Consider the following 56012-nt stretch of genomic DNA (forward strand, 5'->3'; position numbering starts at 1 on the left):
TCATTTTAGACTTTGAAAAAGTGAAGCACTGGGCCGGGGGGGAGAAATAGGGGGGGTGGACTGCGTTCTGTTCTATGGCAAGTCAGGAAATAAAGCGGGGACGGTAGGGAGGAGGTGGGGAAAATAGGAATGAAAGTCTGTCTCATCACAACAAAAAGAAAAAGAAGAAACAAAGATTCAGGAATTAGGAAAAAGAAAGCATCAAATCCGGATACAAGAGGAGCCTAAGGCGGGGGCGAACCAAGATCAGAGAACAAGTGAAGCAGAAACTAAATGAAGGAAAACAAAACTGAGAATGTAAATTAAACGATATTAGATGAAAAAGAACACAGATTACTTATCAAAGACACTTCGGCTTGGCAGAATGTTTGAAGCCGTAACAAAAAATCGGTGTCGAGGTTTTAGGTGATCTAACCAGTTAAAAATAAGATAAGGAGAGAAAGAAACAGGACTATAGGGGGTTTGGTCTGCTAAAGGATTTAGCGGGAAGAAGGGGAAAAAAGGAACACATAATATGACCCTGGGGAAGAATAGAGGCAAACATTTTTAAGGGATTGGGGTTTCTATGAAAACTTTTACTCAACAACAATAAACCCATCTAAAAAAATGAAAATTGATCTTTTTCTTCTTTGACAACTGGTTTAACGTCTACCAAAATTACTGAGAGAAAAGGGAACAGGGGAGTCGAAGTCAATGAAATGGATGTGCGGGGCCACTAGAACGCCAAGGGAAACCCAGTAAAAGAAAGCCCTGAGAGGGGTATGATGGGGAAAAAGTGGGCCCAAATAATATAGAGGCTGCCAGGTCCAATCGGCTGCGCCTGCAGAGGATTCTGCGTACAGAAGAATTCTGGAGGGCAATTTAATGGCAAAACGACGGGAAGTATGGGTGCGGGGGCTCACGTAATGGAATGGCAGGAGAATCGAGGGGGGGAGGTAAAATTGCAGACTACCACCAGATATATGATTCTGCGCAACAGTAGTCGCCTGGCTAAAACCATTCAAGTTACCCTTTATTATCCCGGGTCAAAAAGCTATCGTCCATTTGCTCTTTTAAATGTAGACCTGAGGGTAAAAGAGGATGGGCTGGGCGGGGGGTGCGTCGTTGCGTCAAAGAGATTAGAGGGAACATAACGACCCGACCTCGTGGAAATTCAATCACGACCAAACTGTTTAATCATAAAGAGGGGTGCGTGTGAAACACTGGGGGGGGGCCATCACAAACACTCGTAGGGAAATTACTAATAAATTATAAGTAAACAATACTGGCACAATAGAACAATAAAAACATCGAAACCATAATATTATCTCTAGATGCAGAAAAAGCATTTGACAGAGTTAACTGGAAATTTTTATTCGCAACTTTACACAAATTTGGTTTCGGAAACTCTTTTATAAACTGGATAAGAATATTATACAATTCCCCAACAGCTCGTATCAGAACAAATGACCAGACATCCTCCAGCTCCTCAAAGCACCTTGTGCGCTGTCTATCTTGCGTGCTGCACAATATCGTTTATTATTTAGTAACTATTGATATCTACTGCTAGCTAGTTTATTGTGATGGTGCTTTTTTTTTTCTTATTATGTTGCTCTTTGTTGTTTGCTATCTCCTCTGTTTTTTTTTCTCCATACAGGTGACCCAGGAGTTTTGTTTTTTTTGTTTGTTTTTGTTTTTCTCTCTTCCCCCCCTTCTCGCCGTCTCTTCTCCCCTTTGGTTTTCTTTCTTTCTCTCCCTCTCTTTCTTTCGTTCTTTCTCCCTGTCCTATCCCACAGTCATGTCTGTCCCGTTTGTAGCAACTGAAAATAAAATAAATTCATAATTATAATAAAGGTCAATCAAATGGACCAATATGGCAAGGCCATGATGATCCACTTGGTAAAATAAATCCGCTTGGCATCTTTCTTGGCCTCAAGACAACAATTCTGATGGCTATAGATCCAAACGGGACACAAAAAAAAAAGAAAAAAGAAAGTGATCAGATGACTTCAGCGCTTTGACATGGATGGTAGTGAAAGCAGGAAATGACAAATGTAGCACAGCAGCAGCGTTTAACACGTCTGAGCTGGAAACAGAAACTCTGGTATGAACATCATTCATGAAACAACTTCCAGCTTCTTTTGCTCGGCTACAGTTTGGATAGATTTGCATTTAAAGATGGAAACAGACTGAAATGGTTAGGGTCAGGAGGTCAAAGGTCAGAGCTCCTGTGGGTCTGAGGGCGGCCTCACGTTGGAGAAGGATGAAGGAGTCTGACCTGAGCCAGTGTTTGACATGAACACATCAGCACTGCTATCAGTGAGCCTAACAACAGCCGTTAGCATCATTTCAGTGTTTCAGTCATAAAAACACTTCCTGTCTCTGTGGTGTTACAGTGACATCATGCAGTTTGTGCTTTGACCTCCAGAGGGCGACAAATCAGCACAGACAGAGAGCTCCATTCAAACTTTGCTGCCATCAGGAATAATTCTTCAAATATAATCATCAGTGTTTGAGCAGTTATGATATCAGGGACAATCTAGACATGTGTGACAATACTGAACATGTCACATGACACACCTTAAACATCATGTGATCCACTCTCAGTCTGCACTTTCATTCTTGACCTCAACATGTTGAAGTGAGCTTTGAAGAAACATTCAGTGAAATAAAGCTTTCATCACAGGATTCATGTGAGCACCAGATGAACTTTGTACTAAATTTCCCCCGCAGGCCCATCTTATCCAGAATTGTTCTGATCACAGAAGTCAAACTTTGGCGAGAGGAAACCTCGTGATAAAGCCAGTCTGCACGTGAGCCTTATTCTGAGTGTTGTGGGTCCATATTGTCTGAGCCGCTCTGACCAAACTGACTGATAGTGAAACCTGACCAATGTACAAATTTGAACTGGTCTGGTCAACTGTGGTCAGTGTTCATGTGATAGTTCCACACAGATTTTAGCTTGCAGTGTATCTGTGTCTGCTATGACTTTGAAAATAAATCAGTGGCATTAATTTAAACAAAATTATAACATAAAACATAAAATGTACTTGAATGATTGAATCACTGGATAACAGAGCTGTAAGAGTTCTCCAAATCACAGTTTGCTCTACAGTTTGTGCTGACACCTCAAAGTTTCTTTAGAGAGAAGGAGTAACAAAAAACAGGGAGCAGTCTTTTTACCACTGGCCTGATCCCCTAAGAAATATTGGTGTGAAACAGGGAGCATGTGAAATGGGTCAGAGGTCAGACTCCTTTACTCTTCTCCAGCGTGAGGATGCCATCAGTGCTGTCTAGAAGTTCCCCCAGTCTCTCTTACTGGCTGTGTCCAAATTCAGGGGCCACATCCTTCAGAGGCTGCATTTGTAGACTGATTATGTCACAACAACGCAACGTAGACTGTCCAAATTTGAAGGCTGCTCCAAATGCAGCCAACAAATGCGTCCTCCTTTTGCCCAGATTTGAAGGACGGGTCATTAGTGATATCACCACTTAACGTGGCTCAGGTCATACAAGCTTTGGTTGGTTAGTTTTGTTTTCTACCATAGTTGGGTCTGTTTGTCAGTGTAAAGCCAAATGGACTTAAATGTTTTAGAGTAAACCGAGGAGACAGTTCACTCTTTAAGCAAAGTGTAGTTACGGGGACCAAACATCTAGCCTGCGAATCGAGAGTACTCAACCATGCTGTGCTGTTTATAGTTATAGATAATTTATAGTTAAAAGAGCTACATAGCACCACTAATAATAAGACAGACAGTAAATCATGTCACCTTTGTTGTGAAGCCCAACATTTGAACGTATATCCTATTTCTCTTTGGGGTTTTTTTCTGATTCTATTAGAAAAATGTGTTTTCATCCTGCAAGTTAACAGATATTTGATATTCTTCTGTAAGTGTCCAAAATCAAGAGAGACTAAGAAGGTGAGGGGAGTTGAGACAGAGACTCTCCACCCCTGATGAGATACCAGGACAGATCCAGCACTGAGGACGCCATCGCCCACGTCCTGCACACCACCCTCAGCCACGTGGACAAGAAACAGGGTAACTATGTGCGAATGCTGTTTGTTGATTACAGTTCAACACTTAACACAATAGTGCCCTGCAGACTGTTCACAAAGCTCAGGGATCTGGGACTCAACAGCCGTCTGTGTGCATGGGTGTTGGACTTCCTCACTGGCAGAACTCAGGTGGTGAGGGTGGGTAGATGCGTCTCTAACAGCATCACCATCAACACAGGAGCACCTCAGGGATGTGTCCTCTCGCCACTGCTCTACTCCCTCTACACTTCAGACTGTGTGGCCACCCATGGCTCCAACACCATTGTGAAGTTTGCTGACGACACAGTGGTGTTGGGTGCCATCTCCAACAACGATGAGGCGGCCTACATGGATGAAGTGAAGAATCTGGCATCGTGGTGCCAGGACAACCACCTCCAGCTGAACGTCAGCAAGACCAAGGAGCTGGTGGTGGACTTCAGAAGGGGTCAGCACAGAGACTACAAGCCCATTATCATCAATGGAGCTCCAGTGGAGAGGGTGCAGTCCTTCAAGTATCTTGGTGTCCACATCTCCTCAGACCTGACATGGGCTGCCCACATTCAGGTCCAGACCAAAAAGGCTAGGCAGCGCCTGTATCACCTACGACAACTGAGGAAGTTTAGGGTCTCTCCAAAGATCCTCAGGATTTTCTATACAGGCGCTGTGGAGAGCATCCTCACACAGAACATGACATCGTGGTTTGGGAACAGCTGTGTGAAGGACCAAAAAGCTCTCCAGAGAGTGATCCGTACAGCAGAACGCTGCTGCAGGATTGCTCTCCCCCCGCTTCAGGACACCTACACCAGGAGATGCCGGACTAGAGCAGCGCAGATACTGAAGGACCCGTCCCATCCTGTTGACCCCCCCCCTCCCGCACATACACACGCGCGCGCACACACACACACACACACACACACACACACACACACACACACACACACACACCTCTACTGTGATTATATTCTGGACTATTTGATTAAGGTTAATCACTACCCTGTTCCCAAAGACACTGCTTCCTCCTCTCAAGCTCCCACTACAGACACACACCACTATACCTGTTTATACCTCCAGTTCGATTATTATTGCCACACCAATTACTCAGCCTTCTCCTGCTAGCAGGGTGGCTCAGATTCAGCCTTCCCCTTCACCTTTTCCACCTGCTCAGGTGAACGCTGCTAAGTCTCAGCCTGTCCACGCTCCTCAGGTGGCTAGGGCTCAGCATGTCTCTGGATCCGTGCCAGTCCCTCGGGTATGTGCAGTTGATGCCCAGCCAACATCCATTTCCATACATGCTCCAATAATGAATGCAGCTCAGGCTCAGTCCACTCCTGCCCCCCTTCCTGTACTTCGAGTGGGGGTGACTGATGTCCAGCTAGCGGCCAGGATCTAACCTGACCTCCCGAGATGCTCAGCTGATTTATTCTGGACTCCGTCCCTCCGTCCTAGGCCCCCTCTGTCTACCCTGGTTTGGGTTGTTTCTCTTTAGGCTGTCGGGTGCCAGCCTTTGAAGGGGGGGCAGCTGTCAGGGTTCGTTGCTCCAGCGCTTTATTTCATGTTCACTGTTTATTTCCCAGTCATTCTCATTGCCTGTGTACTGTGTTTCAGTTACCTCTGTGTGTCTTTACTCATCATCACCCGAGCCACGCGTTGTCCAACATTACAGTAATCACACGGTTGCTGTAACAGTACATTCAACGGCTGCAGCTCTCCTGCTGCCAGCCGAACAAATCAACACCAAAAACAACAACAGCACAAATAGCGCACAGGTTTTAAGCCGGCGAGGCATGATTGTAGATGACGTGAAGGAGAGTCCCTCTCACCTGTAGCGGCACTGCCACAAAAATAAAGCATTTTTTAAATTTAATTATGAATAAATTATTTCTCCTAATTATGTCCTGGGTTTTAACTATTTAATAATACAAAATAAGGAAACATCACAAAAAACACTTAAGGTCATGAAAATTTATTGCGATTTAGCAATTCAATGATGCGTCCACCTTATTTATTGAAAAGTATCGGTATCGGTAGTAGTATCGGCGATACTGGCGCATATTTACTTGGTATCGGATTGATACCAAAATATGCAGCATCGCACACAACTAATCACCAACACAGACTGTAAGAGCTGCATACAGGGAACCACCAACTGATGTTTATCCTGCAGGACAGGATCTGTAAGGGAAAGAAGGAAAAATAAGGGAATCACAGACAACTTTGATTCAGAATATATTTAAGTTCAAATATTGTTTTCATCACAGTGGGATTGTGCTGGTTTCAGTGGGAAAAGAATGGAGCACATTTAAATAAAATTTTTTAAAAAAAAAGTGTTTCAGTATTTTACAAGAATGTCATGTTTCCACGTGCACGTGCGAGGGGTGGGGCTCTTCCCCTGTGGGTGCCCCAAGTTCCCTTTTCTTGAGGCAATTCTTTTTTTAATGTGTGTGCATGTGAAGTCCTGTCTGTGCTACTCAGCAATAATATTTAACTACTAATCATTATCTGGCTCGTATCAGTCACATGACTATCATTAATCAATGACGTCAGAGAGTGCTGGTTATGAGGTATACGAGCTCGCTAAGAACATGCTCATTTATTGCCCCGCTTTGGTGGTTCAGAGCTTTAGGAGAAACAGAAATTAACTCAGAGACACAGACTGATGTGACAAAACTAGTAAGTAGGTACAGCTTACTCTATAGTCTACAGCACACAGCAGTAATAGGTTATTATGTACACATTGGTAAGTTGTCTTCTGACAACTGATGAATTAAAACAAATGAGCGTGCTGTGGGCGCAACAAACATTACCTGTCCTTTTATGTGCTGCACAAGTAGTGCTGGTTATTATGTTCTAGCTAACTGGGTAAGGGCGTCATGGGTCTGTAGCTCTGTCCACCATTTTAGGGAACACTACACACCAAGTTACAGGACTTTTAACAGCCTTTCTAGCAGACTTCCGTTTCACTAAAAACTATCTAATATGCATATCAGCATAATTATGGATTATCATAATTATGATATTATGAAAAAAACTAATAAAAAATTAAAGTAAGTAACAGATTGTATTAGATATTTATATTTCAAATATGAAAATGCTGATTTTACAGCAGCAAAATTATTGTATCTCTACAGTTTAAACATTTAATTAAGTGGATAGTCAAACAAATTGAATCCTCATAAATACTTTTTTTTATATTTATAACTTTATTATTATACCACTAGGAATAAAAAAATAAGGGAGGTATTCTGGATCAGGATCATGATGCAAACGTGTGGCCCCAGTATATATAGTATTCTAAAGAACCTATTACTCATGATTTAGCACTGTCCAGACATATGTTGTAAGGAGCTAGGATAGGTACTCAAATATGAACAATAACAAACGCAATGTTTTTCTATAGAATTTTTCTATTATTACTTTATTAGGGATTATGTGCAACAGTTTATAAGTGTAAATAATTAAATAATAAATTAATGCAATATCAAATTGTGCCTTGTTTTCAGATGGACAGCAGGTGCAAACCACCGCCTCCGTTCAAAGTTGGTCGTTCACAGTGGACGTAAACGGCTTCTTTCACTCCTCTTTCAAACCATCTGTATTGTCAGTCAAAAATGTGAACATTGGCATCCTTGAAGAGTGACCTCTGTCCTTTAGATGCAGATGGACTGCTGAGTCTTGTCTCGTGGAGGTGGCTCTACGTTGTGCACTTGTGAAGTGTCTGTTTGGGCTCTCAAATGTAGAGATCTGTGCATCCCTCACTACACTGTACAGCATACACTACATTAAGTCTGTTTTTAGGAGTTTTGTCTTTCGGATGAACCAGTTTGTGTCTGAGTGTTTTGCTGGGTCTGAAGTACACTGGGATGTAATGGTTGGAGAAAACTCTCCTGAGATTTTCTGATACACCTGCTACATAAAGTGTAAAGTAAAGTAAAGTAAAGTGTGCCTGTTAGTCCCCATAGCGGAATAGTTCCTATGCATTTAACCCATTCACCCAGTGAAGCAGTGGGCAGCCACCAGTGTAGCGCCCGGGGAGCAGTGTGTAGGGACGGTACCTTGCTCAGGGGTACCTCAGGGTAGCCGTTCAGTGGAGTCGAACCCCCGACCTTCCGATCATGGGGCCACCACTCTACCTACTGAGCTATCCCTGCCAGATAGTACACTGCCAGACACAGTCATTGCCCACATAGGCAATGACTGTGTCTGTTTGAACAGTTTGAACAGTGTCTATTTGTGTTTTGTGTCTTCATGTTGGGTGAGTGCCGAGTATTTGTCTATGTGTGCATGAGGGTGGGAATGCACGTTTACTGTGCATGTTACTGCGTGTGCCTCTTCGTCTGTGTCTATATGTCAGGTCGGGTAAATGGTAGATGGCCTGTATTTGTATAGCGCTTTACTAGTCCCTAAGGACCCCAAAGCACTTTACATATCCAGTCATCCACCCATTCACACACACATTCACAGTTAGTCTTAGACTCCACTTCTCTGGGAACATCTCAGGCCCTCCAAGGTGTGGAGGCCTATCTGCCCTTGAAGAATTTCCCTAAGAAGAAATGCAGTCTTCTGCCTGTTGTGGTTATGATAGAAAGAGGAACAGAAACAGTGACTCACTTCTCATGTGAGGACCAACACATACATTTACACTTGGTTTGTCTTGAAAGAGGAAAAACTCACTCCATGCTCCTTGTGTTTAACTATGTGCAACTTTTAAGGCATAATTTTTCCTCTATGTTAGTCAGTGAACACTTTAATGTCAGTGTCCCCCTCAGTAAATTTTTATACTTAAAAAACTGCCAAGAGTCTTCCTGCTCTTCAATAATGTCAACTCACGCTCAATAACAGGACACTGATGCTGGTTTCTGAAAAGCTTTTAACATTTATATATATATATATATATATATATATATATATATATATTTTTTTTTTTTTTTTTTTGTCCCGTTTGGATCTTTAGCCATCAGAATTGTTGTCTTAACACTGGAAGTCCCAGGCTTCTACCTTTCTACCTTTAAAACTCGGCACTAGCCAAATGGCTGGTAGGCGTTTGGCTAGGAAACTTGTGTTTCAGTTTGCCATCTTAGGGAGAAATCAACAGACAAGCTGTGAACTTCCTTCCTTTTCCTTTTGCCAACTGGCTGCTCTCCGGGGCTCTAAGTTAAGGCCAAGAAAGATGCCAAGCGGATTTATTTTACCAAGTGGATCATCATGGCCTTGCCATATTGGTCCATTTGATTGACCTTTATTATAATTATGTATTTATTTTATTTTCAGTTGCTACAAACGGGACAGACATGACTGTGGGATAGGACAGGGAGAAAGAATGAAAGAAAGAGAGGGAGAGAAAGAAAACCAAAGGGGAGAAGAGACGGTGAGAAGGGGGGGAAGAAAGAAAAAAAACACAAACAAAACACCTGGATCACCTGTATGGAGAAAAAAAACAGAAGAGAAAGCAAACAGCAAAGAGCAACATAATAAAAAAAAACAGCACCATCACAATAAACTAGCTAGCAGTAGATAACAGTAGATATTAAATAATAAACGATATTGTGCAGCACGCAAGATAGACAGCGCACAATGTGCTTTGAGGCAGCAGCCAAGAAAGCTGTAGTCCGCGTCTGTGAACACCTGTATGTACACCTGTGTGCATACCTGTGTGGATCAGCATGCTTGCATTCCAAAGGTTTCTCCATGTAACGATCTGCTAGGGAGTGTGGGGAGCCACAGCCCCGTCCTCCAGGGTATGAAGCAGGTATGGAGGAGATCCAGGCCCCAGATATCCAGAGGCCCCAGAGTACAAGGACCCGAGGAAGACCACCAAAGGGGGGCAACCGTGCCACCCTCCTGGGAAGAGCTGAGTAGAGCCCCAAAGAAGAGGTCACCCCGCAGCTATGGAGCAGAGGTCAGAGGGGGTTGCAGTGGCGTGCCCGCGGGCTCTGCTGGCAGCCAGCTGTGCCAGAGAGGACCGAGCTTCAGGCCCAGAGGCCAGAGGCCTGAGGGCACCCCACCCCCCTGAAGGAGCCCAGCCGGGCCACAGGCGCCCGGCACCGCCAATCAGCCACCGGGAGTGAGCCGGTACATACATGAGCGCCCAGCCCCAGACGACAAGGACCACCAACACATCAACGTCTGAGGGCATCAACCACCGGCACGGAGTGTGGTGAGGGGAGATAGGCCTCCGTACTTTAGAGGGCCTGAGATGTTCCCAGAGAGGTTGAGTCTAAGACCCAACCTGACATATAGACACAGACGAACAGGCACACGCAGACACAGACGTGCATTCCCACCCCATATGCACAACCAAATACTCAGCACTCACCCAACGTGTAGACAGACACAAATAGACACTGCACAGACAGTCGCACTCCCCAAACATACTCTATATCCCAGGTCCAGGTACCCCCGCCCTCAGAGGGGCAAGCCGCAACTAGACCCAGGACATGTAACCCTTCTAAAAATGAAACAGAAATCCTCTCCTAATGAACCTTCCTGATTTTGCTGATTCTGAACTTTTGCAAAAATGCCTCTCAGACTGTTTGATTCCTTATTAATGTTTCACTTCTCTTTCCTGAACTTGGCTTGAAACAGTTTCCTGGCTAATATCAGCTGTGTGCAGCGTAGTTCCAGCACAAATAGCACAAATTTGCTGCTCCATACATCACGGTAACGGACTCACAGCTGGACCAACGAGACAGAGTGTTAAAGCTCATCCATCTGTTAGTGTATGTGAGTATAATTCTGGAAACAGCAGAGCTGTTTTTGAATTCATGTTTTCATGACATGTTGGAAACAGTTTTTTTTAAAGGTTTGATTTGCTTTTGTAACTTAAAGCAAAAAAATTTGCTTTTCTTCTCTGCTCTCTTGAAGCACGTCTGCTTTATTTACATACTTTCCTTTTTCTTTACAAACTTATAGTATTGCTACCATATTTATGTGCTGAGCATGACAGTAAACCAGAAACAGCTAACGCTGTTAATGAAGAGCATTTTTATTTTTAGATTCTATAAAGAACATATTTGAATCTGAGAGCAAGACTTTTATTTTGGAATCTTTGACCACTGCTGACTATAAGTTGATCACATATTCTAGTTTTTTGTGTTGTTTTCTATGACCTCATATGTAACGGTGATTTCTAATATGTTAGTATCTGAACAGGGACTCACGCAAACGACTTTCTGGTAACTCATGAGCTTACTCATTCAGTCACTGTGTGATTTTTTTCTACATGGTGGACTTACAGTGGAACCAATACCTGTTGCAAAACATCAAACATAAAAGAGAAGTTCAGTTCTGCACAGAATTTTACAAATTTTAGAAAAACAACAGTTTAAATGAGTTTAAACCACGTTCTTCTGTGTCCTTAATATTTGAATTGAGTAGACCGGCTGGAGTGCATTATAGTCGGTCACTGAATGCAACTCTTTACCTCTCTATTGTGTCATGTCAACGTTGTGATACACTATAAACAACGGCCTTTGTCCATTCAGAAATCATTTGAGGTGTTCTGATAGATGTCTCCAAAAGTTGATTCTGTTCATTTGACATAACGTTTTACGTGGGAGAAATGTTTCGTCACTCATCCAAGTGACTTAATTCAGTCTCAGCTGACTGCAGGTTTCCCCAGTCTTATAAACAATACATTTGCATAATGACTGAAACCAGCACCACTGAAGGAACAATGGGCTGAGAGTCAGTTTTTTCATCATAATTATGCAAATTCTCATGACCGTCATGCGCCAGAAATTTGTCCACCTAAAGGACAAACACAGTAATATCATCTATGTTGTTAAGTGCCAGGAGGATTGCCAGGATTTATACATCGGGGAAACCAAACAACCTGTGGTGAAGTGGATGGTTCAACACAGATGAGTTACCTCGTCAGGCCAGGACTCTGCACTCTATTTTAGTGATGTGTCGGAACAAAGTTTTTTTTTCCTTTCTCTCACCCTATCTCTCGCTCTTTTTTCAACCTCAGTCTGCGCGCAAGCCTTGTGCTTGCACTGAGCAGAGGGGGGAGGTGTGGTAGTTACACTCGCAGTAGCACAGGAACAGAGCAGGAGGGAAAGAGAGAGAAAGAGAGCCAGCCAATTTAATACATTTAATTGTGCTGTGGTTTGCAGTGTTTTGTGTTATTTCACTTTCATTTTGTTTAAAAGGAAAAAGCTAAAAAATTTGAATAGTTAAAAGTTGAAATGTAAATAGTTGGTTTTAATATTATATGATTTATTATTTACATTTTAAGTGGAGTGAGTAAATAAAAGTATATTTACAAACTCCAAAACACGTAAAAACTCAGAAGCACAAACAAATTCCGAAGCGCGTACAAATTCCAAAACACAACAGAAGTGCTCCAGGGTGCTAGGGGCAGTGTTGACCGTTTGTTACCTAGTGGCTACACAAGCGAGGAAGTACCAACAACCAAATTTGGTGTGTGGTAGTAACAGGTAAATGTTATTTTTAAATTATTTGAATATATATGAGTCCTTGTGTATAAATACACAAACAATACACATATGCTTTCAATTGTGTAATTTAAGTGATCTACCGTATTTCCCGGACTACAAAGCGCACCTGAATATTAGCCGCACAAGCTAAAATCAGGGGAAAATCCTGTTTTGTACATACATTAGCCGCACCTGACTAAAAGCCGCAGGTGTTTCAATGTTGACTTATCATATGTAAGAGAATATGCACAAAGGGAATTGTCAGGAAAGAGATGGCTGTTTGGAGACACATCCCTTTTATTAATATTTTGAAAAACAAATTAGGGGTACATATTTGCATAACTTTTTAGGTATATGTACAAGTAGCGGTAATTACAAGTACGAAACATGTACTGTGCTTCATAAATGAGTAACAAATGTAGTACATAACAATAACCTACAGCACGTCAGAAAAATAGATTCAGCCTACCTTTTAGGCTCAGGTGCAGTGACACGGCTTTAACAAGAAGAAAAGTCAGTCATTCACCACCATCTTTCTCTTCTTCCTGCGCACTAAAACCACCAAAGTCTTCTTCTCCAGTGTCGGATACGAACAGGCTCAGGATGGCTTCGTCATCCACTCTCAGCTTCTCTCCTTCGTTGTCACTTTCAAAACCAAAGAAATCCTCGTTGTCAGTGTCAGAGTCGAACACCCTCTGAAGGGCCGTGGCAATGTCCTCCTCTCAATCATGCAGCAGTCCAGCCCTTCGAAATCCGTTGGTGATCGTGGATGTTTTCACACTTTTCCACGCTGTCAGAATCCACTGGTGGAGTTGAGCATAACTTGCTTTTCGCAAGTTTATCGCCGCTCGTCATCCACGCCTCCCACTGAACGCGTAGCGCTACTTTCAAGTTTGTTTTTCGCGCTACTTCGTACGGCACTATGTTGCCTGGCGGATGGACATGTGACCAACATACCACTCTTGAACCCACATGCCCTTCTGCCAGGCAACGTAGTGCCGTACAACAACGGAACAAACAAAACAAATCGTCTTACGATATCACAAAAATGATGGACAATCCATAGAAAAGCCGCACCTGACTAAAAGCCGCAGGGTTCAAAGCTTGTGCAAAAAGTAGTGGCTTATAGCCCGACAATTACGGTACATAGCTGTGCTTTGGAAGTTCAGTTAATGCTAGCAATGTATTTTAGTTTGTACATGCTTTGGAGTTGGCACGTGCTTTTTGGAGTTTGTACATGCTTTGTCTCTAGGGGCCACCATATATATTTATACATAGACATATATAAATAAAACCACGGTTTTTTTTTTACATTTGTAATTCCTTTTGTGCATACTGTATTTTCCACACTATAAAGCGCACTTAAAATCCTTTAATGCTTCTAAATCGCCGGCTGTGGTGAGTGAGGACTCTTTTTCATTTTCGGACTGTATGACTGTTCATTCCGGGGCGATGTTCTGTGCAGCATATGATATTGTGAACAGCATATCACCTGCTCAGTTAGCTCCCCCGCAGCTACTCCCAGCTCAGTTAGCTCCCCCGCAGCTACTCCCAGCTCAGTTAGCTCCCCCGCAGCCATTCTCAGCTCAGTTAGCTCCCCCGCAGCTACTCCCAGCTCAGTTAGCTCCCCCGCAGCCATTCTCAGCTCAGTTAGCTCCCCCGCAGCTACTCCCAGCTCAGTTAGCTCCCCCGCAGCTACTCCCAGCTCAGTTAGCTCCCTCGCAGCCACCCTCAGTTCAGTTTCCAAAGCCCCCAGTGCCACTTTCAGTTCAGGCCCCCGTAGCTCCAGAGTCACCTTCAGCTCAGGCCCCCGTAGCTCCAGCGCAACCCGTAGCTCCAGTGCCGCCTGTAGCGCAGGCCCCCGTAGCTCCAGTGCCGCCTGTAGCGCAGGCCCCAGTAGCTTCAGTGCCACCTGTAGCGCAGGCCCCAGTAGCTTCAGTGCCGCCTGTAGCGCAGGCCCCAGTAGCTCCAGTGCCACCTGTAGCGCAGGCCCCAGTAGCTTCAGTGCCGCCTGTAGCGCAGGCCCCAGTAGCTCCAGTGCCGCCTGTAGCGCAGGCCCCAGTAGCTCCAGTGCCGCCTGTAGCGCAGGCCCCAGTACTCTAAACAACTTGTCCGGAACTGTTTTTATCATCTAAGAAACATTTCTAAACTCAGGCTACTGGTGTCAAAGGCAGAAATTGAGATGATTATTCATGCTTTTATCTCTTCTCGTTTGGATTATTGTAACGGTCTTTTTACGTGTCTTAACAAATCAGCTCTGGATCGCCTTCAGTCTGTACAGAATGCAGTGGCAAGACTTTTAACTGGTACAAACAAGAGGTCACACATTACTCCAGTTTTGGCTTCTCTTCATTGGTTGCCTGTAAATTTTAGGGTTCATTTTAAAATTTTAGTTTTAACTTTTAGAGCTCTGCACGGTGAAGCTCCCCAGTATATCTCTGACCTGTTGAAACCTCATGCTTCATCCCGAGCACTTAGGTCTTCAGGTCAGAGGCTACTGGTGGTCCCACGTACTAGATTTAAAACACGTGGGGATCGAGCTTTTCAGGCACTGGCACCGAGGCTGTGGAACTCTCTGCCGTTGTCTTTACGCTGTCTAGACTCTACTGACTCCTTTAAAAAGCAGCTGAAGACATTTTTATACAAACGGGCTTTTAATTAATTTAATTAATTTTAACTTGTATGTCTGATCTTACTGTAAAGCACTTTGTGATTTTTATCTGTGAAATGTGCTATATTAATAAATTTTACTTACTTACTTACTTACTCCAGTGCCGCCTGTAGCGCAGGCCCCAGTAGCTCCAGTGCCCCCGCTACCTGTAGCTCTGGCTCCAGTATCACCGGTTTCACTCATTCACTCCATGCAGGGAGAAAGTCTAATTTCACCTCAAGGTGCTTTTCATGGTTCAGCCGCCATTGGCACAGTTTGCCGCTCCAGGGCTTCCCCAGAGGCTAAGTCTCAGTCCCCGGCTGATTCTGGACCCCTGAAGTCTAAGCAGCTACCTGAGAACTGCGCCATGTCAGCATTGCCTGTGCAGAGCCCGTGCTCAGTGCATTGCCAGTTGCCTTCGTGTCTGCCAGAGGACTCCATGACTGCTGGCTTAGTGACGACTTCTGCTGGAGGGTCCGTAGGACCACTCCGGCCTTCGTCTCCTGTCTCCGCTGGAGGGTCCGAGGGACCGCTCCGGCCTTCATCTCTAGTCTCCGCTGGAGGGTCCGAGGGACCGCTCCGGCCCTTGCTTCCTGCCTTGTCCGCTGGAGGGCCCGAGGAGCCCGTCCAGCCACCTGCTGCAGCTTCATCATCATCCTCGCCTGCTGCAGCTTCATCATCATCCTCGCCTGCTGCAGCATCATCATCCTTGGTGGCGCTGTCACTTGGCGTTCGCTCGCTCTGCGCTTCATCATCCTCGCCTGGTCCCGCCGCCGAGTCTTCCGCCTCGTCTGGTCCAGCCGCCGAGTCTTCATCCTCGTCTGGTCCAGCCTCCGTGTCTTCATCCTCGTCTGGTCCAGCCTCCGTGTCTTCAGCCTCGTCTGGTCCAGCCTCCGTGCCTTCAGCCTCGTCTGGTCCAGCCTCCGCCTGTGCTTCGCCTGGTCCGGCTTCATCCGAGTCTTCATCCTCGTCTGGTCCGGCTTCTGCCTGTGCTTCGCCTGGTCCGGCTTCTGCATGTGCTTCGCCTGGTCCGGCTTCTGCCTGTGCTTCGCCTGGTCCGGCCTCTGCCTGTGCTTCGCCGGGTCCGGCCTCTGCAGCCTCGCCTGGTCCGGATCGCCATCGCCTGAGTTGCCGCCGTTGCCTTCCGCACGGTCGGCCTCCGGAACTGCTCCGTCGTCTCCGTCGCCGCCGCTGCCTTCCGCGCGGTCGGCCCCCTGAACTGCTCCGTCGCCTCCCTCGTTGCCACCGCTGCCTTCCGCACGGTCGGCCTCCGGAACTGCTCCGTCGTCTCCGTCGCCGCCGCTGCCTTCCGCGCGGTCGGCCCCCCGAACTGCTCCGTCGTCTCCGTCGCCGCAGCTGAAGTTACTGAAGTTGGGCTAGATGGTATATAATGCTGTGCTAGTGATCGCTAGCGACACAGCTATGTTAGCATACCAAAACTGTCATGATCCTGGGTCCTTTTGACCCAGCGTTTTGTGTTTTCTCTTCGCGATTTTGGTTCTGTTCTCCTCTAATTGGTGTTTACCCTGTTCCCCCCCGTGTTTTATTGTGAAGGTCTGCGTCTTATGTGAGTGTTTTCAGTTTGCCTCCCTAGTCTCGTCATGTTAATCACTCCCAGCTGTGTTTCCCACCTGTGTGTAATCTCCCTGTGTTCTCTGAGTGTATTTAAGTTGTATTTTCTGTCTTAGTAATTGCTGGTTCGTCTGTGTTGTTTCCGCTTGGTCTCCCTGCATCTTCCCGTATGTATTTCTCCGGACCTCCCTGCATCCTCATTCTGGTTTGTCTTATTAGTTTACCCAGTTTAGGTTTCCGGTTTCATGTTTTGTCGCCACCGCTGTTTGTACTTACCCACCCCTGTAAATAAACACTCACCTGCACCAGAGCTGCCGCGTCCTGGTCCTACATAACTCCACACGGCTTGCCCCGGCAATCCGTGACAAAAATGAACCAAACTTCAGTAGTGGAAACAACTGAGATAATCCAGCCACAATATGAGGTTAGTCATTAATGTAAGATAAGATAACCTTTATTAGTCCCACGTGTGGGAAATTTGTTTTATTACTGCAGAAAGTGGACAGTGCAAAGCTACATAGCAAAAATTTTAAAAATAATGCAACAACATATACTGTTGTTCCAGTGTTTATAGAACAGCTACCAGAGAATTCAACATTAATAAATCAATGGTAAATGGTAAATGGCCTGCATTTGTATAGCGCTTTTCTAGTCCTTAAGGTACAGAAGTGGAGCAAACAAGAGGAATAAATATATTAATTAAAGTAACAAAACAACCTCAAGAGCTGGTCTGGAGCCAAAAGAGCCGGCTCTTTTTAGTGAGCTGAGCCGAAAGAGCCGGTTCTCTAAAACGAGCCGGTATTCGCATCACTAGTCTAATTACATGTACAGGCCAGTGGAGACTCTTTCAATGATACGGATGTACACATCCTGGACAGGAAGGAACACTGGTTTGAGTGCGGAGACAACGAGGCCATTCACGTGAAAAGGGAAAGACCATCTCTTTATTGAGGAGGGGGCCTAAGGGTACATCTGTCACCATCTTACAAGGCTGTGATTGCAGCCATTCCGCAACTCTCTGTGAATGGTACTCATGGCCATTTTTGTGAGGTCTTTAACCTTATCAAATCATCCAACATAGTCTATCCAGAGAAACTGAGGAATCTGCAGACACAACATTAGAAATATGTAAGCAGATCTTACCAGTTAACCTGGAACACAGGGCATTGTTACTGAAACAAAGCTGCTCTTGACCTGCTGCTTTGTAGGACTACAGTAATGGAGGGATTTGGAGGCTGAACTCGGCTCTGTGACACTTTTTGTAGTGAAATGATGAAAGCTGTGTCTCAGATGGAGTGGATGTTAGTCCAACACCTCATACATTATCTCTGCTGCTCTCAGTTGATGTGCACATGAATGATTTGTGTTTCCTCTGCAGGTGAAGGTAGAAAGTGTGAATTCAGCAGCATGGATAAGAGTGAGGACAGAGAGGAGGGAGTCCCTCCCTCTAAAACCACTCTGTGTGGGGAACATGAGAGCCAGATCAAAGCACAGAGGTGAGATGACCATCTATAACTGTCCATGACCCTTCTCCATGTCACAGCTCATCACTCACATCACTGCTCCATCATTATTCACAGGAACCAACCTGGACCTCCACCCAGATCTTTGTCCTTAGAGAGTGACGCGTCTAAAGGTCGTCCCATTTATTTTAAAGTCCAGCCTGTGTCTGCTGCAGAGAGGTGAGCTGTTAGTAACATAAACCGATGTCAGTTTGGTGTCTGATTTAAATGATTTTGATGTTTCCTGGTTCCTAAAATCCATCTCAGTGGGAGAGCAGTGTCTCAAAGGTTAAACAGGTTCAGGTGTAACTGTCATTTTATCAGGTCCCCTCCAACTACCGACCATTAACCTGCCTCAGCACCATGTGGAAGCTCCTGTCAGGCATCATAGTGGCTAAGATGAACAGGTACATGGGTCAATACATGAGTGGGGCAAAGAAAGGGATGGGCAAGAATACCAGAAGCACAAAACACCAGCTACTGGCAGATCGAGCAGTCAGCCGAGACTGCAGGACCAGATTGACCAACCTGTGCACTGCCTGGATTGATTACAAGAAGGCCTATGACGCAATGTCCCACACCTGGATCCTGGAATTCCTAGAACTATATAAGATCAACAGGACCCTGAGAGCCTTCATTGGGAACTCAATGGGTATGTGGCGGACAACCCTGGAGGTCAACCTCAAGCCCATAGCACAAGTCACCATCAAGTGCGGGATCTACCAAGGAGATGCTCTGTCCCCACTGCTGTTCTGCATAGGCCTTAACCCCCTCAGTGAGATAATTGACAAGACTGGCTACGGATACCGACTACGGAATGGAGCAGTTGTTAGCCACCTCCTGTACATGGATGACATCAAGCTGTATGCCAAGAGTGAACGAGACATCGATTCACTGATCCACACCACCAGGATATACAGCAATGACATCGGAATGTCGTTCGGACTGGAAAAGCGTAGTCAGATGATAACAAAGAGAGGAAAGATAGTCAGAACTGAGGGGAATCGAACTACCAGAGGGCAACATTGCAGACATAGAGGACAGCTACAAGTTCCTGGGGATCCCACAGGCAAATGGAAACCAGGAAGAGGCTGCTAATAAAGCTGCAACCACCAAGTACCTGCAGAGGCGCAGGCAAGTCCTGAGGAGTCAGCTGAATGGTAAGAACAAGATCCGGGCTATCAACACCCACGTCCTACCTGTGATCAGGTATCCTGCTGGAGTAATAGTCTGACCAAAGAAGGAGATAGAAGCCACTGACATAAAGACAGGAAAGCTCCTTACCATTAATGGAGGGTTTCACCCCAAGTCCAGCATCCTGAGGCTTTACGCTAAGCGGAAGGAAGGAGACTGGGGACTGGTAAGTGTCAGCACCACAGTCCAGGATGAGACAAGGAACATCCACGAATACAGGCAGCAGAAACCCAAGAAAGAGGAGGAAGGTGAGGAACTATCATCGAAGGACAGGCCCCTGCACGGAATGTACCACCGTCAGATAGCAGAGGTGGCTGATACCCAGAAATCCTACCAGTGGCTGGACAAAGCTGGACTGAAAGACAGAACGGAGGCACTAATCATGGCAGCAGAGGAACAAGCACTGAGCACAAGATCCATAGAGGCTGGGGTCTATCACACCAGGCAAGACCCCAGGTGCAGGCTATGTAAAGATGCCCCAGAGACAATCCAGCACATAACAGCAGGGTGCAAGATGCTAGCAGGCAAGGCATACATGGAACGCCATAACCAAGTGGCCTGCATAATGTACAGGAACATCTGTGCCGAGTATAACCTGGAAGTGCAGAGGTCAAAATGTGAGACGCCCCCATGGGTGATGGAGAATGACCGAGCTAAGATCCTGTGGGATTTCCAGATACAGACAGACAAAATGGTGGTGGCTAACCAACCGGACATAGTGGTGGTAGACAAACAGAAGAAGACGTCAGTCTGGTCCTGCAGTCTCGGCTGACTTCTTGGTCTGCCAGTAGCTGGTGTTTTGCGCCTCTGGTATTCTTGCCCATCCCTTTCTTTGCCCCACTCATGTATTGACCCATGTGCCTGTTCATCTTAGCCACTGTCATGCCTGACAGAAGCTTCCATATGGTACTGCGGCAGATTATTGGTCTGTAGTTGAATGGGACCGGCCCCTTCTGGGTGTCCTTGAGGATCAGGACTGTCTGGCATTCAGTTAGCCATTCTGGGTGTCTCTCAACGAGTAGCAGCTGGTTCATCTGTACTACCAGATGCTCATGGAGTGCAGTCAGCTTCTTCATCCAGTAGACGTGAACCATGTTGGGGCCTGGTGCTGTCCAATTCTTCATACTGGAGGACCTTTCTTGGATGTCTGCCACGGTGATGGTTACTGGATCCTGTTAAGGGAAGTTCCTGTGGTCTGCCCTCAGGTCCAGTATTGCTCCGTCTCCAGCCTAGGTGGTGCTTCCTTCTTCTGCTTAGCACAAGTCTTCTCTGTCTACCACCAGTCCCAGCATGCTATTGAACATAAATAGGAGTGGTATAATTAGACAACAGCCGAGAGGACTATCCCCCATCCTGTATTCATACCCCACCCAATCACTGCATATCCCCTTTGCTGCAGCTGACCCAACATAAAATATGCTTTAAATACAAGAAACAGCTCATCATGCCAGATTTCCATGAGAATTTAAAACAGACTGAATGAAATTGCCTGATATGGCTAAGATACAAATTCAAGTTTTAAAAATTAAAGTTGACATTCTCTGAAAACTAACGAATAGCAGAAATAGATCTAGATCTAGATCTTTATCCTGTGCTTGAACTAATTCTCCATGGTTCCTGCACAGAGTGGACCAGCAGAGCTCAGAGGTTCCCAGTGGTCAGTCTGCCCAGCAGCATCAAACACACCTGGACTCCATATTTATGGTCTGTACATGTACAACAACTACTACTGGGCATGTAATCTGTTCAAATTCATGACCATGCTGCAATTTGTAGACCAGTGGATTGTCAGCGTGTCCAACATCGATCTGATGTTTGTGTCCATGATTGGCTTATTCATAAAGTTTTCTGTTCCAGCTGCTGGAGGACAACATCATCACTTTTGTAAAGAACGAGCTAAAGAAGATCCAGAAGGTTCTCAGTCAAGATTACCCAGAATGCTTAGAGAGTCAGAGAGAGGGTGGGGAGCTATTGGAGAGTGACGATGAAGAGCAGAGGAGGAGCAGAGAGGCGTTTGTGAAGATCACACTACACTTCTTGAGGAAAATGAATAAGGAGGAGCTGGGTGACCGATTGCAGAGCAGTAAGGGAATTTCTCTAAAGATTATTCTGCTGGATAAAGTGAAAATTTTCTAACCTTTCAATGACTGGACAAACATGAATTTGAAATGAATGCTTTATATAACTTGAATGATTTTTTTTATCTGTCTGATTTTTTAGAAACCATTCGAAACTTCCAATGGAGTCTGAGTGGAATTAAATCTAAGCTGAAGAAGAAGTTCCAGTGTCTTTTTGAGGGGATCGCTAAAGCAGGAAACCCAACCCTTCTGAATCAGATCTACACAGAGCTCTACATCACAGAGGGAGGGACTGCAGAGGTCAATGATGAACATGAGGTCAGACAGATTGAAACAGCATCCAGGAAACCACACAGACCAGAAACAACAATCAGACAAGAAGACATCTTTAAAGCCTCACCTGGAAGAGACGAACCAATCAGAACAGTGCTGACAAAGGGAGTGGCTGGCATTGGGAAAACAGTCTTAACACAGAAATACACCCTGGACTGGGCTGAAGACAAAGCCAACCAGGACATCCAGTTCATATTTCCATTCACTTTCAGAGAGCTGAATGTGCTGAAAGAGGAAAAGTTCAGCTTGGTGGGACTTGTTCATCACTTCTTTACTGAAACCAAAGAAGCAGGAATCTGCAGCTTTGAAGACTTCAAGGTTGTGTTCATCTTTGATGGTCTGGATGAGTGTCGACTTCCTCTGGACTTCCACAAAACTACAATCCTAACCGACCCTAGAAAGTCCACCTCAGTGGATGTCCTGCTGATAAACCTCATCAGGGGGAAACTGCTTCCCTCTGCTCGCCTCTGGATAACCACACGACCTGCAGCAGCCAATCAGATCCCTCCACAGTGTGTTGGTAGAGTGACAGAGGTCAGAGGCTTCACTAACCCACAGAAGGAGGAGTACTTCAGGAAGAGGTTCAGAGATGAGGAGCAGGCCAGCAGGATCATCTCCCACATCAAGACATCACGAAGCCTCCACATCATGTGTCACATCCCAGTCTTCTGCTGGATCACTGCTACAGTTCTGGAGGATGTGCTGGAAACCAGAGAGGGAGGACAGCTGCCCAAGACCCTGACTGAGATGTACATCCACTTCCTGGTGGTTCACGCTAAAATGAAGAAGGTCAAGTATGACGGAAAAGCTGAGACAGATCCAGAGAGCAGGAAGATGATTGAGTCTCTGGGAAAACTGGCTTTTGATCAGCTGCAGAAAGGAAACCTGATCTTCTATGAATCAGACCTGACAGAGTGTGGCATCGATATCAGAGCAGCCTCAGTGTACTCAGGAGTGTTCACACAGATCTTTATAGAGGAGAGAGGACTTTACCAGGACAAGGTGTTCTGCTTCATCCATCTGAGTGTTCAGGAGTTTCTGGCTGCTCTTCATGTCCATCTGACCTTCATCAGCTCGGGAGTCAATGTGCTGGAAGAAGAAACAACCTTCAATTGGGCTAAATTATTTAAGAAACGAAGCGTACAATCGTTCCACCAGACAGCAGTGAACAAGGCCATACAGAGTCCAAATGGCCACCTTGACTTGTTCCTCCGCTTCCTCCTTGGTCTTTCACTGCAGACCAATCAGAGTCTCCTACAAGGTCTGCTGACACAGAAAGGAAGTAGCTCACAGACCAATCAGGAAACAGTTCTGTACATCAAGAAGAAACTCAGCGAGAATCTGTCTGAAGAGAAAAGCATCAATTTGCTCCACTGCCTGAATGAACTGAATGATCATTCTCTAGTGAAAGAGATCCAACAGTCCCTGAGATCAGGAAGTCTCTCCAGAGATAAATTGTCTCCTGCTCAGTGGTCAGCTCTGGTCTTCATCTTACTGTCATCAGATAAAGATCTGGATGTGTTTGACCTAAAGAAATACTCTGCTTCAGAGGAGGCTCTTCTGAGGCTGCTGCCAGTGGTCAAAGCCTCCAATAAAGCTCTGTAAGTAAACATGTGTTTTTAACCTCATCCCTTATAATGTTGTTGTTGGTCTAATCAGTGTACTGGACAAAACCCCATTAGCCCCATTCTTAAACCTCCCCCCTCACAACTGTCACCAAAGGATTTACCTCCCTGATCAGGAGAAAGAGTCTTACTATGTGTTTTCTACTGTCTGTTGTCTTCGTATGTTCCTAACATCTGCTAACATCACGAAAATCTACCTTCTGTCTGTCTACCTTCTGTTTTCAACATGACCACCATTTATGTGTTACACTTCAGCACTGACCATAGCATCATTATAGGGCCTGAAAGTCATCTTCATAATTGTCTTCTGTCTGCCCTATTCGGCAGATCGTCACCTGTCAAGGCAGTCCCCTCTCAATTGAGGCACTTGTTAACCTGGGTTGGTATTCGAAACCTGGACCTCAGGCTCCAAGGGAAAATATTATATTTAACAAGACTTGAATAACCAATTAGACCTACAATTTATTCTTTAATTGTAGAAGACTTGGCAGGTACAAAGTAAAAACACCATAGTGTGGTACACTTTTGTGCTCTTTGTTGATGGAAATAATGATGAAAGGAGAATTCCTTGAAAGATCTGACATCTGCTCAAAGTTATTATCCACAGGGAAAACCTTGAAAGTCTTGAGAACTTGGAAGTCCAAATCATTCTCTGAATTATTATCCAACACAGAGATGATGATGAGCATACAGAGTGTCAAATCCAAGTTGAATCTGTAATTCCTCTCCAATTTCCCTTTGGCACCTCTTGTTACGGTTTGGAGGAGGACTCAATTCAATTCAATTCAATTATATTTATATAGCGCCAAATCACAACAAAAGTCGCCTCAAGGCACTTCATAGATACAGAGAAAAGCCCAACAATCATATGACCCCCTATGAGCAAGCACTTTGGCGACAGAATTTCCAACAGTAAAATTCTGGAATCCTTTAAACTGCTCATCTGACAGGCCACCGGAGACTGTCCCAGAATCCACGAATCCCAAATCATACTTTTCGAAGTGCCCACCCCACCTTTCTCTCCCTATCTCTCTGATCCACTTTTAACTATGTTCCAGTGTTGAAATATTTCTGTTTCTTACAGACTTAAATCTTGAGCTGTTTAGTTTGCTTGTTTGTTTGTCTGTTTTGTGAGTGTGCCCTGACATTTTTCTTTATCGTAGTTCAATTCAACATTAAATTTTGGTTTCAAAACAGGATTTTTTTTCGAGATTTGGTGGCTATTTTCACTTAGTGTAATTTGTCGCATTTCTGATGACAATGGCAATTTCAGTCAGTCGTGAAACAATAAATCTTGCCAAAACTAGTAACTCCTTAGTGCGCCATCAATACATTCTAATCCAGCTTTTTTTGTGTTTCTCTGTGTTCTTTATTTCTAGACTGAGTGGCTGTTTTCTCTCACAGAGAAGCTGGGAAGCTCTGTCCTCAGCTCTCAGTGCTCAGTCTTCAAGTCTGAAAGAGCTGGACTTGAGTAATAACAACCTAAAGGATACAGGCGTGAAGCTTTTGTGTCTTGCACTGCAGAGTCCACACTGTACCCTAAAAACTCTGAGGTGAGATGATTTTTTTTCATGAAATGACATAATTAACCAATTAAAACACTAAATGTCATTTTTACTAATTTATTGTTGTATATTACTGTTTTTCAATGTTATTTCTAAATTGCAGTAAAATTCTACATTTCTACATTTATCTGTTTAAAATGAGGTGATAGCAGTTCCAACCAGAAACTTAAATCCAATCTTCTCATTTGCACAACCTTCACTCAAAAAAACAGGAAAATTAGATAAAAAAAAAAATAAAAAATTAAAGCATTGGTATAGCCTTCAAAAGACCTTTAAGTACCACCAATGATAACTTTCAAGACAGTTAAAAAACTTTATTACTTGTAGAAATAAAAAGTCTTATCTACATGATACAATCCCCATACAATACAATTTATTTAGGAGAAACATCCTGCCCACTAAAAGAATGGACATAATGAACACAGAATTTTGATTAAGAGAAATCTTTTTTCCAGTCCCGTTGCACTCCATGAGCTATTAAACACAGTCAAAGAGGTGGGAATATTAATTTTACCCCCCCCCCCCCCCCTCCAAAACAAAAATAATAATAATAATGGCTATTTCATTTAGAGTTTAAAGTTCACACCCTACAACCATGAATGAGGATTTATGTATTAAAGACTTTCTATGATATTTACCTTTGTGTTTTCATGTTTTCTAACAAGATTTTTGGATTATTTCTCCCATTTTTAATGTTCCTGTACTTATATTTACTGTTTAACTTTTATCTTGTAATTTTTTTTTATGAACTTATTTGCATTTTTCTGTGTAATTTTTAATCTGTATGTTGTTAATACAAGTGGAGATTTTTTTTTAAAATTTTTTAATTAATTATTTTTTCCTCCTCCCCTTTTGATCTTTAATGGTTTAGTCCAGAATCAATTTGGGCTGTGACTTAACCAATTGACCAGCTAACCAATACCTCCTCATTAAATGTCAATTGGTCAGCTAGTTTATTTATTGAAGCTGCAATTGGTTCATTTGAGAAAAAAAAAATGTTTCCTGTCTTTTATTTAAACACAAACTGTTTCACGTGACTGATGAAGGCCACAAGTGAAAACATGTTGGTTGCTTAATACAGTTATTTCATATTACTTTAAATGTTGCTCGAGTCTCCGCATCGCCAGCATTAAATAATGTTATTTCTAGTAACTCTTCACTACACCATTAATATACTTTTTTCAGTGAGTTTCATTTTTGTCTTTGGGTTCTTTATTTTTCAGACTGATTGTCTGTAACCTCTCAAAGAGAAGCTGCGAAACACTGTCCTCAGTTCTCAGATCACAGTCCTCTAGTCTGAAAGAGCTGGACCTGAGTGACAATGACCTGGAGGATTTGGGAGTGAAGCTTCTGTCTGCTGCAGTGAAGAGTCCACATTGTACACTGGAATCTCTCCGGTTAGGATTCAGTCTTTGCCACTCATTATTACGTTAATGAATCAATAGATAAAGGTTACAGAATTATAAAGTATATTATTATTTTTATGCCTTTAGATGAATCATTGGACTCCAAATTACTGTCTGTAAAGATTTTCATAACCCTGCAAGAAATCCAGGAGTTGTTTCTGATCATGTTATACTGTATTCTTTAATGTTCACCTTAGAGAGTATCCTGCAATAGATACTCATGCATTTATAACTTTCTCAGAGTTGGGTTGAAAAACTGAGTCACACACTTTTAGATCTAGGCTAAATTATTATTTATTATTATTATTATTTTTAATTCATTATTATCAGGCTATTCTAAAAAGAAACAAACAAACAAACATAAAACAACAACAACAAAAACATTGAAAAAGTACTAATGGGGATGATCTTCCTCCATTGTAGTTTCTCGATATTGGCTCCTTGTTGAATCGATTGTGAAAGTTCCAATCATTTTCTCATACACAAAACTCAGAAAAATTCACAAAATTCAGGTTGCATCAAATGACCCCCTGTTACCTATTGTCCTATTGCTCTTGGTTAATTTGCTAGTCACTGCAAAGTCACAGACATGGTTGTTAAGCTCACCATTAAGGTGCAGATAGCCACTGCAGGGGCTGAACAATACATGTCATCACTCACACAGTAAGAATGAAGAAATCAAAACCAGAAGTCTTCCGTTTTCAAACTGTTGCCTTACCTCCTTTGTACAGTCTGTCAATCTCTGAGTTTCTGTGCTAAAATATTCTTAATATGGCAACAAAACACTACACACGTAAAAACAAACATATCCCTCTACTGCGTGAGTTTTTAATTTGGGGGAAAAAACATATTTCACCCTGTTTTCCTGGGAGCTTTACGGTCCCTAATAATATATCAATCATAAATTAAATGAAATTTAATTAATTAAAAAAATTAATTAATTTAGTTATTGCTTCACATTTTAAAACATAGTGACAGATAACCTATTTAGCAGAAGAAGATGATATGATAAGATAATGATGACTGATATCACCTGTCAACTTTGGTCACAGTGTTGGACCCGATTTTGTCACTCGGAAGGGTCACAGAACGGTTGTCATAACACTTGACAACATGTAAGGTGGTTTTTATCACCATGGGTATCTTTTCTTCAAAATTTTGATGGTAGGTATTGTTTCATCCTGTGTCTCCCCTTGAATAGAATCATCTGCTCATCTATGGTGAGCTTCTCACTCATTGGGATGACGAGGAGCCGCACGGCACGGCACTTTCCGCACGGCACTTTCCATCATCCTCGGAAATGATGCCGGCTTTTGCGAAAGCTCGAACAACAGTGCTAGCAGACATGTTAGCCCAAGCATCTACAATCCATTGGCAAATTGTGGCGTAACTCGCCCGGCGCTGCCTTCCACTCTTGGTGAAACTGTGGTCTCCATCGGTCATCCATCGCTCCCATGCCGCTCGCAGCCTTACTTTGAACGGGCGGTTTACACCAATGTCCAGCGGTTGGAGTTCCTTTATCAAGCCTCCCGGAATGACAGCAAGCTCACAGTTCATTTGTTTCACTAGCTTTTTCACATCGGCTGTGAGATGGGCACGCATAGAGTCACAGATTAAGAGCGATGGTGATGCGTGGAAAAAACCACCTGGTCTCCTTACATACACCTCCCTCAGCCAGTCTTTCATCATTTCCTCATCCATCCAGCCCTTTTCATTTGCCTTAATGATGATTCCTGCTGGAAACTTCTCTTTAGGCAAAGTCTTTCGCTTAAAAATCACCATAGGTGGCAGTTTCTGTCCATTAGCATGGCAGCCAAGCACAACAGTGAAAGAAGACTTTTTGTGCCCCGTTGTGCGTATCGCTACCGTGCTGGTCCCCTTCTTCTCCACAGTGTGACTCACCGGGATGTCAAAAGTGAGCGGGACCTCGTCCATGTTTGTAATGTGGCTGGGCTGAATGTTTTTGTCGCCGATGTGTTTGCCACAGTAGGAGCCGAAGATGGCCAGCTTTTCCTTATAATCCGCTGGAAGTTGCTGCACTACCGTAGTCCTGGTCCGGATGGAAAAATGGCACCGTTTCATAAAACGAAAGCACCAAGACGGACCTCCTTGGAAATGTTCAATGTTCATCTCTTCAGCTAGTGAAACTGCTTTTAGCCGAATGGTGACCGTCGAAACGCTTCTCCCGCTCGTTCTTTGCTCGATGATCCACCGCTCGAGTCTTTCCTCCAACTCGGGCCACCTCGCCTTATGTCCGCGGAAACTCAGCTGCGTTTTCTTGACCTGCCGGAGCTTGTTTTCTAGCTTCCTCCATTTGCGAACCATCGATTCGTTAATCTTAAATTCTCTCGCCGCTGCTCGATTTCCATGTTCCTCCGCGTAGCTGATGGCCTTCAGTTTAAACTGTGCTTCGTAAGCGTGTCTCTTTGCCATTTTCAGGGTTGTTAAAACAACGATATCCTGCATAATAATAATAATGGATTGGATTTATATAGCGCTTTTCTAGGCACCCAAAGCGCTTTACAATACCACTATTCATTCACTCTCACATTCATACACTGGTGGAGGCAAGCTACGGTTGTAGCCACAGCTGCCCTGGGGCAGACTGACAGAAGCGAGGCTGCCATATCGCGCCATCGGTCCCTCTGGCCAACACCAGTAGGCAAGTAGGGTAAAGTGTCTTGCCCAAGGACACAACGACCAGGACAGAGAGCCCAGGAATCGAACCGGCGACCTTCCGGTTACAGATGCGATTCCCAACCCCCTGAACCACAGTCGCCCATAATGCACATACCTGTCCTTTTATACAGGTATGTGCGATTGTCCCGGTATATACGATCAATGCCCACACTTCACCCTTTAGCGTTCTCATGGTGTTCTCTACTACGTCCTCCTTACAACACACAGGGCGCACCGCACTATAGGGCGTGCCGCACTTTTTAAAGAAAATCCAAGGCTTTTATGTGCGCCTTATGGTTGCGAAAATATGGTAGATAATATGGTCGCAAGCTAACGGTTAGCAGCTCCAGGTCCAGACGGCATACCAAAACTTTAACGGAGACGTGTCCAGGGTTGCAGTATCTATTGTTAATGTAGACAATGAGTCCCCCACCTCTGCTTTTTCCACTGGCCTGCGTGTCCGTATCAGCTCTCACGGATGTGAAACCACATAGGTCTACGTTAGCCTGTGGCGTTAGCTCGGTTAGCCACGTCTCCGTGAAGATAAAGAAACTGCACTCACGGTATAGTTGGTGGTTGTTCAGAGCACACAGTTCGTCCATTTTATTCTGTAGCGAGTTCACGTTGCTCATTATCACTGTCGGGATTGATGGTTTGAATCGCCTCCAGTAATCCGCTTTCCTCGCTCCAGCCTTGCAGCCTCTGTAGCTCCTCTTTATCTCAGCCGGGATGTTGTGTCGCATGCCGGTCTGTCCCTTTGTCCTTAGTGCCAGCAGCTCCGCTCTAGAATAGATGAAGGAGCTGGTTTCAGAAGTTATCCATCCATTATCCATCTTGTATCGCTATATCTGAGAGGTATAAGTAGAGTAACTAGAGGAAGGTGAAATAAAGTTTGAAAGCCTAGTCTAAAAAAAGTTAAAAGTTAAGAAAAGGTGTGGTGTTGCAGAGCTACTTGGAAAGGCTGCCGTTACTCCAACGCCATATTGTTCTCTTGTCAGCTAAAAGGTAAACCTGTTTCCCCATCACCTGTTCAGCTCTAAAGATTCAGTAAGGACATTGCCTGGTTTCATCTTCATGTTTCCCTCTCACCACATATCCAAATCAATGTCATGACTAGCAGCTTTTACGGCTGTAGCTCCAACAAACATGATGCAAGTATTATTTATATGAATTTATTTCATTATAAATATGTAAAATAGCTATCTTTATCTTACCTCGTAATGGAGATCTCTCTTATGTAGTGCAGCTTGCAGAAAGTTTTTTTTTTTGAAGGGTCAGTGTGAGGCATGAAAATACAGGGAGTGCAGAATTATTAGGCAAGTTGTATTTTTGAGGAATAATTTTATTATTGAACAACAACCATGTTCTCAATGAACCCAAAAAACTCATTAGTATCAAAGCTGAATGTTTTTGGAAGTAGTTTTTAGTTTGTTTTTAGTTTTAGCTATTTTACGGGGATATCGGTGTTTGCAGGTGACTATTACTGTGCATAATTATTAGGCAACTTAACAAAAAACAAATATATACCCATTTCAATTATTTATTTTTACCAGTGAAACCAATATAACATCTCCACATTCACAAATATACATTTCTGACATTCAAAAACAAAACAAAAACAAATCAGCGGCCAATATAGCCACCTTTCTTTGCAAGGACACTCAAAAGCCTGCCATCCATGGATTCTCTCAGTGTTTTGATCTGTTCACCATCAACATTGCGTGCAGCAGCAACCACAGCCTCCCAGACACTGTTCAGAAAGGTGTACTGTTTTCCCTCCTTGTAAATCTCACATTTGATGATGGACCACAGGTTCTCAATGGGGTTCAGATCAGGTGAACAAGGTGGCCATGTCATTAGTTTTTCTTCTTTTATACCCTTTCTTGCCAGCCACGCTGTGGAGTACTTGGACCCGTGTGATGGAGCATTGTCCTGCATGAAAATCATTTTTTTCTTGAAGGATGCAGACTTCTTCCTGTACCACTGCTTGAAGAAGGTGTCTTCCAGAAACTGGCAGTAGGACTGGGAGTTGAGCTTGACTCCATCCTCAACCCGAAAAGCCCCCACAAGCTCATCTTTGATGATACCAGCCCAAACAAGTACTCCACCTCCACCTTGCTGGCGTCTGAGTCGGACTGGAGCTCTCTGCCCTTTACCAATCCAGCCACGAGCCCATCCATCTGGCCCATCAAGACTCACTCTCATTTCATCAGTCCATAAAACCTTAGAAAAATCAGTCTTGAGATATTTCTTGGCCCAGCCTTGACGTTTCAGCTTGTGTGTCTTGTTCAGTGGTGGTCGTCTTTCAGCCTTTCTTACCTTGGCCATGTCTCTGAGTATTGCACACCTTGTGCTTTTGGGCACTCCAGTGATGTTGCAGCTCTGAAATATGGCCAAACTGGTGGCAAGTGGCATCTTGGCAGCTGCACGCTTGACTTTTCTCAGTTCATGGGCAGTTATTTTGCGCCTTGGTTTTTCCACACACTTCTTGCGACCCTGTTGACTATTTTGAATGAAACGCTTGATTGTTCGATGATCACGCTTCAGAAGCTTTGCAATTTTGAGACTGCTGCATCCCTCTGCAAGATATCTCACTGTTTTTGACTTTTCTGAGCCTGTCAAGTCCTTCTTTTGACTCATTTTGCCAAAGGAAAGGACGTTGCCTAATAATTATGCACACCTGATATAGGGTGTTGATGTCATTAGACCACACCCCTTCTCATTACAGAGATGCACGTCACCTAATATGCTTAATTGGTAGTAGGCTTTCGAGCCTATACAGCTTGGAGTGAGACAACATGCATGAAGAGGATGATGTGGACAAAATACTCATTTGCCTAATAATTCTGCACTCCCTGTATGTTTTGGTTCCTCAGGGCAAATACATGAGCCATGGGTCCCTAGAACCAGGCCATGACAGAAACAGCTCTGGTTTGCATTCACTTTCTCTACTTTTACGATTAGACCTCATGAAGTGTTCAGAGATGGAATATTATTATCTTGTGTGTCTGCAGTCTGTCATGCTGTCTGATCACAGAGGAAGGCTGCACTTATCTGGCCTCAGCTCTGAGCTCCAACCCCTCCCATCTGAGAGAGCTGGACCTGAGCTACAATCATCCAGGAGACTCAGGAATGAAGCTGCTGTCGGCTGGACTGAAGAATCCAGGCTGGAGACTGGACACTCTCAGGTATGGAGAGAATGTCTGTGTCCCAATTCAGGGTCTGTACGCTTGAAGTAAGCGCACTACGCGTACTACGTACGGTGTGTACTATAAGTACGAGAAGTGCGGAAATGAGAGGCTTGTGAAATGGGACAGTCTAGCCTTCGTCATGCTGCTCAGGTTGCCTAGCAACCATGATACTAACCGCAAGAAATGTTACATACAACATTGTTTGACAGAAATGAAGGAGAAAAAATGTTTTGTTGGTCATCTATTTTTGTCTTGACATCACTTTGATTAGTTGAGTATCTGAGGCTGAGGCCACGTGACTGTAAAACATGATTGTTGGGCTTCATTTCTGTACTGAACAGTCATTTTAAGATTAGTCAGTAAATAACAATTAGCTAATGTTGTTCATGAGACTAAAATCATTTCATTGTGGTAATGTAAATATAATGTGGCCAATATTATAGTATTGTCAGATTATTATGCTATCTTTGACAGTGTATATACAGATGTATTATGCATAAGAGACAAATAGTGTTTGTTTAGTATGTTGGCATTGTTACATTAGGCTCAATGCTTACATACATGTGTAAAAAGCAAATGTACAAGCTGTGAAAACTGTTTCTGATAGAATGAAGAGTAGACTGATATATGAAATATTCCTTTATTGGGTGAGAAAATCAGACCCTGTCATAACTGCTGTAAGTCACACAGAATAGATATCAGAGCCTTAAACAGACTGACGTCTGCAAAATGGGTCAAACTGAGCAGAAAGTATACAAACACATAACATCCTTATAGAATATGATGTAACACTATAGATCAACGTACCTCAGAATATATAAAGCATATAAACAGTTACAGCAATATGATGCAACAAACACAGCAGCTACTGATCCAAAATACTCAAAGCTTCATAGAACTGAAACAAACATTTATTTTTAGCTCCATTCTGCTGCTGATACATACTTTAGGTTTCTGAACATTAAACTTGTTGCTGCCTTCCATAGTGTGTAACTTGAAGGCCCTGAGTACTTTCTCCCACACTGAAAACACTGGGATGATAACATTATTTGAACATTACCTAATAAGACTGATTCAGGACAGACAGTTAGTTATGTTAAACTTTTCTAGCAGTCCTTCACAAACAGGGAACAGTCTGTTTATTCTCTCCATCTGTCAGCTGCTGCTGGCTCTTCTTCCTCCTCTTCCTCACACACTGCTGAGTTTGTCCTGGTGGATCATCAGGGGTGCAAAGCCTCACAGATGATTTGCAGCAGTGGGTCCCTCATTCTGTCATCACTCTGGACACTTGCAGTCACACATGGAAATCAAATGTGTGATAAGCTGCGGGATTCAAACACAAGTGTAACTTATAAATACATGTTCATATTTTATTCCACAATCAGAGAGAAAGAAACAGAGAGAGTGCAGGACAGACAGGTGAGAGTCTCAGGTGTATACACAGCTACAAAACAGCACAAGAGACGGAGGATTTAGTGTTTGTGTTCCCAGATGGTACATTAGACACATGTGTGACTCCTGTGATTAAAGCATCTTTCTTTCAGCTTAATGAGTGAACCGTCAGCTCATTCAAACACACGTTAAAGTCCGTTTGGCTCGACACCACCAAGCAGAGGCAGCAATATAACATAGCTAACATTAACAGTGCAGCTTGTTGTGTTTGTGGATATATGACTGACTTTAATTATCCATAAAATCATCACATTTTAGAGGAGAAGCAAGATGGCACCTGTGTTTGGCTGTGCCGCTGCCTCCGTCCGTGTGTTTGTTTACTTTGTATGTTATGCAAGTGTTCTTGCTACAGTTTTGTCCGGTGTCATTTCCCTTCGGATTTATGATCGCCATGCGTTACTGGCGATCAAATCTGCTATGGATAACTTTCAGAGTCAACGATACGACGTTGTTTTCCCACCGCCGCTTGAGCGCGACACAGCACCTGGTTCACCTCCACTCTTGCCGGTCAGCTCAATTTTGCTTCAGAGGCCTCGTCAGAGGAAGCAGGAGAAGAGAGCCGGCTTTCTTGTCCTGCTCCGTCGTCTTCGGAAAGAGGCAGATCTTCGGGGGCTTTATTCCTGGGCTGCTAGCGGTAAGATCCGCCTGAGACTTGTCGGAGCCGGATTAATCCCCACAACCCACTGTGTTTACCTCCCAGCCTTCCACCTAAAAGTATGGAAAGCAATTCCTCATCGTGGCAGGAACCCTGTTTTGCTGCGCAGCTTACCGCATAGTACGAACTCTGTTCCTGGAAACTCTACCCCTGTCCCGGTGGCTCGCAGTATTAAATGGATGTTAATTAATGCGCGCTCAATTGCCAACAAGTCTTATATCTTAAATGACTTGTTCTGTACGGAGAAGCTTGATTTTATGTTTATCTCTGAGAAGTGGCAGCGTGAGAATGAAGTCTCACATCTTTTAGAGCTGTGTCCCGCTGACTGTTCATTTCTCTGTGCGCCTCGGATATCTGGACGAGGGGGTGGAAAAGCGGTAATTTTCAAAAAGACATTCTTATGCCAGATGATCTCCTCAAGCTGTTACAACTCTTTTGAGATGATTATGATAAAAATTAGACGAGAACAGCCCATATACGGCATTTTAATTTATCGTCCACCTGGGTCTGTTGCATCTTTTCTGTCAGACCTACAAGAATTTTTAACTTCGACGATTAAACTGGGCAAACTCATCATTGTTGGTGACTTCAACATTCATGCAGAGGACTCATCAAATAGTACCACTAAGGAGTTCCTGAGCATTATGGACTCTTTCAATTTTGTTCAACATGTATCAGGTCCTACTCACACAGCTGGGCATACTCTGGACTTGGTCTTCACCTGTGGTGTTTCCCTTGATCACATGAACTTAAATGATGTTTCTTTTAGCGATCATAAGTCAGTCTTTTTTAATGTATTGTTCAATTTAGAGTCTCTTCCCCAAAGTTTTATTAGGCGCAGGCGCTTTATTGATGACTCTGTCATTTTAAAGTTTTCTTCTCTTTTTAATTTTAAACCTTCTGACGAGGTTGACATCCTTATTAATTCTTTTAATGAACACTGTCTTGCCCTTCTTAATCAGGTTGCTCCTTTCAAAACTAGACATTGCACTGTTAGTTCCTGCACACCATGGTTAAATAATCAAACCCGTGGTCTTCTACGCTCCTGTCGAAAAGCAGAGCGTCTCTGGAAGTCCACTGGGCTGGTTGTCCATCGGGAACACTTCAAAGAACTTCTTCACTTATATAATGAGTCAGTTAAAGAGGCCAGATCCTCTTACTTCAATAATCTCATAAATCGTCATAAAAATAACCCAAGAATTCTATTTGATGCTATCAATAGTATTGTTTCTCCTCCAACTCAGCATGCTGTTTTACTTTCTGATGAAGACTGTAGCACTTTCCTCAATTACTTTGTAAATAAGGTGATGGACTTGAGATCCAAAATCTCGTCAAGTGCCTCCCCTTATGAAGATGCCCCTTGTTGTCCCGGGTCATTTACTTCTTTTTCTCTAATCACACTCAATGACTTAATTGCAGTAATAGGTAAAATGAAATCCTCATCATGCTCCTTAGATATATTACCTCCCTCTGTCCTGTCTGGGACTCTCACCAGCATTGGTCCCACATTACTATCCATCATCAACAATTCACTGAGGCAAGGCTGTGTTCCGTCCTATTTTAAACATGCTGAGGTAACCCCTCTGTTAAAACTACAGACTCTAGATCCTACCTCCCTTAGTAGTTATCGTCATATTTCAAGATTGCCATTTATAAGTAAATTACTAGAAAAGATTGTAGAAAATCAGTTCAGGTCCTTACTATGCCGATTGCAGATTTTTGACCCTTTTCAGTCAGGCTTTCAAAAGCAGCACTCTATGGAGACCGCTCTCTTAAGGGTCTATAATGATCTACTAATGGCATCTGATGCAGGAAATTGTTCCGTGATCATTGACCACAAAATCCTACTCAACGGGCTGAAGGTTCTGGCTGGTATATCTGGCAATTGTCACGGTCTGGCTGGGGCAGACCGTATGTGTTGCAGAGGAGGACTCAAACGCAGACCAAAACGTGGTGTGGATTAACAAAACAAGACGTTTATTGAGGCTAGCGACGAGGGTACAAAATAATAGGGCATCGGTGAAAACTAAATAATAACCTAAACTGGGTGAACTAAAACAAAACATGAAAAACCTTAACCATAGTGAACTGACAGAGATACCTGGAGCGGAGACATGGATGAGCAGGGTGAACAACAGCAGAATGATCAACAGCAGGGTGCACAGGGAAGGAGCAACAGCGAAGTGAACAGAGAGAACAGACGACCTGACAAAGAATGACTGAAAGCCCACGGACTAAATAGACACAGGAGGATAATGAGGGAAGTGGCAACACATGGGGAACCAGCTGACACATGAATATAATGACGTCACAGTGGGAGAGTAAAACTGAACACGATGAACACAGAAACACCAGACCTCTTCACAATAAAACAGGAAACATAATGAGACGTAGACATGACAACCCGAACTTGACAACGTAAGACACAGACATGAAACACATGAAGAGCAGGGGAGACTTAACATAGTTGGAAACACGAGGGGGAAATAATAAGAACTAGAAACACCTAGGCATGATAACAAATGAACTTAGGAAACCTGAAGGGCTTACATAAACTAAAACTCAAAACGCTGGGTCAACAGACCCAGGATTATGACAGCACTGCCTTAGACTGGTTTTCTTCCTACTTATCAGACAGGACTTTTTCTGTTAGGACTGATAGGTTCTCCTCTAACACTGCTGCCCTAACCTGCGGGGTTCCACAGGGTTCAGTTTTGGATCCATTATTATTTTCTTTTTATATGCTTCCTTTAGCTGGCATTATTCAGTCTTTTAGTGACCTGTCTTATCATTTCTATGCCGATGACATTCAGCTGTATATGTCCTTTAAGCCTCATCAGCTGGATAGGCTGTCCACCCTAGTCCAGTGCTTAACTCAGGTTTCTGACTGGCTTTCTAACAATTACCTTGTTTTAGACATGAACAAGACAGAGACCATGATCATAGCTCCTCCTGATCTATATTCTAAAATCAGTCAGGTTCTTGCCCCTTTCTGTTCTTCTGCTAAGCCAAATATTCGAAATCTTGGAGTAATATTTGACTCTTCTTTGGGCCTTGACTCACACGTAAAATCTCTGTCTCGTTCCTGTTTCTTTAATTTAAGGAATATTTCTAAATTGCAACATATGGTCTCCTTACTGAACTGGAAACAATTGTCCATGCATTTGTGTCATCGCGTTTAGATTATTGTAATTCCCTGTTTACCAGCTTGGATAAATCATCTGTTTCTCAGCTCCAAGCTATACAAAACGCAGCAGCCAGACTACTAACTCGCTCTAGCAAGCGAGCTCACATCACTCCTATTTTATGTTCTTTACATTGGCTCCCAATAGAGTTTAGAATTCGTTTTAAAATTATTGTTTTAACGTACAGAGCACTAAATGGTCAAGCCCCAGATTATTTATCCAAGCTTCTCACAAAATACACTACTGCTCGCCGTCTCCGCTCACAGACTCAGAGTTTGTTGGTTGCTCCCAGAACACGTCTGAAGGCGAAAGGGGACAGAGCCTTTCAGTCTGTGGCACCAAGGCTGTGGAACAGTCTACCTCTACAACTACGTTTGGTTGACTCTGTGGGATCCTTTAAAAAACAGTTAAAAACTTTAATGTTTAAACAAGCTTTCTGTTGACCAATGCTTTTTACATTTTTGTATTTTTAATTTACATTTAAACTCTATATTGTGTATATTGTCCATTTTGCTATTTATCGTACTGTTTATTTTAATCTCTGTGCGCAGCGCTTTGTGACTACCTGTCTATGAAAAGCGCTTAATAAATAAACTTTACTTACTTACTTTACTTACATTCTCTGTAAGATAAGGTCGACTATATATATATATTTATTTTATATATATGTATATATATATATAAAATTTCCCCACTCGCCCCTGTGGGCGGTCAATCCTTCAAGTTCGGGTCCTCTACCAGAGGCCTGGGAGCTTGATGGTCCTGCGCAGTATCTTAGCTGTTCCTAGGACTGCACTCTTCTGGACAGAGATCTCCGATGTTGTTCCCGGGATCTGCTGGAGCCACTCGCCTAGCTTGGGAGTCACTGCACCTAGTGCTCCACTTACCACTGGGACTACCGTCACCTTCACCCTCCACATCTTCTCGAGCTCTTCTCTGAGCCCTTGGTATTTCTCCAGCTTCTGGTGTTCCTTCTTCCTGATGTTGCTGTCATTCAGAACCACTACATCGATCACTACGGCTGTCTTCTCATGTTTGTCTAGCATCACTATGTCCGGTTGATTAGCCACCACCATTTTGTCCGTCTGTATCTGGAAGTCCAACAGGATCTTAGCTCGGTCATTCTCCACCACCCATGGGGGCGTCTCACATTTTGACCTCGGCACTTCCAGGCCATATTCGGCACAGATGTTTCTCTATACTATGCCGGCAACTTGGTTATGGCATTCCATGTATGCCCTGCCTGCTAGCATCTTGCACCCTGCTGTTATGTGCTGGATTGTCTCTGGGGCATCTTTAAACAGCCTGCACCTGGGGTCTTGCCTGGTGTGATAGACCCCAACCTCTATAGATCTTGTGCTCAGTGCTTGTTCCTCTGCTGCCATGATTAGTGCCTCCGTTCTGTCTTTCAGTCCAGCTTTGTCCAGCCACTGGTAGGATTTCTGGGTATCAGCCACCTCTGCTATCTGACGGTGGTACATTCCATGCAGGGGCCTGTCCTTCGATGATAGTTCCTCGCCTTCCTCCTCTTTCTTGTGTTTCTGCTGCCTGTATTCGTGGATGTTCCTTGTCTCATCCTGGACTGTGGTGCTGACACTCACCAGTCCCCAGTCTCCTTCCTTCCGCTTAGCGTAAAGCCTCAGGATGCTGGACTTGGGGTGAAACCCTCCATTAATGGTAAGGAGCTTTCTTGTCTTCATGTCAGTGGCTTCTATCTCCTTCTTTGGTCAGACTATTACTCCAGCAGGGTACCTGATCACAGGTAGGACGTGGGTGTTGATAGCCCGGATCTTGTTCTTACCATTCAGCTGACTCCTCAGGACTTGCCTGCGCCTCTGCAGGTACTTGGTGGTTGCAGCTTTCTTAGCAGCCTCTTCCTGGTTTCCATTTGCCTGTGGGATCCCCAGGAACTTGTAGCTGTCCTCTATGTCTGCAATGTTGCCCTCTGGTAGTTCGATTCCCCTCAGTTCTGACTATCTTTCCTCTCTTTGTTATCATCTGACTACGCTTTTCCAGTCCGAACGACATTCCGATGTCATTGCTGTATAGCCTGGTAGTGTGGATCAGTGAATCGATGTCTCGTTCACTCTTGGCATACAGCTTGATGTCATCCATGTACAGGAGGTGGCTAACAACTGCTCCATTCCGTAGTCGGTATCCGTAGCCAGTCTTGTCAATTATCTCACTGAGGGGGTTGAGGCCTATGCAGAACAGCAGTGGGGATAGAGCATCTCCTTGGTAGATCCCGCACTTGATGGTGACTTGTGCTATGGGCTTGAGGTTGGCCTCCAGTGTTGTCCGCCACATCCTCATTGAGTTCCTGATGAAGGCTCTCAGGGTCCTGTTGATCTTATATAGTTCTAGGCATTCCAGGATCCAGCTGTGGGGCATTGCGTCATAGGCCTCTTGTAATCAATCCAGGCAGTGCACAGGTTGGTCAGTCTGGTCCTGCAGTCTCGGCTGACTACTTGGTCTGCCAGTAGCTGGTGTTTTGCGCCTCTGGTATTCTTGCCCATCCCTGTCTGTGCCCCGCTCATGTATTGACCCATGTGCCTGTTCATCTTAGCCCCTATGATGCCTGACAGGATCTTCCACATGGTGCTGAGGCAGGTTATTGGTCGGTAGTTGGAGGGGACCGGCCCCTTCTGGGGGTTCTTGAGGATCATGACTGCCCCGCTAAATTATATATATATTTATATATACATATTTATATATATATATAATTTTGCGGCAAAATTATCCACACCCACCACCGCGCTATAAATTGTGGGATATATGGGGAAATTGACGGGGCATTTGGAGTATGCATTTGAAGTATGCATTTGAAGTACACTTCGAATTGGGACAGTCGTCGTCGCGTGACAGTCATGTAATCGCACTTAAAATGCGTACTTCAAGCCTGCGGTCTCTGAATTTGGACACAGCCAATGTCTGGTAGAGGAGGAAGAACTGGAAACATTTCCTGTGTCCTTCACTCACTTCCTGCTTGTTTCCTGTAGATGAGACATGAACAATCACACATGCAGGAACATTTTCAGGGGCAGACACACTGGACTAGCTGGATAGTACATGGATATTTATGAAGGGGGTCTCCAAGGAGTCTATTTGCAGGAACATTGATGATAACTAATAAGTCGTTTTGAGAGTTTAATTAAAAGTATACCTACAGTTAGGTCCATAAATATTTGGACAGAGATGACATTTTGTAATTTTGGTTACAACAAATAATTTTAAATGAAAAAACTCAGATGCAGCTGAAGTGCATACTTTCATATTTAATTCAGTGGGTTTGGCAAAAAGATTGCATAAAATTGTGAGGAACTAATGCATTTTCTTAACACCATCTCTTACTTTTAGAGGCTCTAAAGTCATTGGACGAATTGCATAATTGAGAAAAAATCTGTCTGTGAAGGTTCAGGTCATTGTAGTCTAAGGAGTTTGGAAAGAAAAGCATCTTTAGTTCTAACAGCAACTAGTGGCGATTCTTTTCCCTTATGGGAGTGTCCCCAAGAGGATCATGGACCCTGTATTGATCCTCTACCTGGTAGCCGCATGAAATGGTGGTGGTTTTTTACTTTAGTGCAAACAACTCATGTAAATTTCAAAGCTGTTCTAGCAGTCTGACAATGGTCTCTCGAGCTCCCATTGGAGAGCCGTGAGTTTCTCAATGATGTTATCAATCTTGCGCTCAAAGAGCAAATTCTGAGAACTCACGGCTGCTGTGAGCTTTTCCAAGATGTAATCCAATTTTTACTCAGCGGTCTTATTCTGAGTGCTCACTGCAGCCTCAAGCTTCTCCAAGATCTTATCCGTGCTGCGTTCAATGAGCCCATTTTGAGAACTCACGACTCATCCCATCATTTCAATCACAGTGGGCAGCCTTGCGGGGTTTTGAACAGCCGATTGTGCTTTCTTTAATCTTCAATAAGCCATGGCCAAGCCAGCTCTGATCAGCAAGAACACTGTTATCATGGTTCCGAACAGGTAGATGTCTTTGACGACCTCGATCAACAGTCCCACCAGATACATGACCCTCCAGTTATGCCACACGTCCATCATGTATCCGGCAGAGAAAGTACCATCAGGATACCCGAGTCCAGGCTTCTCATTGACAAGAAGGTGTCAGTTGCATTCAGGGACCAGTTGATCAATTCCATAATTCCTCTTTTCGTTTTAGAGAACAGACTGTGAGAGAGTGTTCCAGGGAAAGAGTAAGGAAATAGATGAGACTAGACAAGGACATAAGACGCTAAGCAGGGAAGATAAGAGAAAGGAAAGGAGAAAAGTGTGACTGCATGTCTTCGCCAAGAGCCAAAAGAAAAGACTCATGTGCTTAGTTAGAGGATCAACAGGGGTCCATGACCATCTTGCGGACACTCCCACAAGGCTCAAAATTTGGAACTCTCCACCATTTGCGCTTAGAACTGAAGAAGCTTCTCGAAAGAGAAATGTCTTCAAGAAACTTAAAGGAGTCCAGATACTTTTCTTTCCAAGCTCTTTAGACTACGATGAGTTGGATGACTGATAACCTTCACAGACTTAAGTGTATGCTTACCAACAACAGTCACAATTTAATCTTTATTGTTCTACTTTGATGGACTAGAATGAATATTGTAAAATGAATGATTTTCTACTTTACACTTTGTCTTCATTGAGTTGTCAGTAATGTTAAAATAACTCAGACTGAAAGGAATCTTAATGACAAATTAATTTTCAGACTTTGAGAGGACAGAAGGAGACTGACAGGTAACTCTCTGTGATACCAGTTGACAGCAGAACGATTCAGTGCACTAGCAAGAGGACCAGAGTGATTGCTGAGGAAATACACTTGTCCCTTAATAGTTTCAACATGAAATATTAAAATATATATATATATATAGTCCACTCTTTGTGTGTGACAGAGGCAGAAATTTCGCTTTGTGGATGTGGCGATATCTGCTATTAAATCAGAACATGAGGTTTCAGGCAGCATTAAAACACATGAAAACAACACTGCACTCACAGAGAGGTCAGAGGTCTTGTACAGTAACCACATTGACACTAAGAGGGGGAAAACAGCTGGCAGCAAAGGCAGGGAAGTGTCCTTTCCTTCTAAACAGAATCGCTAACTTATTGTGGAGGGGGGGTTTGTGTGTCCCAGGGATCCCAGGGACACCCCCCACCCTCCCCACACTGTCTGGCGGGGTTTTGCCATACCATATTTGAACATAACAGTGTCCATAAGTGCACATGGCACCAGGATGCTCTATTCTACAGGTTGATGATCAATTTTGTAATCGTATTACCAGACTTAGGACCATATGTTCTGGACATTCGAGTAACGAGAGGGGCTGAGCTGTCAACTGATCACCACCTGGTAATAAGTTAGATCAGTTGGCAGGGGAGGACACTGGACAGACCTGGCTACCCTAAATGTAAAGTGGAGGCCCTGGTCCACGGGATCTTTAATGCAAACCTCCGGCAGAGCTTCAACAGCATTCCGTGAGACTGGAGACATTGAGTCTGACTGGGCCATGTACCTCATGCCCATTGTCGAAGACGCTACGCAGAGCTGCAGCCGCAAGGTGGTTGGTGCCTGGTGGTAACCCCTGAACCAAATGGTGGACACCAGAGGTGACGGGAGCCACCAAGCCGAAGGAGTCCTATCCTATCAGGCTTGGTTAGTCTGTGGGACTTTGGAGGCAGCTGACAGGTACCAACAGGCCAAGTGGAAGGGGGCTCGGGCAGTGGCTGAAGCAAAAACTCAGGTGTGGGAGGAGTTCGGAGAGGCCATGGAAAAAGACTTTCGGGCTGCCTCGAAGAGATTCTGGCAAATCGTCAGGCGACTCAGAAAGGCAAAATGGTGTTCATCCTACACTGTGTATAGTGCGGGTTGAGCTCTACTGAGTTCAACTGGGAAAATAGTCTGGTGTTAGAAGAAATACTTTGAAGGCCTCCTTAATCTGGAGATGATGGGAATGACCTGCCAATCTCCAGGGACGAGGTCACTGAGGCAGTTAAACAACTCCTTGGTGGCAGAGACCCTTGAAGGTGGTTAAGGTTTGTCCCGAGTTCCTGAAGGCTCTGGATGTTGTATGGTTGACACCCCTCTGGAATTTTGCATGGAGATCAGGGGCAGTACCTCTGCATGGGCAGACCGGGATGGTGGTTTCCATCTTTAAGAATGGTGACCCGAGGGTATGTTTCAACCATAGGGGGATCACACTCCTCAGCCTCCCTGGGAAGGTCTGTGCCAGGGTGCTGGAAAGGAGGGTTCGTCTATGAGTCAAACCACAGATACAGGAGGAACAATGCCGTTTTTCATCCTGGTTGTGGAACACTGGATAAGGTCTTTATCCTCTCAAGGATACTTGAGGGTGCATGGGAGTTTGCCCAACCAGTCTACATGTGTTTTGTGGACTTGGAGAAGGCATTTGACCATGTCCCTCGGAGTGTCCTGTGTGAGGGGGCTCCAGGAGTATGGGGTGTATGTTGGCTTCACTGGGCGATGGCCTCCAGCTTGCTTTGGAATGGCTCGTAGCTGAGTGTGAACAGGTGGGAAGAGCACCTCCAAATCTGTGGCCATTGTCCTCAGCCAGAAAAGGGTGGAGTGCCCACTCCAGGTCAGGGACTAGTTCTTGCCCCAAGTGGAAGAGTTTAAGTATCTCAGGGTCTTTTTCACAAGTAACGGGAGAAGGGAGCGGGAGATCGACTGATGGATTGGTGCTGCCGCTGCAGTGATGCAGAGACTTTACCAGTCTGTTGTGGGGAAGAGAGAGCCGATCATAAGAGCAGAACTCTCAATTTACTGGTCAATCTATGTCCCAACCTTAACCTATTGTCACGGGCTGTGGGCAGTGACCTAAAGAACAAGACTGCGAATACAAGCGGCAGAAATGGGCTTCCCCTGAAGGGTTGCTGGCCTCTCCCTTAGAGATAGAGTGAGAGGTTCAGCCATCCGGGAGGGGCTCAGAGTAAATCCACTGCCCCTCCACATTAAAGGAGCCAGTTGAGGTGGTTTGGGCACCTGACAAGGATGCCTCCTGGATGAGGTGTTCCGGGCATGTCCCATCAGGAGGATACCCCGGGGCAGACCCAGAACATGCTGGAGGGATCAGATCTCTCGGCTGGTGTGGGGACGCCATGGTGTTTCCCCGGACAAACTGGGAGAGGTGGCTGGGGAGAGGTTGGGGCTTTTCTTCTTGGGCTGCTGAGCTCCGTGACCCGGTCCCAGATAAGCGGAAATAGATGATGGATGGATGGATGGATGGATGAATGAAGGTCAGAGTTTGAATCAGTCATAAATAATTAAATAGAGTGGTGTAGTGACCAGGGGAAATTCTAGGATCAGAGCTCTTGGGGGGGGGGGGGGGGGCAAGATAAACTTTACTAGTCACGATAAGACTTCTCCCCTGGCTCTGTCAGTCACTGCATCCTTAAATGTCTCCAGTTGTCCCCAAGTTCTCTCTGACTGTCTCCTTGGTGCATTTAAACCCCTGTTCCTCCCTGTCCTCTGTTATCAGTCATCATAATTTTACCATCTCTATGCAAGTCTGCAAATTTCTTTATTAAATCATAAGATTCTTAAATTCATCAAAAAACATATCCTAACCTTAACTACTTTACTGGGGAAAGTGATGAATGATGATCATAGTAAGTAAGAAGTAAACTGAGTGCATTTTTTTGGACAGACATTCACTTTTAATGTGTATGTATAATACAATACAGATATATGAAAATAGACTCCAAAAAAGAGTCCTTGAAATGTACAAATGTAAAAAATATTGAGAAAAAAAATATAAAAATGGAAGCAACTTTGTCTATGGTACAATGTATGAAAATATCTTTACTGCAGCTACTATGGCTCTGCAGATTTATTTCTTTTATTTCAACCTATGTCACCTCACCTTGAATTTGGCAAATTATCTTGGTGGTAAACTCTCTCAAGCAGTTTAACAGTTTCTGTTGTGCCTGTCACTAATCCCTGTCTTTTTCCATACCTGGTTCTTCCTGACCTTGCACTTTCTCCTCATGTTCCTCTCTTTCCTCTCTCCCTCTTTGGAATGACAATCATACACAAATAGATTGTATTCAATTAGGTGAAAAAATTGGATTAATATGAAAAATATATATATATTATTAAGATCATTAATAAAAAAATTCCTCTCTCAGTGTACTTTCAACCAAAAGGCAAATAACCAAACCACATGTACATCTATTAAAAGATATAAATATTGAAACACTGATCCAACGTTATCCTTTATTGACGGATCATTTGTTCTTACACTTTTACTTGAATGTGGCTCCTGGGTTTCAAAATAACCAGCTTCTCTTATTCCATTTCAAACAGGACAGTGGTAACAACAGTAGGCTACAAATGATGGGGTGGGTGCAGTTTTCTCTGTGGTGGGGTCGAGTGGGCTGTCCCGGACTCTGTGGGGCCGGTACTTGTTTTCTTTTTTCTTTCTCAACAGGTGATACAGGTGATTGATATATGTATTTTTTGTCTGCTTATTCTGTTGGTTTTTGTTTTTTGCCCTTTATCCCCGTCCCTCTTCTGAAGCAACCCCAAAAATGGGCTAAAATCGCCCCTGGTACTGACAGATCCAGGATCAGTCCTAATCATCAGCAGGTTGATCTCCATATGGATTGACAGTCCAAAATGTTCTGTTGGACTGTTTCTTTATCAGTGTCTAACATTATGTGTATGAGAGCCATGTAATGTCCATGTGTGCATGCTGAAAGAGACTGTGCTGGTCTGACCGCCCTCCTCCTTTCAGGGTGGAGCCTGCTGGAATGCAATGGTTGAGGACAGGTCTCAGGAAGTGTAAGTGTGTTTTAATGGGATTCATGAAAACAAAACAGCACACATTAAATCATCTTCAAACTGTCACATCACTCATTCACATCTGTGATGTCAGGAGTCATCATCAAAGTGTCAATCAATGAACAGATGATGGATCAATAACTGCAGCTGGATTGTGTTTGTTTTCTCCATCAGATTCCTGTCAACTCACAATCGACACAAACACAGTGAACACAAAGCTCCAACTGTCTGACAACAACAGGAAGGTGACGCAGGTGATGGAGGTTCAGTCATATCCTGATCACCCAGACAGATTCGATCACTGGGTTCAGCTGTTGTGTAGAAATGGTCTGACTGGTCGTTATTACTGGGAGGTCGAGTGGAGAGGATATGTTTATATTTCAGTGAGTTACAGAGGAATCAGAAGGAAAGGAGACAGAACTGACTGTGGGTTTGGATGGAATGATCATTCGTGGAGTCTGGAGTGCTCTGATAGATTTGATTACCATGTCTGGTATAATAACAGATACACATACATCTCCTCCTCCTCCTCCTCCTCCTCATCTGTCTCCAACAGAGTAGCAGTGTATGTGGACTGTCCTGCTGGCACTCTGTCCTTCTACAGAGTCTCCTCTGACACTCTGATCCACCTCCACACCTTCAACACCACATTCACTGAACCTCTTTACCCTGGATTTAGAGTCGGTCTGGGTTCCTCAGTGTCCCTGTGCTGAGTGGAGTGTAAAGAGTGTCCTCCTGTTAGAGAAACACTCTGACTGTTGAACAGATAGTTCAGTCTGTACATGTCTGTCTCTTTCACACAGAAACACGTTTTCAGATTCATGGATTCTATCAGTTGATGTTTGAAACTTGTCTAAATGATTCCTTGTGAACTTCTTCCTTTTTAGTCCTTTTAAAGACGGCAGCGCGACATCTGGCCAATCAGTGGAGAAAGTTAAGGTGACCCACAGCTATTGAAAGAATTGCATACATGCTTACAGTACAATTTACCACATATTAAAGGCCTGTGTGTGCCCTCAGCAGCCTGCTGCATTGGAGTTTGCCTGGTAACAGTTGACTCAAACGGAGTCAGGACGTATATTTCTAAAATGTCTTTGTTTGTCGAGTGAGGTCATGCACTGAGGTAAAGACACACGGGCTACCTGCACACATGCACAGTATATAGACTTGTTTTGCTTGTAAACGGCATGCTCATGTTCTGTTCTGAAGTGCAGTAAGTGAAATAACAGGAAGCATCTGGCGGTGGCGGAGGAACAGAGGAAGGAACTGTTCTTTTTTAGAATATGTCCGAGTTGGAATTACTGGAACTCATGCATGTTTATTTATCTGCTCTGACACATAATGCTCGTCATCAACTATGTTATATATATGACACCCCATTTATTGTCCGGAGAAGATCAATGCTGTTTGAGTGATTGTGCTCGACTTCCCACATACATGTGTTTTAATAAAATCATTGTTTTGACGCACAATGGACCCCCAGTCGTATGTCTCTTCCCTCAAATACAAATCAGGACACTCCCATCATTCCAGGACCAGGTGCTTTCATTCCAACCTACATGTTGTTTTTGGGTCTTTTTCCACTTAAAGCTTCTCACTGAATTTCAGTATGTTGTGTTTCTCTGAAGCTCAGTTCACAACCAGCTCCTCTGCATTTTCAACAAGTCTGAGGTCATTATAATGATTTCAAATGTTTGATTTCTCTTTCTTAATGGGATGTTTCCATCATGGCTGAATAATTGGACATCCAATATTACTTAATGTATCAAATATTAAAAACAATGAGCATCTCCCATGTTTCTGTCATTCTATAAAAAGAGCTGCTTTTAAAACTGATCCAATCAAAGAAAAAAACATGAACTTCCATATTGATCAGATCATTAAGTACAGCTCTTATCTCTCTCCCTGAACTCTTCATGGATGGTGATTTGTGGCCCTCTGCTGGTGAGAAGATGAACTGCATGATATTAAATTCAATTCAATTTTATTTATATAGCACCAAATCGCAACAGCAGTTTCCTCAAGGCGCTTTATATTGTACAGTAGATCGTACAATAATAGATACAGAGAAAAACCCAACAATCATATGACCCCCTATGAACAAGCACTTTGGCAACAGTGGGAAGGAAAAACTCCCTTTTATTTATTTTTTTTATTTATTTATTTTTTTTGCCTGTCCCGTTTGGCTCTTTTGCCATGAGAATTATTCTCTAAAGGCAAAGAAAGATGCCCAACGGATTTACTTTACCAAATTGACCATCCCAGCCTTGCCATAATGGTCCATTTGATTCACCTTTTATTGTTTATTTTATTTTCACTTGCTGAATACGGGACAGACTTGACTGGGGGAAAGAAGGGGAGCAAGAAAGAGGGAAAGAGAAACAGCTGAGAAGAGGGATGGGGGATATATCGATATATCGATCACCTAAATCACCTTTTGAGAAAGAAAAAAGAAAACAAGCAGAAGAGAACAAGAGTAATAGAATAAACAACATCACAAGGATATATGGGAATATGACAGTAAATAATAAATATTAAACATTATTGTGCAGCACATAAGATCAACAGGACACAGTGTTCTTTGAGGTAGGAGCCAAAAAGGGTGTAGTTTGTGGGTGTGATCACCCGTGTGTACACCTGTGAGCTTGTTTTTTTAAAAGGTCCCTTCATGTAATGATCTGCTAGAGGGTGGGGGGGCACAGCCCCATCCTCCAGGGCATGAAGCAGGTATGGAGGAGATCAAAACTCCAGACATCCAGAGGCCCCCAGAACACAAGAGACCAAGGAAGACCAACAGAGGGGCAGCCGCGCCACTGTCCCAGAAAGAGCTGAGGAGAGTCCCAGATGAGGGCTCACTCAGCAGCAGCGGAGCAGAAGCCAGGGGGAGTTGCAGTGACGCGCCCGTGAGCTCCGCCGGCACCCAGCTGTGCCTGAGTGACCGAGCCCCAGGCCGTGAGGCCGGGGGCACCCCACCTCCGAAGTGGCCCGAGCGAGCCCCAGGCTCCAGGCCCCGATAAGCGGCCGCCAAGGAGTGAGCCGGTGTGTACCCTGGACGCCCACCCCCAGACACAAAGAACCACCAACGCACTGATGTCTGAGGGAGTCCGCCACCGGCAGGGGAAGTAGTGGTGGGGGGAGATAGGCCTCCAAACCTTGGAGGGCCTGAGATGTCCCCAGAGAGGTGGCGTCTGATACCCAACCTGACATATAGACACAGACATACAGTCACACACAGACACAAACATCCATTCCCACCCTCATGCTCTCATATGCACTTACTCCACACTCAACCAACGTGGAGACAGACATAAAGAGACGCTGTACACACGATAACACTCCCCAAGCGTACTCTACAAACCGGGTCTAGGTACCCTTGCCCCTGGAGGGGGGAACTGCACCCAGACCCAGGTGGTGTTACCCTTTTCCCTGCGGTGGGGAGAGGCAGACCGCCCCGACTCCACAGCAGCAGGGAGGCCCCACACTCCAGACCGCAGTCGGACGGCCAACTCCTCCTCCTAGCCCCCCCGCTCCAGCAGGCCGCAGAGAATGGGGGTGAGAGAAGACTCCAAACCTCCCTCCACCCGCTCATTGTAGTGTTGATGCATGTGTGTTCTAAGGTGCATTTAAAACCCAGGAGGGCATGGAGCTACCTGCCAGAGAACAGCAGGTAAGGGCATAGTCCCTCCTGCTAGCCCTCAATGTCTACGTGTATTTAAAATTGAGAGGTGGGCAACGACGCCAGGGTTGAGGTGTACACCCTGATGGTAATTTGGATTCCGTGTATCGTGCCCACCCCCAAGATCCTATATGTATGTGTAACGAGAGTGTGAGTAATGTGAATGTCTAAGTTGTGGGATAAAATTGAGGCAGAGGCAGCCAGAAGGGGACGGGGGGGGGGACGGGGGGGGGGGGGGGGGGGCGTAGCCTCCTCTGCACCCTGGTGACATACCCCTACTCCAAGGCCCTGCATGTGTGGGTGGTTGTGGTGGAGCGGGAAGAGGGAGGCAGCTGGAGATGGGGAGGGAAGGAAGGGAGGGGCAAGTGACCCCTCCCTGGGGCCAGCTCCCCCGCTGATCCCAGTAGGCACTTCCATACTCCGCGACCCGCCAGGGAAAGGGGGCCCAGGCCCATCCTGACCGGGGCCCAGTGCAGCAGCGCCCTCCCGCCCCACAGAGCCCGGGACAGTCCACCCAACCCCACCACAGAGAAAACTGCACCCACCCCACCATCCACTCATCTTCCAGACTACATAAGACAATAGACGCCCAGGCTGAGATCTTCCTCCACCTCTCCTGTATCTCCCCCTCTGCAGGAGGGGGAAGCTGAAGAGAGGAAAGCTCCTGCAAGATGTGACAATCTCCCCCACCAGTTGAAGAGCCCCCCAGGTGGCTCGACGCACCGGCGGCACCCTGCGCCAGGGCTGGGCCCCCATGCACCCACCCGCCCACAACCCCGGCAACACACCAACCAGGACCCAAGCCCCCGAGGCCCGGCCAGGGCCCCAGCCCAGAGATGGAGCGCCCCCAGAACCTCACGCCCATCCCAGACCCACCCAGGGGCAGCCAGGCTACCAGGTCAGTAACCCACGTCCGTCAGCACAGACCCTCCCCTAGCCTTGCCGCTACCCCGTGTTGAGCCCCCCAAGGAAGATGCCTCCGGGGCACCCCCCGACGCCCTAAGCCTGTCCCTACCCCCACAAAAATCACAACAGTGAAGGCGGGACCAAACTATGACCCCCCACCCCCACTGGGTGATGGAGCTGATCAAAGGAGCCCAGAGCAATTGATCTGATGTGGTGGCAGAGGCTGTATCAAGACTAATGTAATCGAATAGATAATTTCTATACTGGTTAGAATTAAGATTGTTTTTATTTTTCCAGTTCATGAGGACTGTTTTCTTGGCTATGCATTGGGCAGTGAAAACCATATGGGCTATATTCTTTTCTGAAGTGACATTATCTAAGCTGCCCAACAAACACACTAAGGGGGAAGTTGGAATGTTACATTTCAGACACTTTGATAAGTCTTCACATATCTCGCGCCAAAACTTCTGAACTGGTGGACAGAACCAAAGAGCATGGATATAATTGTCCGGTGAATTGGTTTGGCAGTGTGAGCAGTTGTTGGTAGACGTAAAGCCCATCTTGAATATCCGATGACCTGTATAGTGCACTCTATGTAGTATTTTGTATTGAATTAATTGAAGATTGGGATTAGATGAAAGGTTTTTAAGCAAATCTGAGACCAGAAGTTTAGGTCTAAGTTAACTGATAAATCCGCTTCCCATTTTGCAATAGGAAGTGATATTGATTCATCTGTTTTAGAAAGCATTCTGTATATTTTGGATAGTAATTTGGGGGTTTTAAGAGTAAGAAATTGAACCACACTTGGAGGTGTTTGTAGTTCAACTTGACCCGGTTTAAATTTCTTTTTTACTATGGATTTAATTTGTTGATATTCTAAAAATCTTTTCTTGTTGATCCCGTATTGTGTAACTAGTCCGTCAAATGAAATAAATTCTGTTCCTTCTAGTATATGTTCTAAATATTTGATTCCTTTACCACTCCAATCTGAAAAGTTTATCATATTATTGTTTTGTAATATGTCAGGGTTGTTCCAGATAGGTGTACGTTTGCATGGGATTAATGAAGATGCCGTCAATTTTAGAAACTCCCACCATGCTGTCAGAGAAGAGCTGATGTTGATGCTTTGAAAGCATTCATATCGTTGGATGTTTGAGCTGATAAATGGTAGGTCTGAGATCTCTAGATTATTGCAAAGTGCTTGTTCTACATCTAGCCAAGGTTCATCTAAGAGGGTATGTTTTAGCCATCCTGAGATAAACTGAAGCCTGTTGGCTAAGAAGTAGTGCTGAAAGTTAGGTAGTTCTAATCCTCCTCTATCCTTGGTCTTTTGTAGTGTTTTTAAGCTTATACGTGGGGGTTTATTTTTCCAAAGGAATTTGGACATACATGAATCTAGAGATCTGAACCAGTCTTGTGGTGGTTTAGTTGGGATCATTGAGAATAAATAATTTATTTTTGGTAAGACCATCATTTTTATAGCGGCAACCCTTCCCATGAGTGATATGAGTAGACATTTCCACCTAGCCAGATCATCTTCTACCTTCTTTAAAAGTGGGATGTGGTTTAATTTAGTTAGATCTGCAAGCTTGGGAGAAACATTAATGCCTAAATATTTTATATTTCCCGATTGCAGTGGTGTAGAAGAGGAATTATGGAGGGAGTAATTAATTGGTAGGACTGTAGATTTTGACCAGTTAATTGAGTAATCTGATATTCTTGCAAAAGAGTTTATCAATTCAATCACCTCAGAGATATTGGTTTGTGAATTTTGGAGAAAGAGTAACACATCATCCGCATAAAGGCTGATTTTATGTTCCACGTTCTTGCATTTTATGCCCTTAATTACTGAATTCTGTCTAATTGCTGCTGCTAGTGGTTCAATAAAAATTGCAAACAGTGAAGGGGAGAGTGGGCATCCCTGCCTGGTGCCCATCAAGAGACAGAAGCTGGAGGTTGTCTGGTCATTTGTTCTGACACAAGCTGTTGGGGAATTATATAATATTTTTAACCAGTTTATGAAAGAGGATCCAAAACCAAATTTGTGTAAAGTTGCAAATAGAAATTTCCAGTTAACTCTGTCAAATGCTTTTTCTGCGTCTAAAGAGAATATTGTAGTTTCTAGGTTTTTACTGTATGAGTAGTCTATCAAATTAAGTAATCTACGTGTATTTGTTGATGAGTGCCTACCTTTTATGAAACCAGTTTGGTCAGGATGAATTAAGAGGGGGGTAATTTTGTCCAGTCTCTTTGAGAGAGCTTTGCAGATTATTTTAAGGTCTACATTTATAAGGGATATTGGACGATAGCTTGAGGGATATACAGGTCTTTGCCTGGTTTTAGCAGGAGATTAATGTTTGCAGAATTCATATTTGATGGAAGTCTGCCCTTTTCTTTGATTTCTAACAACGTTCTTTTAAAAAACTGGTGCTAGAATTCTTTGTAGAATTCTGCAGGAAAGCCGTCTGGACCTGGAGCCTTATTATTGGGCATACTTATCAGGGCTTCCTGGAGTTCACCTGGTGTCAGTGGTGAATCCAGTGCCATTGCTTGAGTGTCTAATAATTTTGGAAGAGTTATGTTGTCCAAAAACTGATCAATTTCTTTTTTAGATGGGTTTATTTGTGGTGAATACAACGTTTTATAGAAATCCCTGAAAATGTTGTTTATTTGTATCGGTTCATATAATGTGTTCCCAGATAAATCTTGAACAGCACAAATAGTTGTTTTTTATTTATTTATTTTTAGAAATTGACCGGATTTATTACCATGTTCATAATTTTGTAAGCGTAGTCTTTGTACTAAGAATTTTGTTTTTTTTTTATCAATTATCTCATTTAATTCATCACAGCTTTCCCTGCTTCCCATAGAACAGAAGCTGATGTTTCGGGAGTGTCATTATAGTCCAAATATGAAGTCCACTCTTTTTTAAAATATTTAATAAAGTCTTCATCTTTAAGCAGCGATGTATTAAATCTCCAGTTTTTACTTTGTGTAGTATTATTCTTGTGCATTAGTGTTAAAGATACAGAACCATGATCGCTGACAGCTATAGGATGAATCTCAGTGTCTGAAATGTCGTTCAGCAGTGAGCTGCCGACCAAAAAATAATCCAGACGAGAGTAGGAGTGATGGACATGTGAGAAAAAAGTATATTCCTTACTGGTGGGGTGAAGGGAGTGCCATGCATCGCAAAGACCAAAGTCGCTCATATAATGTTTGATTATATTTGTGGACTGCCAATTATGCTGAGTTCCCGCTGTATTGAGCCTATCCATGTCTTCATTTAGTCCAAGGTTGAGGTCGCCTCCAAGAACAAGTGTGCCATCTAAGTGTTCAGAGAGTGCACTGAAAAAACCGTGAAAGAATGACGGATCATCAACATTTGGACCATATACACTTATATACATAGCTTTTTATCAAGTATAGATAGTTTAATGATTAAGAATCTGCCCTCTGGATCTATAACTGTATCGAGTACTGTGAAATTAATATTTTTATGTATTAAAATTGCTACTCCCCTTTGTCTAGAATTATAACAAGCTGAGAACACATTGAGAAACTCAGGTGTTTTAAGTTCATTCGAACCTCTAAGAGGTCTGTGGGTCTCTTGTAAAAGGACAACATCTGCCTGTAGTTTTTTGAGTTGGTTAAATATTTTTAACCTCTTTTCTCTGGAGCCAGCTCCATTTATATTCCATGTAATGAACCTCAGTGTACCCATAGATGTTTGTGTATAACTAGGGGTGTACGCTGTGTGCGTTGCTTAGACAGGTGTAGAGAATACGTCACTTGTTCATAAAGAAAGAGAAGGAGAGAGAGAAAAAATGTGTGGCGAGATGCTCCCTGAGTCTGACTATGTGTGTGCATATTTACTAATATGAGTAGGCTTGGGTTAAGTGTGTGTATCCTAAACGACTGTGTGCGCTGTCTGACTGAAGTAAATGTGCTGCCGTTGAGCGCATGGTGCGTATGTGTCGAAATAAAGGATGTTTGTGGATGAGTGTCGAAGCAGGTGATCGAGGCAGTGAAAGGAATAAAGAAAGAAACCAAGTACAGGGGTGAGCAGCATAAAAACAAGAGGGGGAAAAGAGAGAAAAAAAAAACCGAGAAGAAAAAAAACAAAAACAAAACGTAAACATTCCAATTAAATCACTGACGGAGAGTGACGGTGTTAGTTCTGCTATGAAATCACACTTTAAGATGCGATTTGATACCGGTAAGTTAAACAGATGTTAATGCAAGTTAGTGTGAGTGGATAGGGAAAGGGTGTAGCTGATTCTTATCTGGTGTGAGGTTAATACAGCCACGGAGTGATGTTGGGGTCGCGGTGGAGCTGTCCGTCCACGTACAGCCGGTCCACAGCGATGACAGCGCGGGAGCCCTTCTGGATGAAGCCGCGTCGGATTGGGAAGAGGACCCTGCGTTGTTCCAAGATCTCTTTGGGGAACTGGTCGTTCACGCTGAAGTCCGTTCCTTTTAATTCCCTGCCACGGCTTTTCACATGTTGCTTTTGTTTGAAGTGGCCGAATTTGGCAACGATAGGACGTGGTCTCCCGGCCGTAGCCCGAATGGGGCCGAGGCGATGTACCCGATCGAAGACGATGTTCTTCACAGTGTCCTCCGGCAGCTTCAGGTGGGTTTTGATGAAACTTTTTACCGTGGTCTCCGCGTCCTCTCCATCGGCTTCTGGAATACCAGAAAATACCAGATTATCACGCATGCTACAAGCTTGTAGATCAATAACTGTTTCTTTTATTTTTTTATTTTCTCTATTGAGCTGGGTAACATTTTCTGTGAGACATTTCACCGACTCCCTTAGCGTGGCATTTTCAGCAGCAAGCGTTTCCACGTGCCGCTGGCTGTACTCCAGGGATTCTCGCAAGCATTGAAATTCTCGGTGAAGAATCTCCACCAAGGACAGCCTTGCGTCGAAACTGGACAATCGCTTGTCGATTGACTCCAATATGTCGGCAATATCTTTGCCGGCTGGCGATGCTGAGCCGGGGGAATCTGCCGGGCGTTGTCTTTTCGACGATGGCGTCTCAGGTTTGGCCGGGGAAGCTGCACACGGGGTCCTTCGT

At 44.2% G+C, this 56012-nt stretch overlaps 1 protein-coding gene across 1 annotated transcript; it reads left to right on the forward strand.

Annotated features, from left to right (window-relative positions):
* The first annotated feature begins 18057 nt into the window (after nucleotides 1-18057).
* Nucleotides 18058-47948, forward strand: LOC120746533 (NLR family CARD domain-containing protein 3-like). The gene is made up of 10 exons (XM_040051958.1): nucleotides 18058-18171; nucleotides 18256-18357; nucleotides 20997-21075; nucleotides 21229-21454; nucleotides 21592-23383; nucleotides 24787-24960; nucleotides 26196-26369; nucleotides 32072-32245; nucleotides 46300-46346; nucleotides 46521-47948. The coding sequence occupies exons 1-10, from the start codon at nucleotides 18083-18085 to the stop codon at nucleotides 47057-47059; spliced, it is 3396 nt and encodes a 1131-aa protein (XP_039907892.1). The 5' UTR covers nucleotides 18058-18082; the 3' UTR covers nucleotides 47060-47948.
* Nucleotides 47949-56012: the final 8064 nt, after the last annotated feature.

Source organism: Simochromis diagramma, unplaced genomic scaffold (genome assembly GCF_900408965.1).
Source record: "Simochromis diagramma unplaced genomic scaffold, fSimDia1.1 OVJJ01000009.1, whole genome shotgun sequence".
Lineage (NCBI taxonomy): Eukaryota > Metazoa > Chordata > Actinopteri > Cichliformes > Cichlidae > Simochromis > Simochromis diagramma.

Bases quoted from the DNA above. Each gene is read 5' to 3' on its own strand.
- LOC120746533 (XM_040051958.1), top strand. From the start codon at position 18,083: ATGGATAAGAGTGAGGACAGAGAGGAGGGAGTCCCTCCCTCTAAAACC. The intron at 21,455-21,591 runs GTAAGGGAATTT...CTGATTTTTTAG, and splicing joins GGGTGACCGATTGCAGAGCA to AAACCATTCGAAACTTCCAA. The intron at 26,370-32,071 runs GTTAGGATTCAG...GTGTGTCTGCAG, and splicing joins TGTACACTGGAATCTCTCCG to TCTGTCATGCTGTCTGATCA.